The following is a 72089-nucleotide window of genomic DNA, read 5'->3' on the forward strand; positions in this document are numbered from 1 at the left end:
GCGTATCTCCTCGTGAACTGCTGCCAGTTGTCGGGAGGAATCCCCGTGGTCGCTAGTGAGTTGAGCTGTTTCCAGCTGGTCCAGTCCCTGGCTACCCCCCGGATAACGGCCTTGCTAGCCTCCCACAGCGTCCCTGGCGAGGGAACTGAGCCCGTACTGGTGGAAAAATAGTGACGCAACTCCTGACCAAGTGACTCCACTATTGCAGAGTCCTGCAAGAACCAGGCGTTTAGTCGCCAAGTCGCCCGTGGACCCGGCGGGGGGGACCCGTGATGGAGGGAGATGGGGGAGTGGTCCGACATCCCCCTGGGAAGTATCGTGGCCCCAGATACCAGCTGGCAGTCAGTGGCAGGCATCAGGAGAAGGTAAATTCGGGAGTGAGTATGATGGGCTGCCGACATGTGGGTGTACTGTTCCCCGCGGGGATTCCAAACCTGCCACACGTCACAGAGACCCAGGGCCGAGGACTAGCTCGAGGCGATATTCACGGAGGTGACACGGGCCCCAGATGGGATCCCCGTCATGTCACGCAGGGGCTGCAGGACGACGTTGAAGTCCCCCCCTACCACCAGAAGACCCTGCGGGAAAGAGGAGATTACCTGTGTAAGGTGGCGAAGTGTTGGAGGCAGGAGTGCAGGGGGAATGTAAAGGCTTAGGAGGCTCAATGGGCGCCCGTCAATGGTTCCCGAGACGGCCACAAAGCGGCCCTGTGCATCAGTCTCGGCTTTAGCCAGGGTAAAGGGAAGCCCTTTTCTAAGTGAAATAGCCACCCCCCGGGAGCCCCGTGTGTAAAACCAGAGTGCCAGACCATGTCAAATCCGTAGCGAACTAGGAAGTTGCATTGTGTACCCAGGAGGTGCGTCTCTTGGAGGAAGAGAATGTCTGGTGTGTGGCGGTGAGCAGCGCGGAGGACAGCCGTGCGCTTGATTTGGTCTAGGAGGCCATTGACATTCCAGGAAAGAATGTGGATAGGCCTAGTGAGGGTATAAGTCATCTAGGGGAATGGAATGTGGAGGGGCGGATATCTACGTGGGACCTTGCCCAGCCGGAGGGGAACACCCACTCGAGTCCAAGCTCAGTAAATGGGCCATGGAAATTGGTGATCTGCTCATCAACTGTGGAAACCAAGAAAAGAGGGACCACGACTACCAATGGGAGCCCCCGATGGCGGCCCGTAGGCGGCCAAAAATAACAAACTGGTGGAAGATGTGATCTGCGTGTCAACTGTGGACCAATCTGAGAGACATAGCTACCAAGGAGAACTGCAACCAGCGGACCATAGGCGGCTAAAAGAAACAAACTGTCGGGGGAACAATGGTCCTCCTTCCCTCCCATACCCCCCTACTCCCCCCACCCCACACTTCCGAAGTGGATCTGTCGCCCCAAAACCCCAACTACTAACTACCCCACAGAGGTGATTCACTACTCTAAAACGGTTAGCAACAATCAGTCAGGAGAATGGCTGAGTTGGACCCCCTTCAATGTATACGGATGCATGCCCACAGTAGATAAGCATGGAGTGGATAACAAAGAAGTCAGAAGATGGTTCAGATCCAGGATGGCAGTGATAAGGTAAACCCTGGCCGGGTCATCCAGAGGAGCCAGGGAAAGCCCCGTTCACGGGGACGGGGATAGGCCCGCTAAATCAGGTCCTGAAGGGTGGAACAAAGGTACACAACTTGTAACACTCATCACACCCCCTCCTCCCCACCAGAGCCACGGATCACATGGCTCCCAGACAGGTCCGAGTCCGACATGGCCCTCCGCCGAGTGACATCCGATCGTGGGGCGCTACCCATATCGATAAGTGAAGACACCAGAGAAGGGGAGGAGGCCCTTTAGCTCAAGGTCTGAATTGGTGAGCGCCGGGACCACGCCCCCGGGGACTGAGAGTTCCCCCCCGGCGGTTGCCTCATCTTCTAGATCCAGTTCAGCGCCGCTGCGCCTTGGGTACCTCCTGGCCGGGTTGGGTCGTTGTTTTCCGGGCAGGGGAGGGGGCCGCACCAGGTAGGAGGGGCCGCTCCTCCGTAAGCCAGGTCCATGCCTCCTGTGGGGTGTCAAAGAAAAAGGTTTCGTCTTGGAAAAACACCTTAAGGCGATCCGGGAAGAGGAGTCTATAGCGGAGGCCCATGGCCCTGTGTTTTTGCTTGACCTCGTCGTAAGAACGGTGTTGAGTTTGCACCTCTCTAGAATACTCCGGGAAGACCATAATTTTGGAGTTTTGGAAGTGCAGTGGACCTAGTGCCCTGGCGGCCTCCAGAATCGCATCCCTGTCCCAGAAGTTGAAGATTCGAAGGATAATGGAACGAGCGGGAGCTCTAGGAGGGGGTTTGGGAGCGAGGGAGTGGTGAGCTCGCTCCACCGCAAACCAGGGGGAGAGTTTGTCTTTGGGGATCCAGGACCGGACCCATGCCTCGATAAAGGTGTCTGTGCGTCCCTTTTCCACTCCCTCCGGAAAACCCAGGAGGCGAAGGTTGCTTCTCCGGTCCCTATTTTCTGCATCCTCGGCCCTTCGATGCAGTTCCGTGGTCTGTGTCTGCAGGCGGGCCACCTGGGATTTGAGAGTGCCCACGTTGTCCTCCACCGTGGAAAGATGAGACTCCGCCTTTGTAATACGGGCCGTGGCATTACGGAGGTCTTGCCGAATCAGTGCCACATCTACCCTCAACTCACCAATCTTGTTTTCCACCGAGGCCTGTGATGCACTAATCGCCTGCAGGATAGTGGAGAGGTCACCTTCGCCCGCCCAGGCGTAGACCCAACCGCAGGGTCGCAATCAGGCTTGGTGAGTTGGTCCATTTTTGTTTGGGTTGAGGGAATGGTGGCCTGAGTAGCGCGGTTTCTGACCATGTTCCCAAAGAGTCAGGTGGAGGTGTTTGACGGGGGGCAAGGGGGGACGCATCGGTGCCTCTGCCGCAGCCCCCGGCACCTGGTATGGTGGCCGATCCCTCTCCCACTCCCCTACGATGAAGGGAGGCGGCTGCTCTCCAGGGTAACACAACTCTTCGTGTCAATGGCGGCCCTCGGGGCAACTTCGATGGCCCCAAGACCCCTGGGCCCCTCTACAGGCCTCAACCGCATGGTCCCGGGAATCTAGGGGAGAAGAAAGGGGGGCAGGCACACACGAGCGCCACCCGACACAGTAGCCGATCTACCCCTCAGTAAGTCCCAGCTCACCTCACAGCCTGCAGCTAGTGGGGAAAAATGGGCCTCCCAGGCTGCAAGTCCGAGGTAGGCCAGGGAATCTGCCAGGCCCCTGGAGTCGAACACCCCGCCTCTCCGGTATCAGGGCAGACAAAGAAGGTGGCACGCTTCACTTCAGACCATGCTGCCCGCCCCGGGGACGCAGGACAGTCTCGGATCAGCCGCCCCGCCCCCACTGCGGGTCCTCCAGCACATATCTCCTCCTCGCACCCCAAGATGGCGGAGGGCGCGAATAGATGCAGCAGGCCAGAGGGCGGGGAGTGGCGCCCCAGCGGCAGTCACATACGGGGTTCCAATGGGGGCACACTCAGGTATTGCATCAAGTCCAGGCCCCAGGGGCAGCCCAACCGGCCCAACAGCACTGCAGCACACAGTCCCGTTGCCCGCCTCGGCCACAGTCTCTCTGCTCTGCATTCGCGCGGCCTGACACAGCCGCCAAAAGGGTTGAGGGAAGGCGGCCCACACAGCAAACCCCCCGCCTCCTCACCTCCTCCGGACAGTAGCTCAGGCCGCAGCCGGCTCCAGGCACCTCCTCAGCCGCTCCGGCAGCCGCGCCTCCCAAGGCCCAGTGTCCACTCACCAGCGGGACACCCGGGGGCAGGGCCAACAAAGCGGCATGGCCCAGACCCGTCTTCCCGGGTTGTCTCGGGCTTGGATGCGGCACGGTGAGCGGGAAGCGCCACACCCTGTGCCGTCCAGCAGCAACCTCCTCCGGCCACCTCCACCGCTGACGCCGCTCCGCTCCCCGGAGTGCCGCCGATACACCCCAGAGCCAGCCCTCTTTAATCCTCAGGCACCGGGGCAGGAACTCGGCACAGACCAAGAGGATCTCAGGTGGGCAGGGCGGGGAGGGAGCAGCCGGGACGCCCGGCCGAGAGTTCAGCCCCAAAGAGCGGGCAGCGAGGGGGCCGCCATTTTGAGGGAGGAAGGCCGCCCGGAGAAGAGGGCCAGCGAAGGCAGCGCGGGCACCAGGCAGGCCACAAGAGGGGCAAAGCGATGCAGGCAGGGTGCAGGAGTCGCCCCTGAGACTCTGGGGCGTCAATGGCAGATACTAGTGGGCCGATGCGAGGCGGATGACGGAGGGGGTCCGGAGCACTCTTAGAGTGCGACCGCCATCTTGACGCCTCAAGCCACACCCCCCGACCGGGTATAACATTGTTAGTTAGTTTGTTTAAATACACTGTGGCTGGTGTGTTTATTAAAGTTTAAATGTGCCTGTTTTCAAGGCTAACATATTAATATTTCCATTGCAGCAGTGCAAGGCGGCTGGGGAGTTTTGCATATATTTATTTAATGGTCAAATACATCGTAATATTTGTTGCACGGTGAGTGCTTGCTTGGGTGAGTGTTTATGCAGGCTTCTGCCTGGATTTATGTGAATGCCATTTAAAAGCACAACCTTTTCGCTGTGTGCTAACTTTAATATATTTGATTTAATTTGTTCAAAGAAAATATTGTGGCGGTTCAATTCCCTGTTGTTTGCTGAATAAATTGGTTGGCCAATGTGGTAATAATGAGGAGTATGAGGATTTTGAGAAAACCCTTTGTTAATTTTGGATAATTCAGTTTCTAATTCAATTCATAAATAGGCTTTGGGAAAGTTTTAATTATGATGTACTAATCAGAGTAATTTCAGTAATTTCGAGTTACCCTTTTGATGCCTCATTTTTTAAAAGTATTCGATTTTGCTTGTTAGACCTGTCATCCTTGGTGGGGTCTTCTCCCAGACTTTTTTGCCTTTGCCCCTCATGTCATCTGAATATTGTTTTCATTGGCATTAGGTATCTGTGCACTTTACCACTGATAACCAGTGATAAGTGCTTGTGCTCTCTATCTAAAATGTCTATGTCTAGTTCAGAGATTTAAAAAGCGCAACTGTTAATCCGTGTCCTGGTGCTATTGCAGAAGGAACATCAGTAAGCATGGGCGAAAAATCCGTTCCGCTTGCGGATTTTGCGGATTTTCGGCAAATTCACAATCCGCGAACTCTCGCGAACTTGCCGAAAATTCGTAAAATCCGTGCGAAGCGGATTTTTTGCTTGGTCGCACTTGCCAACTAGAATACTATACAATTTCGCGGGAGTAAACACTTGCGAACACGTAGATGCAGCGGGCAGCGACAATCTCGCAATTGCGAGATTGCAAAATTGCAATTTCGCACAAGAAATCCACCAGCAGGCAGCATAAACCTTGAAAATTATGATTTTTATCAGAATAACTCCTCAGGTTGACATTTGCCTGCACTTTTTCTTTGCAAGGAGTCCATTTTGGGGGGGTGGGGGGTGGGAGGAAGGAAGTGCCCCACAGTCTCCAACTTCCTGTTCCTGTCCAGCAGGCTCCTCCCAGTGCTTTCTTCATGTGCTGGTCACTTTGATTTGGATCTTGACCTGGAAGGGTTACTTTTTGTGGATGCTGCTGGATATTTGGATTTTTGCAAAACTGAAAGCACTCAGCAAAAGTTCAATCTTATCATTAGTAACCTTTCCCTGTAGTGCTTCCTGAGGGGCCCCTTCAGAGTTCATTTGCCTACTTGCAACTATTCTATGACCCTGCTCTGACCCTCACAGCAGGCTCAGAGAATAGTTACAAGTATACAACAAAGGTCCTGTTAAAAAAATTACACTGCAACAGAAAGCAATTACAGACAAAACTGAAAGCACTCAGCAGGTGCAAAAGTTAAATCTTATCATTAGTAACCATTCCCTGTAGTGCTTCCTGAGGGGCCCCTTCAGAGTTCAGTTGCCTACTTGCAACTATTCTATGACCCTGCTCTGACCCTCACAGCAGGCTCAGAGAATAGCTACAAGTAGGCCACAAAGGTCCTGTGAAAAAAATTGCACTGCAACAGAAAGCAAATTACAGATAAGGAAGCAGGTGCCAGCCAGACTGGAAGTTTAAATTCAGTGACACATTAATCAACCCCAAGTTAATTCATGTCAGTTGAAGCAGGGCAGGTGTGCTTGCTTTTTTTCACCCCCATAATCTACAGTGATAAACCAACCAGAGGGTGGCAGTGATGTACCAGAGGGTGGCATGGGTGTACCAGAGGGTGGCAGTGGTGAAACAGAGGGTGCTGTGAACCTGTGATGATGAACCAGACGTAGAAACAACATAGTCGCGTCCGTTGCGAGCCGACAAGTAAGTTCGCAATTGTGAACTGGTACACAACCCTCACGAACTGGCAGAAACCCTTGCGAACACACAAAAAAAAAATCCACAAATTCGCGAGAGTTCGCGGATTTTGCGGATTGCGAATCCGTAAATACGCAAGTTAGCGGATTGCCAATTCGCAAAATCCGCCCATGCTTAAACATCAGCCAGCGGGGAAAAGGAAAGAACTAGGGGCATGAGAAAAGCCAGGTCTTACATTTTTTCCGGAACAATGGTGTCGTCTTAATGCACCTTAGTTGTGAGGGTATGCCCAAACGTGGGTCCCTTGCTCATTTTGCCACTGGATTCAAGCTAGACTGGCTGATGAAGGCTGTTACCAAGAAACCGGTCCCAGGATGCTTGGTTCAAAGAAGACCTGGCTTGGGTGTTCGGGCTTGGACTGTTCCCATGAGCCACAGGTCAAGACTGATTTGCATATAACTGGATCTGAACTGAGGTGGCGAAGTGAGCTAAAGAATGATGATGGATTCAACCCAGATCTGTGACTGGGGGTGAGTGTATGAAACGTTTCAGCGCTCCGTCCATCATCTCCTTTTGTTTACAAGGACGCGACAAGCTTGCGATGCCTCCCTGCAACTGGCCCGCTTACCTCCTGCAACTGGAACTGCCTGGACCTGCAACTGGACCTGCCTCAGCCCTGCTGTCCTCTGCTAGATTGAGTTCCTGATTCAGAAGAGGTACCTCCCCAAGTCCTGGACCATTGGTTGGCATCAGAGTGCACTCCTTAGAAAGTAAAGGAGAAATCCTGAATCTTAGGGCTCTTCGTGACCGAGAAAATTACCATTCACACGGAGACTTTGCCACTCGCAATGACCACCTTTGCGAAGCTCCCGTGAACCGAACTCTTCAAGCTACAGTGACCACCAGCAATGACCGGTATTGTGAGATATGCACTTCATACTACAGTAACAACAGCCTGCAGTGACTGCCAACTGAAAGCTCCAGCAATGACTGCCTGGGATGTGCAAGCGGATCGTTGCACTGCAGCGAAGACCATCTGCGACACCAGGCCTGCTTTACGTGCTACAGTAACGACCATCCGTGATGCTTTCCCTGCCTCTTGTGGCCTCCTCCAATGCAAACTGGTCTCTTTGCACCAGCAGAGAAAGTAACTCTTCCAGTGGGGCACACCTGGTCCCTATAAAGGCCAGCGCTCCATCACAGTTGGCCTGAGCTTGTGACTTTACCCCAGTCTAGCATGTGATTTTAGGCTCTATATCTACCTGAAACTTTGAAATTGCATATCTCTGGTTATGCTTATTTGATTTTTGCTCTAATATCACTTATTTATTAAAATGTACCCTATTGTTTTATTGCCTTGGGATTTTTCTTGTGTTGTGTTTTCACTTTATTACAGTTTGTGTGCTGCATAAATACTTTAAACTTTGCCTGTAAGTTAACCCTGATTGCTTTGTGCCAAGCTACAAGAGGATAATCACAGGTTAATTTAATGGCTTTTGTGGATCATTCGACAAGCATTAAGGTTGTTGCCTGAGTGGGATATCCAACCAATAACCCAATGTCTTACATTGGCAGTTTGCGTAAATATGAGTAGTTTTGCACAAAAAGCGCTCAGTAGGAGGACAGGAACAACAAACTTAGAGAGAGCAAGCAGCTGCTTCTGTTTATGTTTGTTGCTGAGGCAGAAAAAAACCTTTTATTGCTATGTTATGTTAATGGGATTTAAGCCCAGGACGAATCTCCTCCGAAAGAGTCCACCAGCACTTTGGCATTTAAAGACGAAAGATAGCAGGGCCACATTTTGAGCAGTTGTTTTAAAGCTGGCAAAATCAGGGCAGGAGCGGATGTGTAGTGGCAGTCTGTTCCAGTGATTGGGAGCAAGAGACGAGAAAGATCTCCAACCATATGTGGCGGTATGTATACGGTGTGAGCATAACACAGATTAACCACTGTCCTAGAGGTTACATGTGGGCAGGTAAAGTTGCAATTTTTTTTGTAAATAGAGGGGGCCGTTGCGAGGCAGAAACTTGTGAACTTGACAAAGAGGTTAGAGCAAGGACCGTTTTCTCACCAGCAGCCAGTGCAGGGTTTTCTGAGTGGGCTCGGAAAGGGTACGAGGAGGGAGTTTACAGACAAGATGGGCAGCCGTCTCCTGAACCACCTGAAGTTTAGACAAAAGAGCCTAATTTGGTGGAACCATAAGAGCATTGTCATAGTGTAGGAGGCTTACAATCAGTGCATGAGTGAGGGTTTGCCTGGTTTGGAGGGGCAACCTTTGGAAAGCCTTCTTTAGAAGGACCATGATTCTGAAGCAGGCACCGTAAGGGGAGGTAACCTGTACCAATCATCTGACCGGCAAGCATGTGCCTTACCAATAAGCAAACTCTCTGTCTTGTCGCTGTTCAATTGTAAGTAGTTCGACTTCATCCCGAAAGCTATCTTCCTTTTACAGTCACTAAACCAATCTCGAGGAGTCTCTGGATAGTATGAGATGGTGTTGAATGTGGCAGATAAGTCGAGTAGCACTAGCATGGCTGGGAGGCATTTGTCATTGTGGCAAATAAAACAGAAAAGAAAATATGTGTTTTTGTATGATCCTGCCTCCTGTTCTCCAGACAAACCACCGGGGTTTGTTACAAGGAAAATAATTACAGGTACAAATGCAGGACGCACTATATACTATGGATTTGTAAGCAAAATAAGTATGCTAATCAGGTGTACGATTTCCTTATATGTCAAGGCCGACTCTCACAAGATTCTGTGAATCTCTAAACAAATAAGAATTTACCAGATTATATGTATAGGACTTTAAAGTATAGAACATACATGTCAGCACTTAGGGAAAGATAACAGAGAGACTCTGGGACTGATTGTTTTGCAAATGTGATTGGTCTTGATAAATGGTTTTAGTTCAGTATGTTGAGACAATAAAAGGCACTCAAGATAATTCACATCATCGTCCTTCTAGCCAGGCGGGAAATCTGCTTAAAATGGATTGTACCACAATCACCAGTAGTATTAGATTTGGTGGTTTCAGTTAGGCGTATATATAAATTAGACATGTCTAGTTTCTCAAAGAGAAGATGTAAAATATGGAAGAATTGGATTGATTGGGAGAATAAGGTTGATTAAACTGTTTTGCTCTTTGTCATGTCACATATAAAAGTCCCATGATTCTTAAATAAGTGAGAGAGGAGATATTGCTACTATCTTGTGGTGATGACAGGTTCCTCCTGCCACGTGCACCGTGATTCACCTCCAGAATCTTGGCAACTGATTTTGTTGGATTTTCGGGGGTCAAAAGACATAAATAGGAACCATCGTACGAAGATCCTTAAATAAACCTTTCGTTTGCTTAAAGATTGCTCACTTATTTAGAACAAATGAGGACAAAAATATATAATTAAAAAAAAGATAATTCACATCATTTAAATATGCTTTTTAACCCACCCACAGCCAATACAGTGAACATAAAACTCTGAAAACCTGATCATGTTAACAAAATAATTAGGTTGTAGTCATTGTTTCTTAGATGTTCAAGAATGGCGGCCACTCATTACTGTTTGGGAATTACAGGACCTATTGTCGCTCTCTGCTTCGTGGCTCCATAATGGACAATTGAAACATTGAAAGTGGTGGTATGCACACCGCGTTTATTCAATGAAATCATTTTTTAGTCCATGAGTCTTATAACATCCTTGGCAATTTCCGTGCGGAACTGGGCAGTGCCTTGCCCTGTGTGCAACATTGGGGAGCGCTTAGACAACGCTCCACTCCCAACGCACTGCTCATTCTGGATACCAGATCCAACCGTTAATCATCCGTTTTAACCTTGTTTATGTTCATCCTGTTTTGACCATAATGTTCCCATACTTCCTTCCTCTTTTTTTAACTGATCCACATATGAAACAAATTGTATTTAGGAAACTTCACATATTAACATGTGCCCATCCAGGCCTCCTTGTAAATACGATCCAATACAAGAAGTAGTTCAAAGCAGCAGTTCTTTATTCCAACTCAATGCATTTTGGGCTTTTCCCAGCCCTTTGTCAGGGGTAACTGAAAGTTAACAATAGCATACCAAGTTCTATGAAAAAATCTTAATTGACCCAACTTCAAGGCTACAGAATACCATAGGGATAATGGTACATGAAGCAGAGACAAATTCATGGATAACGAAACATGAAGCTGATTACTTGGTGTCAAAGAAACCAGTAATACCATTTTTCTATTCGCTTCCAAAGACGCATAAAAACAGATTGCCTCCACCAGGACGCCCGATAGTATCGGGAATAGGTTCAGTACTTGAACCTTTGTCAAAGTTTGCAGATCAGTTCCTGAAACCTCTAGTACAAAAAACACCCACATGTTTAAAAGATACGAGAGATCTATTAAATCAACTGATGGATATGAGTTTCGATGAAGACACGATGTTACTAGTGGGACTAGATGTAGAATCCCTCTACACCAGCCTTCCTCAAAAAGAAACACTGCAGACACTGGAAAATATCATTTTTACAGAAGAGTGGCACTATCGGACACCATGCCATTTCGTTCTAGAATGCTGCCGAATGGCTTTGACAGAGAACTATCATGAATATAACGGAACCCTCTTCTTACAACGCCATGGAACATCAATGGGCAGTGCATTTGCTCCTTCTGTAGCTGGATTGTATGTAAGCAACTTTGAGTCTCAACATGTCCTCCATAATTCAAACCCTTTCTATGCCAATATAATGTTTTGGAAACGATATATTGACGACATCTTAATGGTATGGAGAAACAACTCAAATCTAAATGTATTTATTGATTGGCTTAACCAGAGAGATGAATGTCTGAAATTTACGTTCACAGTAGACAAGCACAAGCTAGATTTCCTGGACATCACAATTTTTGTGGTGAATGGACAAATAGAAACGAGTACTTTCCACAAACCAACTGCAAAGAACAGTCTTCTTTCCTACAACAGTTTTCATGCAAAACCATTGAGAGATAACTTACCGTACAGCCAATTCCTGAGGCTCAGAAGGAACTGCAGCAGGACCCAAGACTACAACAGACAAGCACAAGACCTATGTCTCAAATTACAGAAGAGAGACTGCCCTACTCCAATAATTCGGAGATGTCAAAAAAGAGCGAAATACCAATTAAGGGAATGTTTATTGCAAACAACAATACGAGAACCAATAAAGGATTTGGTGACTTGCATGACTACATATAACCCAGCGTCCTATTCAGTAAAGAAGATTGTGAATAAAAACTGGAGAATCCTAATATCTGGAAAATTGAATTGGCCAAAACCCAGATTCGCCAATAAAAGAACAAGGAACATCAAAGATATGCTGGTACATACACGACCACGAGAACAGCATAAGGTCAAAATAACAAGGAGCATAGATATGGCTCCGATTACAGGACATTACCCATGTGGAACCTGCTTGGTCTGCAAATTAAAAACAGTCTCCAAAACACTCAAGTTAACAGAAACACTAATCTGGACACAGAGACAACACACAAATTGTAACTCGACACATGTCATTTATATGGTTCTATGCCCATGTGGTAAGAAATATATTGACATGACCAGTAGCAAAGTCAAGATAAGAATTGGAGAACATAAGAGCAACATTAAAACGAAGAAAAACACCACGAAAATGAGTAGCCATTTCTTGGAACATCAACACAAAGTAGAAGACCTAAGATGGACAGTTATAGAAATGCTAACAAATAAAACTAAGAATGCGGAAAGAGTACTGTTCGAAAAGGAACAAAGATGGGTAGACCGTCTGAGAACAAATATAGAGGGGCTGCATGACGAGGTACCATGGCACCAATTCGCCAAGTAAAATCAATCAGTCAGCCACATTGACAGCATATAGAGTGAAACCCACAGTATATCATTCATGCACAACCCAGAAAGGGGTAGCGTTATGAAAAGTTATGCTTTAAAGCCCCACAGAGATCAATAACTAATGAAGGTAGGGATACTGTTATAGACCAATGAGAGTTTCCCTTATACCTTGTGTAGATACCCCAATAGCGAGGACAAACATTAAGAGACCCCGAAATCCAGAGTCTTAAGGAGATCACGTTACCAGTCTAACGAATAATGATAGGAAGAATATTTATTGTGACATGCGGTAATTCGAACAAGCGAGTTCTAAGGATATGATGAACAATAAAAGGTATTAGTCCCTCCTTTGTGTCTATAACCGCGATTCGTGGTCCATGACAATAGGTATAGATATTATAAAAAAGACCACCATTTCCTTCGTAAATTCGGTTGACAAACACCGCACTGAAAATGTGATTGACAATAGTAATCAATCTATGTAATTTTAGTATATTCCATTTGGCCCGTTAATTATTTCTATGACCTGAGATTTAAGGGAGAGAACAACTGGGAAGTCATAACTACTTAGTCTGTCAACAATTTCTATGACCTTAGATGCAGGTAAAAGAGCAACCAAGAAGTCGTAATCACTTCCGGGGGTAGAGCCAGCACAAGGAGGCGAGATGCCAGCAGCGGGTAAGATTTACTCGTCGAGAACGAATTTCATGACTATGGTATATAGTTATATTTATTAATAGCTGCTTGTTTCACCTACCACAGCTCTGGAATAACTTTCCACTCAGCCCCGAGGAAGCGCGCTTAAAAGGCCCCAGAGGTAAATCGGAATTCTTACGATTTTGCGGGTCAGTTTAGTGACGATCGAGGCAGTCAGGCACGCCTTAAATCGAGAAGGACAGGGTATTGCACCAATTCAATATCTTTCTTGGAGGGAAACGGTGCATTTTGATTAATGTGTCTGCACTCTAAATCACCACATATGCTCACCAGCTTTGTAATTAAGAAGATGTAGATCACTCTATAAGTAGTCACTATGCCGTGAAATAAACCAAAGTTGCTTTTACATTTTTTCCACGTCCCAGATAAACAATAGGCGAACGCTAGCCTATATGTACATTGCTTAATTGAAGCTTACACTACATTTATGTGTGTTGTATGAGTATGTATATTTTGTGTTTGTGTTTCTAAAATTATAGGTGCAACATAACCTCAGCAGGAAACACAGTGGCAACAAGAGAGTCCACTATTGTAGCTGCACAAATCGTGTGAGTACACCTGTTCATGTCCTGATGAATGCCCCATAGGCCCGGCTGGGCATAGTGGGGCAGAAACATGTCGACCTAATTGAATATAGGGTATAGTGGATCCAGTCACACGTTCCAAGTATATACCCTACAGAGAATTTTAATAACTTCTCACATCCACGCCCTAATTAAAGTCCCCCTTTTTTAGGATGCGGGAATGTTTTTTAATTTTGATCTCTTTCCCACTTCATGTGTAAGTGAGATTGACCATCTATCACTGGACACTACTGCGTTCTCTAGTGGTTGCCTCAGGCTTGAGGCTTGCATACGACACAACTAAACCCTATGATGATGCAATGACGCATATATGAAGGCGGAGAACCAAGATATACCGCCATCGTTTCCATCAATGCGTTTGAGGGTTTTAAAGTGAAACCGTGATAACGCAGGTACAAGCTGTCCATTCCCCCCTTTTTTTTGATTCTTTGAAGTATTTGAACGAGGAAGTTGAATGGACACAGAATATTCCTCCTCCCCACTGGTTGATTTTGAGTGGTTGGTATATCATTCCACCTCCGATAGATAACTTCATTGCAATCCATAAATAACTATTTTACAATCGAAAAGTGCAAACACTGATCACTTTTTTTGGCATATTGAATTCTTTATCCCACATACTCATGTTGTACTTAAAGCAATGCTTTTTTGCATTTTTCACTCCAACAAGCATTTTAATGCTTTTGTCTAGAACTTATGTACTGTCTGACGTTAAGATGGTAGCCCTATCTAGAGGGTTGTCTCTTTGCAGATCCGGACTGCCTGACCTCAAGCCAGCCTTAAGAAGTCTTTTGAGATCAACAAGAAAAGCCTCTATCTTGTGAGACGCTTTGACTGGCCATTTTGATGTCTGGCTATGCGAGTCTACGAAAATGAAAGCCGCTTACACCCCTGCACTTTCAACCATTCATTGCTGCTGTCTCCTGTGCTGTTCCTTCTACTGTCTTTTCTCCCTTTGCCCCTGGGTCACCTAGACATCTTTCCCAGGCGAATTGTGTTTAAATCAAGTGGTCACCATTTGCTATTAAGAGGTTTCTGATTATAAAGCATAGGCTTATCACATCCCCTGTAGATATCTCAACACACATCTAAGTTCAATTTGTAACCATTTGCCACATAGAAATGTTTTGTAAACGCGTCATGTGTTTTCCCTCAAAATCCCAAACTGCCGTACTTTGTCAACCCAGCCTTATTAAAATCAACCCTTGAACATGTCACTGGAGACCACTTGCAACTGGCTAAAATTGCAGTATATATCCTTGCATGCCAATAGACCCGATTCAGGGGGGAGATTTAGGATGTTTTAAAGCCACATTGGCTTAATTTTACCCGTCTCCCGTCTAAAATTGCCTTTGGTGCTTTAGTGTATGTCAGTGGGGAAAGGGACGCCCACATATATTTTTTCAAAATCTTCCCCTTTCTGGTTTAAAAATGTTGGCATGTATAAATATCTTTCCCATCCTTATTAAGGAGGCTAGTCGAATACATCTGTTTCATGTGGATATATCACAAAAATGACTAATGACATACAAAAATTCACAAAGCATTTGCAAAGCCAATAGGGCTTTCTTTAATGCGCTAATGCATGAAAACACTATTTGAAAATGTCTGTCTTTGTATGCTTGTCTATGCATGCTTTAGCAAATTAAAGCCATGCATAGTTGTTTTGCCGATGCTTGTTATTTAAAACCATCTCCGTAAATCACCACATGGTGGCCTTATTAGATTAAGCATCTGCCTGATTTGGTAATGAATGACTTAGATAACAAAGGTCACCTAACCGTCAAGGCCAAACAATTTTATAGAGACAATATACTTGATAATCTCCCTCACTGACGTGCTCAGAGAACCTTGGCAGGTGACTCAATAAATGACAAAAAAACAAACCAATTAAACTCCTCACTGTAACGCACTCACTGTAAGAAAATGCAAATCCTTCTGATCTTTCATTTTATTAAAACATCATATGTCCATCATATCAAAGAATCTTCTTTTAAACTTCCATAAATAATCTGTCTGTGCTTTTTAAGACAACTAATAATAATCTGTGGGATATAACACTGATTTTACCTGCTCAGAGAACAAGAACATTTTGTACATGATAGATATTATTTTGCAGAAATGGATCCTGTTTTTTTAGTTGAGGATTCATATTATTGCTGTTCTTTAGTTCACATATCATAATCAAATGAAGATGTGCACAGAAAACTGATTATGAAATCAATGACTGTAATTTGCAGCGTTGCAGGAAGCCCGCTGGCGGCCATGTTCAGCGTGCCCTCAGTTGACCCGAGAACTTAATGACGGCAACCATTTTGTGCTAGGATGCTGCTGTAAATACCAGTCGTATCTGATGCAAACAAGAGCTTTTCTTCGCAAGGAAATTACCTACCAACTGTTGACTTAATACTTTGCAAAACCTTTGAGCACATGCCATGATTAAATATTAGTTTATGAGTCATTTTCATTCGTAACTTAGTGTGATGATAACCGCATTTCAGGGAATTAATCTTCAACTGAAAGGATACATAATATGTATAGCTTGAGCGCCTTGATGGACTAAGTAGTCAAAAAGATTTTTTTTTTTTTTACAAAAACCGGTGAAAAATGAAATACAGCTGTAGCACACTAATATCCAGAGAGTGCGTTTTAAGGCAGGATGGCACATTTCCACGACTGTGCACAACCACTTAACATTTTGTGTGCTACTCAGAGCATGCAGTGACACACATTGACAGAGCTATGATCACTTGCACTCTTCTGTTACTGATGAATAGTCAGGCACCACAGAGCCTAAAAACAGAGAAGCCCATGCTTCTGAATTCTGCCTGCCAATCTGGAGGCGGGTATTCTCCAGCCTCAATATCACCACCCCAACCCCCCTCACCAAAGCATCACGGACTCAGGCACAACTTTAAAACCACCCTATCAGTCATAAAAACAGTTACACATTTGTGTGTCTTTTATAGAAAACATACAGAAACAGGAGGAGCTTGTTCACCTAGGACTTTGCCTCATGTCACTGAGGTGCGCCACTGGATGTACGTATATGTGAGCATCAACAGGGAGGGGATTTTGGCTCCACCCACATTGGTGGGAACGGGTGTATGTTTTGATTGGGCAGAAGTTGTGTGCTTCCACAAAGAAGTGCATGCCTTCCACGCAACTGGGATTATTTTGTTAATGACGATTAGGCACATGCAAATGACATTGGAATGCATTAAAGTGCCTTACATATCTAGAGGCACTCAAGACGTCTTGTATATACTTTAGTATGTACTTTATATACTTATATGTGTATGTACTTTGCGGGCTCTAAAGATTAGCCCTAGCACTTGTCTGCTTCTGCATAGGGACTTTTTTTCTGTTCAACTGCCTCTATTTAACTGTCTTAATCGAAAACGACCAGCAGAGGGCAGTAAGATACCAGAATTGCTTTCTGCCTCGGAACTTTCTTTTTTGTATTATTCTGGCAACTGCCTCTATTTATCTTTCTTGATAGAAAACAACCAGCAGAGGTCAGTAAAATACCAGAATCACTTTAGCATTTCCTAGATTCCAGCTCATGGAAATTGCTTTTCATGAGCACCCGTAGACAATATTATTTTTGTCAAATCTTGTATTTTTAGTGATATGACCACAGAAGGCCCTGATTGCATTGCAAATGATTGTTATAAACTTTTTAATGTTGATACTAGATTAAAAAAAGTAAAGTAATACCAGATGCATGTTTTCTGGGCCCTAACATGAGTAAAGAAACTTTATAGAAAGTAAGCAGTTTCCACGTTTTTTGTACATTACTGTTATTTTTGCTGCCCTAGGATCTTGTATATATAGCAGGGGGTCCCCTTCTTTACACTGCATATACCTAGGATGCCTACAGAGCACTGTAGGAAAAGATTCAGTGTGCTGAATCTTTAATGGAAGAGTTTCCTCATACTTCAGTCCCAGTGGTGTAGGGGACTGGGAGTTTCCAAATCTCCTATTTATTTCTCATACATGGCATGAATAGGTGTGCTAACTCCTTTCTGTCTCAGTTCTCACTGGGTTCGCTGTCCAAGCCAGATCAGGCTGCAGTGAAGTTGGAACTGGACAGAATTGCTCCTGGTTAAGTGAACCCTTACACAGATAATGTCTTTATCAATTACAGGAACACATAAGTACTCTTTTCTTAATATCAGTATTGCTTGGGCACTGATACGGAATGTTTCCTCTTGTATGAGCGAACAGACCTCAGTAGCTGCAGAGCGTGAATAGCAAGAGCAAGAATATGAGGTCTACATTACTCCTCTAATGTCTTCTTAGTCAATCTTTCACACCCTGTTTCAACTCATTATTGCCCACGAAACCCTGCAAATAAACTGACCTTTGTACTCTGGAGGACGTCTTTAACCTAGCAGAGACATGAAGTGCTTGCAGATCTTATCCATCAAGAGGAAGCTTCAGTGTCTTCTGATAATGGGGCAATCCTGTTTTAATCTCTCTTTCATGTAATATTTCTACCGGTCTCCTTTCACGCCCATACTTTAAATTGGCTACTTTTTGGATGTGCAATAGCTTAATTTCCTCCACATTTATTTTGGGAGTTCGTGTCTAAAAATTCATTATTATAGGAAAGAGAGCATACAATAAGGCCTTGCGAAAGATTGGATCACTCTAGTAAAGTTTGGTGAACTGTAACCCAAAGACTGAACATTGACTTCAAGAATGTTTTGAACTTTTCATTCACAGATCTCCCTCTAATGATAGTAAGAAATTATGTAGAATATTTATTTATCCAGGCTCCAAAGATGGGACCCGCTGCTTGTTGATGGTGAGTCATTGTGGCATACACAATATGACCACACCATTTCAGCTCTTTGTAGGAACCTTAGTGCTGCTCCTAAATTGATGAAGTATACATTCCATGATGACTTCCTAAGCCCTGAGGAGTCTTAATGCTAGGACGTACCCCCCTGCAATGTATGGGATCTTTTGCAACCTAGTGAAAAAGCGGGCTGAGCTCTCCTGTCCCGCTCAACAAGTAGATTCCTGTGGCAACCTTTCCTTTAGAAAGCATGCTCCCCGGAAGACTGGGCCTCTCTGCTCTTTGGATCATGACTGGGCCCTTCGAGAGCACCATCTGAAATTCCTTTACTTTAAAATACTGCAGGACTGGTAGTGGACACCACAGCAGCTCCATAGAGCCCAGCTCCTACCCCAAGACATGTGCTGGTGGTTCTTCACCTCCCTCTGTGTTTAGCTTCATGTCCCGTGGCCTTGTCCTGCTCTAGCCCCATACTGGACCCACATCTAGAAGCACCTCCAACAGTGCAGCCCCATCCCAATAATTCCTTCGCCACACCTGGACCTTCTCCATGATTTATCGGACCTCCCCAGCACAACCGCACATGACCACCGATGGCTAGCCACATCCCTGGTGACAGCCAAATTTTGCATCGTATACCACTGGGATGCACCCTCTCTCCCACTGTTGACTGCATGGCTCCTGGAATTATATTGCATAGCAGGATATGAGAAAATTGCATATACTATGAATGACCAATTACATATCCTTGAGGCGGCCTGATGCCCTTTCATGTCTGGAGTGTTGGGTTCTCTTCCCTAAGCCCCAACCCAGCCTGGGGCACACTGGCAGTGTATGCTGAGTTTCGCCCCTGGCATTGTACCCCAGAGGGCATCTACCGGTTCCTGGACACTGTTTGCGTCTCTGCTGCGGTTCCGACACGTTTGACCCCTAATCGGCCCTCTTCCTTACTTCCCACCCTCTGCCACCCTCCACACTCTCCCACTACTTCTTATCACTACTAGTGCCGCCCTATCTTCCCAAGAGGGTCTATGCATTGTAATCCGTTTCCACCCCCCTGAGGATATGGCCCTGGTTCGCCATTGGTGGTCGGAGGAGGACGACGACACACCCATTCTGCGCTGCCTATGTGCACTGTCTTTTCAATTCTACCCTTCTCTTGATTACTATTGGGTTTCCCCTGTTCCCCACCCTGTTTTCTCCCTCTTTATTCTGTACAATGAAGGCTGGCACTGAGTGCCACATGTGACGCCCTTATGCCCATGCTGGTTGCATACTTGGTTTTTTACTTTATTAAACTTTCGATAAATAAATTGCACAAAAGAAGAAAAAGCGGGATGAAATTGATAGTTGAAGACAATGGACTGACACTGCAGAAAGGAAAATTAAACATTCAACCAATTCCCAGAATATTTTATGCAATAGTCAACTATTCATTATGTAATCTACTCCCAGAGTTGTTGCTAGTCGGGACCAATGTTCCCGTGCATTGCTGAGGCATTTTTGTTAACATGAATATGCCACTTTGTAAGTGGAGAGCATTCTTATTCGAATTAATGATGTGATCACTTCCATGCAAATAATTTAACCCATATTGTTGACATGGGTCGCCTTCGCATTTTGTGGTCTTTAATTGTCAATTCAATTTGTGCAGTTTTATTTTTTGCATGTCTGCTTTTGACTCATACAGTTTGTACTTCTCATTTGATTTTTTCCGTTTTTCCTCGTGTTCACCCATTCCTTGATTTTATTATTTTACAGATCCTATAGTTGTCACTCATGTGTCCTCTCTTCATTCATATTTTGGCTTCAGTTGGCACATTTCCTTCTTTGATCTTTCTTTCCTGTTCATATGTTTTCTTTACATATCCTTTTTAGGTTTTGCCTGGCGTCCGCTGCGCAGCAGCGTTCACGCTGGCGAAATCTTATGTTAGAACAGTGTGGCCTTAGTTCCGCCTCTCTCTTCCATTGGCTAGCTCCATAAGTGGAGGCTAGCCATTGGAAGAGAGATCTGTCCGTCATTTACCGAGGCGATTGGTGGGCGTTCCGCCGATTTTTTTCCCTTTCCGCCCCTTTTAAAACGTCATGCGGCTGTGGGCGTCTGTTTATTTATTTATTTTTCCCCGTGATGTTTTCGTCTTTTTCGAAGTGCCTTTAGCCGGAGTGGTCTGCGAGATTTAAGTTGCCAGGAAGTTGTTGTTATTTGCGATCAGGTAAGCAGCATTTTGTTTATAATTTTATTTGTATGTGTATCCCGTCTCATGTCGTCTCCCTTTTTGTACGTGTACCCCGTCTCATGTCGTCTCCCTGTTTGTTTTACGTCTTTGTGTGTGTCTTTGCTGTCGTCTCTACATGCCCCGTGTTGTGGATGTTTCTCTTTGCACGGCATGCTTCTAACACATTGTTTAAATTTCAGATTTCTTCCCCCGCCCCCCCTCCCGCTGTCCGTATCTCCGTTCCCACCTCCCCTCCATTGCTCTCGTTCTGTGGTCGGCGTTGTTGCGGTCTCCTTTGCTCCCGCTGGACACGCTGTGTCTGCAGCGTACCTTGGGTGACGTGTAGACGGCACCAGGTGGTGGCAGTCCTGCGCTGTGAGTTCCGGGGACAGGGAGGACCTTTGGGGCCTTTCTTTGCCGCTGAGCATCTGGGCTAGGGGGAGTCAGGACTGCCAGTTATGCACTGGGCTCCGAGCCTCGGGCTTGGATTGGCAGAGAAGGGGGTTTGAAGTGTTACTAGGGGCCAGTTGCTCAGCCCTCGGTCTGGCGGCGCGTGGAGTGCTCAACGAGGGTCCACGTCGCATGGTCAGGCCTTCTAGCGCCGCTCACGCGTCGGGTCAGTGGTTGCCTTTGGCGCCTCTGGCGGTGAGTCCCCTGCCCCCCCTTGTGGATGCCATGGTCCGCTGGACACGCTGGCATGTTGCGCTGAGTGCCCAGGCATTGTCTCCCCCCTCACCTGCAGTCCCCGAGGCCGGAGGTTGTGTTTTGTTGCATGGGGGGCAGCATGGGAAGGGACCGCGAAGTGGTCCTGCACAGCCTTTGTGTCCCCTGGGGCCGTGGTTCCTCGCCGTGACACTCGCTTTGAAGATATTTAGTGGGAAGGCTGCCTGCCTTGTTTCCACCTCCTTTTGATGGGCAAAATTGAAAAACTGTACAATTGATGTTGTTGATCTGGTAACACGATCGTAGGATGACGTTGGGACTGTCCTTGGAGGGTGAACATTGGGGTGAACTGAGCGTGCTTTCCGGCTGGGGTAAGCTCAAGCTTACTTGGTAAAGTAAGTGATAAATAGGTGTTCACACATGATGCTTTCTGTGGTGACTGTTGTACGCTACAAGCGTAAATGCGGCAAAAATATCGCCTAATTGGTCATGTATTATGGCGTGGAGGGCAGTTTTGAGAGCCAAGTTTCTAGGTAGAGGGTAAATAGACTAATGTGTTTTGTACAAAAAATTTGAGCAGTTTGAATTGGTCTGCCGGGCGCCTGCCACTCACCTTGGGCCTGGGAAGCTGCAGGTGGTCTCGTGTGTGATTGGGCTGCCCTGTGGGGGAGGGTCAGCAGGGACAGCCCCTGGCAGGCATGCACATGCAATGGGGTTGGAGTGCTGGCTTTTGGCTGTTGTGCCGCTCCCGGGTAGTGGCGTCTGATAAGGTCACGCCGCCCCCAGTGGTGGATTGCAGGAGTTAGTGGTGAATCGGCCTGTGTCCCATGAGTTAGTGGTGAGTCGGCCTGTATCCCATGGCCCCCGCCCCCACCTTTGCTGTCCCCGGTGTCATTGCAGTCCCGGCCACGTTTGCAGCGGCGGAGCGGGGCTATGAGTGAGATACACTGTGGCTTGGGATTGAGGTGGGAGGACAGGGCATGGGCAGCCCCTTGTCCGGGCTCCTGTGTGTTTTGGGGTTCGTGGTCACTTGTGCGTGACCGGGTGGCTTAATGGATAAGGCGTCTAACTTCGGATCATTAAGACTGAGGGTTCGAGTCCCTTCATGGTCTGTCCATCTTTGGTGCCCTGGGTACACAGGGGGGGAACGCAGTGCTGAGCTTTCCTGCCGGTACACCCCTCATTTGCAGGGGCCCTTTGCGTTGGGGCCTCGGTCTGGGGGTGGCCATGGTGTGGGATTATTCACTGCGACCTAGCACTGAATGGTCCATGACTTGTGCCCAATGGGTTTGTATAGAATAATTGCGGTTGCTGTGGTAGCGGACGTCTGGGTCGTCGTGTCCCTGCGACTCTGCGTGCCTTTAATGCCCAGAATGAACATGCCGTATCTTGGGCAGCTTCGGTTGTTCTGGGCTGCTTTCTTCTCTGCACCGACCTGGTGGTGGTTCGACCCCAGCTTTTAGGTGCTTCAGAGTTGGGGGGTTTTCTTTTGCCCCCCGTTGAGGGGGGGGCGGCATTGGGGTTGGAGGTGCGTTGCGGCCAGAGCCGGGTTGCGTAGTTGTGGAGCTGGGTCGGCCCGGGACAGCTTGTGTGCGGCTCGGTGGATGGGTCTCCGGGGAGCTCTCGCACAACTGCTTGGCTGTGCTTGCTTCCCTGCCCCCTGGCTTTGCTTGCTTCCCTGCCCCCTGGCTGTGCTTGCTTGCCTGCCCCCTCGCTGTGCTTGCTTCCCTGCCCCCTCGCTGTGCTTGCTTCCCTGCCCCCTAGCTGTGCTTGCTTCCCACCCCCCTCACTGTGCTTGCTTCCCTGCCCCCTCGCTGTGCTTGCTCTCCTGGGTGTGTGTGTGGCTCTGGGTGGGTGTGTGTGGCTCTGGGTGGGTGTGTGTGGCTCTGGGTGGGTGTGTGTGGCTCTGGCTGTGTGTGTGTGGCTCTGGGTGTGTGTGGCTCTGGGTGTGTGTGGCTGGCTGTGTGTGTGTGGCTCTGGGTGTCTGTTGCTCTGGTAGTGTGTGTGGGGTGGTAATTGCTGTCTGCTGAGCTCGTCTAGTAGGGTAAAATAGGTCTCACATTTGCGAGAGATTAAGCTATTGGCAATGTAAATGACAATGCCATTTATTTATCTGTTTTCAAAACCAACACATAAATAAAAAATTTGTCATTTACAATGCCAATAGCTCTAACTTTTGAAAAGGCGAAACCGTTGCATTGTAAATGCTTGTTCTCATTCCGAGCACCCTTTTATGTCCGAGCATCTCAATAGCTTTGTCTTTTTCCTTTACATTCTTTCTTTAATGATGCATTTATATTGGTCCTTGGACCTTCCCTTTTTTCCTTCTACACTTTTCTGCTTCCTCTCCCCATACTCTTCCTCGTACTTAAGGGCAGTAAGCAAGCCATGGCTCCACTACATTATATTAGTTATTTATTCATACTGCGTTTCACTGTTTTTTCTTTTTCTTTTAATTCATGATTTTTCTATGCTAGTTTCTGCCTCAAAGGAGAAGTTTTGCATGTAAGCTTTCCCGCTGTGATAGACTACACGCATTATTTGAAGTTATCTCAAAGGTAATTTGTTTCAGTGACTCGGAAATTGTGATTTTATGGTAATAGCCTGCTTTATGTGTTACATTTCCTCATATTTTCAAAGAAATTCAATTTTTAAAACCTCAGTGACTGGGAACAATGTTATATTTTCATCTCTGATCTTATTGTGTGATTCTTACATTGAAATGTAAGAATACTTTGAACTGTGTATAAAGTTGATTGGCCTTTCAATGTATTCCCAATTCAGATAAACCAAAAGGAAACATCAAAGTCAAAAATTTTTTTTATTGATTTGGTACTCAACTGAGGACCACAATTATATAACGACAATTTTCTGTACATGTCAATATAGTGACAAAAAGGGTTTTAAAAATGTGTAAAAGTTGTAACAAACAAATTCATTGGGAGGGTGTTTACATGCAAGTACCAGTTCTTTTGCAGTAACTATTTTACAATTGCGGTATATAGGGTCTAAATATCTTGACCGTGCTGTTACTACATTTGCAAATGGGCATATAAATAAAAGGTGCTCTATGGTCTGGTTTCCCCCATAACAGAGGGAACATAACGGGGATCTGCCTGGGGACCACCTAGAGGTGAAAGTTGACACTGGCAAAATACCCAAACGCAACATTACGATTGCTCTCCTAGCACCATGAGTAAGGGAATACCCTAAGTATGGCTGTTCTTGCTTGTATTCCAATGATTCGGTGTAAGGTTTGTACAATGATAATTTACTACAATGAGAAAAATCGAGATCGAAACTCAGTTTGGGGGTAAAACATTTTAGAAAAAGTTTGAGTTGTGAAGGTGTCCAAGTCAACAAAATTTCAGAATTAATTTTGGCTAGTTGAAATGCCACTGACATGTTTCTACGGAATATTGAATATGAAGCATTTTGATCGAAAGACTCAATCTTTAATAAGAATCGTAATGAGCCTTCTTTGGCATGAAGGATGTTGTAGGCCCACCTAATTATATTAGCTACCGCTGTTGCATATGCGCTGGTGATCGAAAATTCAAGTCTTAGCGCTTGCACTGGTGTTGCTGTTGAGACTTTCAAGATTTTCTTTAATATTTTTCCTTCTTTTTGATCCATGTAGGACCACTGTTTTATGGCAATATGTTCAGTGGCAAACGATAAAACAGGAGGTATCTTTGCTCTGTACACCTTTAATAATGTAGAAAAATGCCTGTTCCCTGTAGTAGAATACAGTCTCAAAAGGAAACATCATCAATGTATTGGGCCTTTTTATTCCACACCTTGTGAAAAATATTGGAGATGTCTTCAGAAGCCTTTCACTCCTAGAAGAGACTTGTGGAAACACAATGAAATGATGTTTCCCCTGGCTAGTCCCCAAAAAGTTTGTCATAACTCTTGCAACTCAGGCTGTAGAAAAATATGGTTAATCCCTTCTTCTCCCCTTCTAGTTGGTTCTTTTTCCTGTATCAAACTCCAGGAATTTAGTGAACACCTGATTCTTAAAAGACGAAGAGAGGGTGTGGGATGGTAGAGAAAGAGGAAGAAACTAGTTTCCTGCAGGCAGTTTGGAAAAAGAATTGGTCTGGACTCTGAAGGATGCATAATGCTATAGTGTCACAGAGCATAATATGACTGCCATTTAGTAGAGTATACAGAACACAGTATCAGTTCACAGAGGAAGGAATCTTAGTGGTCCAAGGCCTGCCAGACTCCTGGCGATGGATGTCCAGCCAATTACAACTTTGGCAGTCGGACCACCATCGCACAGCCGTAGCCGGCAGGGAACCGCCTTTCACTGGCAGTGGAGTGATTGTCAGGGGCTAAGTAATATGGTGGCAAGTAAATTATGAGTTTCAGGACCGCCAGCTGTATCATGGAGGTCTTTCCTCATCCCCCTCACTGTGTACCTATATGTCTCCCCACTGGCCAAACTGATTAGATCTTTTGGGTTGCATGCCTTATCCTACGCTGATGAATCACAAATAATTGTTTCTATCACGATGGACATAGGGGCTTACGCCATCAACTATAAGAACTGCATGCAGGCTGTGGCCATTTAGATGGTAAAAAACGACCTCATACTAAATTTTGAAAAAACGGAGGTTCCGATCTTTGGTAGCCAACAGTCCATTGGACCCATTCCTAGTGGCCATACATGCTGGGTCAACTTCCCAACCCTGCCGAAGCCGCAAAAAATGTTAGCGATCTTGTTGATAAGAACTTGCCCTTTAATCTTTAGGTTAACAGGGCAGTGTCATCCTGCTTCTGGTTGATTAAGACCTTTAGGAAGGTGTTTCTGTTTCTCTCCTTTTCTGCATGCAAACAAGCGGTCGTTGCATCGATTATAATCAGGATGGATCACTGCAACACGCTCTACCTGGACCTTAATAAGACAGCTATAGCAGAGCTGCAGCTTGTCCAGAATGCGACGGGAAGAATCATTCTGAATATTCCTAAATATCATTCACTCGCTGCTGCAACACGGAAATTACATTGGCTTCCAGCCACTAAGAATCCCCTTTGAAGCCTAATGTATTGTCCAGAAATCACTTCACAATGCAGGCCCTAATGGAATTAAAAACCTATTTCAACAATATATACCATCTAGACATCTGTGGTCTGCTGGGAAAAACCTGCTGCTTATTCCCAACTTCCGGAAGGCAAGATGTGGAGGGAGAGCTTTTGCTGTGACTTCCTTATCCCATCTCCTGCCTGGAAGACCATCTTCCTTTTCCGTAAGGCCCTGAATACCTGGCTCTTTGCCTTGTAATGCCCTCTTCAGGTCGGGGAATATGCACTTTTTCTTTTTCAGTAGACTAACCCCATTAGCACCGCCGTGAGACTGCCACAAACAGTCCACCAGACATGAGGAGACTCGTAATCTGTCAGGCACTGCAACCACAGGTTTGGGGGTGTGGGCTGCCAATGTGGCAGTCCAGTCCTGCACCACCAAACTCAAAATCAGGCCCTTCGTAGGTGGCAGTTTTCTTTATCCTTTTTACTCCAATGGGTGCAGCTGCTGTTTACTAATTTCCTGATTGAGATATATTGTGTACAGTTGCTACTGCAGCTGTATGCTAATGCCTTTGGAGAAATGAGACTCAATTGAGTTTCATGAACTACTCCTTATGGGAAGTTCAACTACTCAATTCTGAATTTGATTTGATGCTCCTTTGAGCTCAATATTTTCAAGAACTATTTATAGTTTCTATTAGGTTAGGTTCCTTTTAAGTGGAATAGGGACTAATTCCTTTATGGAGCACGCTTGTTAATTTGAATTATTATTGACTCTAACCATATTTTTAATGGATCATTTCTGTAAATTGATTTACTTGATTTGCTAATTGAATAAAGAAAGAGAAATACAAAAATGTACTAATCTCTTAAAGAGAATAAACTTTTGACAATTTACTTAAAACTATCATCATTGACTAAACTTAAACTGCAACATACGATGATGATTGATTGATTGATGTAGCTTCCATTAAAAAAACTGTGGCAAAGGTCTGTCTCCTTGAAGAAGAAGATAGTACGGAGTTGGAGCACATTCTTGTAAGTCAATGTTTAAACTGGTACTGAAGAGTAACATTTGGACACTTTCATCACTATTAGTTTTCTGGTAGCAGAGGACAGTTCACACATTGAATGGAGCTAATTTCCGAAGTTCTGTTGGAGGTGTGAGTATTAATAGGATGATGCATTGTCTATTGTAATTTTGATTTTTTGAGGTGAGTAGTGTGGTGATGAGATTGGTCAATAGTTGAGAGAATATTATATTAAGATTTGTTGACAGAATTTCGGGAAATATTAGCTTTGACAGGATTAGTTTAGAAGAATTTGACCTATCCAGAACAAAATCAAAACATTGACTTTAAGTTGTTCTTGCCTTTCAATTTATTGCAATCAAGAAAAGTTTTAAAGAAATTAAGAGTTTTGTAAAGGGGGATGTTACTATTCCAGTACGGAAAGGCAAAGAGGCACCTCCTGGGGGTACCCCTGCATACATTACAACAATAGAATTACATACATGCTTTTGGCTTAGTCAATGGCGCAAGATCACTGAAAAGAGGGTCCATTGAGTTTCCTAAAATACAGATGTTTTAAAACTAGAATTCTTGACAATTTGAAAGGAAAGTTGAACTAAAGGAGGCCACCTCCTAGACCTGCACAACATGAGGCTTTACATTTATGGGAGAAAGTTACCTGAGAGAGATATCAGGGAAGAACACAGAGAACACTGCGTAATTATGCAGATGCTCAATGGGATGAAGGACAGAATAGATGGAAGAAAGCTATAATAGAGAAGACTAGATTGTATCCAGCTTTTACGAAAGAAATTATAGGAAAGGGAAAAAAGAAGAAATCAATAGGGAAGAGCGAAGAAAAGAGAGGGATAGAAGATGAGAGAGGAAGCGATTCGGGGGATGATATCCTAGACGAAACGTTGGCTGAAAGAATACCATCTTAAGTAACGTCTACTGACAAAGTGAATCAGACGCTACTACAAGTAGTACAGTGGCTTCTACACCTGTAGAAATGAGTATAGTACAGATTGAGAGACCTATGTCGCTGCGAGGCCTCCGGGTAGTTACGCGCTATACAAGTGCAATTTTTCATTTCATTTAATTTCATTACTTCAAATTGATTCACCAGTTGCTGCTCGACCAACAGTAGCAGTTTCAACTGTGACAAGTAAACCTGTAGTGCATAATGCAGCACCAGTACCATCCATAAATGTACCATCTTTACATAGGCCAGTTCCAAATGCCCCGCAAAATGTCAATGAGATGCCAGGTATTCAAGGAGCTGCAGGAGGTCTGTCTGCAACAGGACTTGTCTCGACTTCACAGAATTCACAGATTGTCGTGTAGAGACCACCACAGGCATTGCAAGCCCATATAGATAGAGGGACATTGGTTTTCACAGCTCCTATTACACTCAGAGACTAAAAATCTCCACTGAGGAGAGAAGTATTCCAACTTGGGGCCTCATTACGATGTCAGGCTGAAACTTTCCACCCAAAACCGTCTTGGATTTGGGAACTGACTGACTCGTGGTCGGCGGTTCCACCTGCCTAATTATGATGCGACCGAACACTGTTCAGTCAGAGTCCCATTGTTCCCTATGGGAGCTCGTGTTCTGCCCGGCAACACAGGCTGCTTTGGGGAAATGGGGTGTGTGTGTAAAACAATATACCCTGATGCGGGCACCCAATGGTGCCTGCCACACAGTGCAGGGTTTTACAGGGGGCTCTTGGGTCACCCCTTTACCCCCAAACAAAGGCTACAGGATGAAAGGGGCCCTGCTAGGTACCCCCAAAGTCACTTTCTGGCAGTCTTTTTGTGTTGGGCAGGCCGACTCAGAAAGGCAGTTGGAAATCAACATAGGTATCGATTGGTCGGAAATGCTGTTCATAGAGCTGTATGATGAGGTTCTGACCGACACGAATACTCCGAGATCCAGTTGGAACGGATTTGGAATAACTGCGTGGTTTACTATCAGACCGCAAGCATTGTAATCGGTTGGGCGGATTGTAAACCGACCAACTCGTTCAGAAGAGTTCCGACACAGTCTAGCAAATTCCGACTGTCGGGGGCAGGCTCTTCGATTGACATCGTAATGAGGCCCTCGTTGGAGGAAACAGTATGTATTAGAAAGACAGAGGGTGCAGAGTCTCAAGAAAATTTTGATACTGAAAGGGAAGGACCTTTGGATATTTCCAAATTAAAGGTTGAATTCAATGAAATAATAAGAGCATGTTTAGAGCTAGAACATTTAGAACAGTATCAGAAGAAGAAATTAATTTACCTGTGTAAAGAAATTACCAGATAAGCACCTGTCATACATGATAAATTGACATAATTAGCCCAGAAATATGAGATTGGCCTTTCTAAAAATGTACATTTGCAGAAAATTTACAGTGACCAATTGAATTATGTAGCAAGTGAAAATATGCGTGCAACAGGAATGCTGTTGCATATTATCGAGCTAGTAAAATGCATCGCAGAGGGGGTTGAGACTGAAATATTGGAAATTTAATGGGTATAGAAACACGAAAAGAAAAGGAGAGAAGCTGAAGTGACAGAGAAGAAAGATGAAGGAAATGAGGGAGAGACTACAGCCTATATCTAAAGAGAAATAACAGGAGGGATGTATGTAGATGTGCTATAGATTAGAGGTGATCTTGCAGCATTTACGAATAATTTCCTGAAATTGAGAGACAAACCAGTGCAGTTTTATTCACAGGTAGAGCGGTTCATAAAGATTTCGAAAGTGCTGTGGACTGAATTGGATACCTTCTTTGATATTGTAGTGCCAACTGATTTGTGGGCTGAGTGTAAGACTGCTGTAGAACGGCCATGAGAGGAACCAGTGAGGAATACCAGAACTAATGCACCATCTCCTGTGGTTATGGAAAAATATGAAGCTCTGATTACTTTTCTGAAGGGTTGAGCCCCCCAAAGGATTTTGACTGGGTTAAGATTAATCAAACGACCCAAGGGCCAAAGGATCAGTTCATGAGTTTTATGAAAGATTATTACAGGTGTATCAACAGCATAGTAGACAAGAATATACTGAAGAAAAGGATATGTGGATTTGTGTGTCTCTGTTTGTTTTAGGGTTTAAACCAGAGATCACTTTGCATATAACTCAAAGTGTGATCTGCTGGCAAAATAAGTTGCTTGATGAAGTTCTAAGACATGCAAAGTATTGCAGTCACAAGCTTGAGATGTGTCACAGACAAGACTGGCTCAGAAAGGTTTACAGAATCCTTCCTTTACAGTGAACCAATAAAATATGCAAGGTGTTGTCATTCCACAGGTCTGTTTCCAGGGTAACCAAAGAGGGTTTAATGTGTCTCAGGGTAGAGGTAGAGATGTTCCAGTTAACACAAGTTCAGGAACAGATGTTGCTACTATGAATAAAAATGCTACCTGTGAGATCTGTCACATGGTCAGACATTAGAAGAGGGACTGTAGCTATAACCCTGATAATGCAAATGGGAATATACAAATGCAAAAAGGAGTACAGATGTGAAATGTGACAACACCGAAAATTCAAATGCCTATGCAGGGACACGTTCCAATGATGCCTGTCCCACCAGCTCAAATGATCCAGTAAAATATGAGGAATCCTAGATTACATTTAAAATCAAATGCTGACAATGAATGCTAATTTGTTTCAGGATTCTATGCAACAACTTCCAAATTTGAATCAGAATGCTTTACAACAATAACCGGTTTTCAGAAATTATGGTTCTGGTCTTTCCCAATGAAGGTGCCTCAGAGGGGAGGAAGCCTGTGTACATGATGTCCTCCTAGAGGTAGACTAGAGTGAGGAGCTTCTATTGACGAGAAATAACACCCAGTCAATTACTCATAATCGTTTGACAAAATATGAGCAAACTATCTTATCAGCAGTGTTATTTTAAAGAGGTACCAGGTATTAAATCCATCAACTCTTTTGTGAATTGATGATACTATTTATGATGACATTGAACATGATTGCTTAGATGTTATGAACTTATGCACCCAGCCACAAACTGACATTAAGGATGGACCCCTGATTGAGCCTGACCATGTTCATTTTGTAGATGGCTACAAGGTGACCTTCTGTTGAGTACATCAGTGCACTTTTAGCGTGGAATCTTAAGTATAACTTGAGAAGTGTGGCTCAATGGTTAGAGCGGCAGACCCTGATGCAGAGGTCTAGCCCGGGACCAGGGTTCAATTCCCCGCCTCGGCGGGTCTTGAGCTCAAAAATTCCACGGACCTGATCATTCTAGCCTCGGTGCCTATTCCAATCATGGAATCCCACTCTGCAACTCTGGGCAATAGCATGCTTAATCTCCACAACGGCCCAGGAGTGGACACCTCACAGGGAAAGCCAGGATGGGTTCCACAGCGGTATTCGTACAAGCGCATTGAGACCCTTGCCGGTGAGTGGTGCGCTATACAAGTATCAATTTACATTACATTATAATGGTAAAAATATTGCCATTGGTGATATTGCAGTTGTAAGAATATTGCCAGTAGTGATACTGGTAGTGTAATATTTTTTCTTTTGTTCAAAGTATCTGCAGTCTGTACCTTTTCCCACCATTTTTCTCCCATTCTTCCACCATTCTCCGGCTTGCCGCCCTCCTGCCTCCCTCCCCCTTCCACCTCCCAGGTCAGGTGACCTCTTGTTGAGTGCATCCACTTTTAGCCTGGAATTGTAACTATAATAATCCTTGTAATTATAAGAATATTGCCATTACTGATATTGGTAGTGTAAGCATTTTTCATGTATTCTAAGCATCTATAGTCTGCACCTTTTACCACCAATTTTTTCACCCACTCTCACCATTCCCTTGCTTGCCATTCACCCGCCTCCCTCCCGCCCCTCCAACCTCCCAGGACAACTTATGGAGGCCGCTGCGCAGCTCCAGTGAGTAGTCCTTGACCCCTGGTCTTGCGCTGTGCCCCCTGCTGCCTAGCAGCGTCTGACTGCCTTCACCCACAGCCCCGTAGCTGCCATCCCCTGCAGCAGTCAATGTCAGGTGACCTCCTGTTGAGTGCATCTGTGCCCGTTAGCCTGGAATTGTTACTATAATAATCCTTGTAATTGTAAGAATATTGTCATTTGTGATATTCTAATTGTAAGATTATTGCCATTAGTGATATTGGTAGTGTAAGCATTGTTCTGGTATTCTAAGCATCTACAGTCTGCACCTTTTCCCACAATTATTTTCTACCACTCCCACCATTCTCCTGCTAGAGCACATGGATTTCCAGCTCAGCACTGATGATAAAACCACCCTTAGAGGCACTCTCGCATACAGACCACCAGGATCACAAACTGGCCTCAGCGACACCTTCACAGAACTCATTACCCTGCTCGCCATCAAATCTGAACACTGCATCTTCCTGGGAGACCTTAACTTCTACCTGAATTACCCCACTGACACCAACTCCACCGACCTTCTAGAGAGACTTGACAACATCAGACACAAGCAGCTGGTCAATGAGCCCAAGCACAAAGCAGAACACACGCTGGAATCCATCTTCATATCCAGCAACAGAATCAGAAACAGCCACACCTTGTAACTCACCAGGTTGGAACACTCCTTCGTACACTTCACCATCAACGGAACTGCCTGCCCCGCCTCAAACACCACAGCACCCCCTTCTGCAGCTGGTCCAAGGTCATTCAGCAACAATGGACCAAAGCCCTCAGCTCCTCACAACCTAAAGCCACCACCAACTTGGATCAAGCAGTACAGAACTTCAATTACTGGATAACCAGCCCGACTGCCAACCAAGTTGTTCCAACCAAACCCACCAAAATGCACAGACCTTTAAAAAAAACAAAATAGTACATCCCAGAACTCAGCACATCAAAACACAGATACAAACAACTAGAAAGAAGATGGTGCACCAGTGGGAACCACACCGACCAAGCCAATTTCAAATCAGCACTCAATGACTATCACTGCCAGATCAAAGCCACAAAAAAAGAATCCCTGATCCTACTGGATCAAGACCTGCACCAACCAAGTTAAGGAACTCTTCTGCATCATCATAGAGTTCACCTGCTTGTCAGCCACAAAAAACTCCATATCCTCCTCACAGGACCTCTGCGGCACCCTCGCCGACCACTTCCACAACAAGATATTTACCATCTACTCAAACTTAGATCCTCAACCTTCCAACCTCCTCAGCAATTCATTGACCACCACTGCTGACCACCCACTCCCCGCATGGGAACAGCTCAGCACACCAAACACAACCGATCTTATGAACTCTATCCATTCAGGAGCACCCACCGAATCCTGACCCCACCGACTTTTCAACCTTGGAAGAGACAAAATCAGTTGCCAACTCACCGCCATCCTCAATTCCTTGATGATCAATTCCACTTTTCCCGATGTCTGGAAACATGCAGAGTTCAGACACCTCCTCATGGAACCCTTGGCTGACCCCAGCTAACTCCAGAACTACTATCCCATCACACTGTTCCCTTTCCCCGCCAAAATCCTGGAGTAGGCCATCAACCTCCAAATCACTAAACGATCAGAGAGAAACAACCTACTGTACCTTTCCCAATTAGGTTTCAGAACAAAACAGAGCACTGAGACAGCTTTGATCACCGCAACAGACAACATCCGGACCCTCCTCGAATGAGGAGAATCAGGCGCCCTGATCCTCGTTGACCTCTTCACAGCCTTCAACATCATCTCCCAATACACACTCATCGACCGCCTACTCCAGGTTGGTATCACAGACGAAGCGCTCAGACAGATAGCATCCTTTCTCACAGAACGCACCCAGAGGGTCGATTTCCCTTGCTTCACATCGCAAGTCAAGCACATCATTTGCGCCGTCTCACAAGGATCATCTCTCAGCCCAATCTCTTCAATGTCTACATGTCACCACTCAGAGATATCTTCAGATCGCATGACATCAACATCATCTCCTATGACACTCCGTGTTTCCTCTCATCCGACCCCACATCGACGAATACTAACTTCCGCAGTGCATTAAGAACATCTCCACATGGATGATGGACGACTGCCTGAAGCTCAACATGGACAAAACTCCTGATCTTTGGCAAACAGACCACCCTCTGGAATGACTCCTGGTGGTTAGCGGAACTCAGTCCCACCTCCATGCCAAAAGACAACACCCACCACCACCAAATTAATGCAAAGACTCCAGATGATTCAGAACGCAGCCACCAGACTGATCCTCATCTTGCCCAAGAGAGCCCACATCACTCAGCACCTAAAAGACCTCCACTGGTCCTGGTTTGGAAGAGATGCCATTTCAAGCTCCTGACCCACACCTACAAAACCTGCCTACATGAACACTGACTGTACCTCCATTGACCCCCCAGGAACCTCTGCTCAGCTCACCTAGCCCTCACACAGCTCCCTCCCATATGCTGCACCGGAGGACACTTATTCTCCTATCTCATCACCAAAGCCTGGAACACCCTTCACTTTTGCACTTTACCCTTGCTGGCCCATTTGAGGAATCAGCTCAAGACCTGGGTTTTCAACTGCGACCTGCAGCAAGTGCCTTGATACCCTTTTGGGTGATAGGACGTGCTATACAAGTACTACTTCATTTATTGATTGATTGATGGCTCATGTCTCAGAAGTAATTAAGGCATATAGAGAGCAGCATCTGCTGTGTGCACCATAAATGAAGCTTCCTGGCTTCAAGGGGTTACATCAGCACAAGGTGAAGAATGTATTGCCCTTTCCAGACATGCAGTTTAAGTGCTCAGATGAGAGTGGCCACATTTACAGATAGTCAGTATGGCCTTGGTGTTTTGCATGGTTTTGAGAAATTGTGGTCTCAGAGATGATTACTGACCCCTTTGTGGCACCAATAAGAAACGGAGTGTATATTAAAAAATTGTTTTTTCCAATTGTCGGAGGAAATTGCAGCAGTTAAATGTGCAGCACATCAAAGTGGTAATGGGTACATCACGATGGGAAAAAGATATGCTGATTCAGTAGCACGGTATTGTGCTTTGTTGGCCTGCACATTTAGTGGAAATTTCAAATTTGAATCGGAAGAGGAAACCTCGGACGAATTAAAAAGATTACAAGAAAATGTGTCAGAAACAGAGCAAAATAGTTCACTACAATCTGGTTGTTAGAGAAATTTATTTATTTATTTATTATTTATTTATTTATTTAAAATATTTATAAAGCGCGGCTGTCACCTGGCAGGTATCCTGGCGCTAGTAGCTACTCTTGTGGTTTATTGACGAGGGTGAACTAAGGCTGGCCGATTCTTTTATAGGGGTAGAGGAAAGAGCCATGTTTTTATACGTTTCCTGAAAGAGAGGAGATTGGGGATATGGCGAATGTCGGCAGGCAGGCTGTTCCATAGCTTGGCTGCAGCTACTCTAAATGATCTACCTCCCATCCTGGCCTTCTTACATCTGGGCACTCTCACAAGGCAGGCAGTTGTGGACCTAAGTGTTCTGGTGGGGGTATACCAAGTGAACAGACGTTGAAGAGGTCTGGGTCCTGTTCCATGTAGTGCTTTGAAGACCAAGCAGAGGGCCTTGAAGGCAATACGTTGCCTCAAAGGCAGCCAATGCAACTCGGCCAGTGCGGCCGTGGCCGAGGATCTCCTGGTCCATCCGAGAGCCAATTTGGCTGCTGCCGACTGGACTCGTTGGAGTCTGTCCAGTAGTGTCGCAGGAGATTCGAGCAGCAGGGCATTGCAGTAGTCAAGGCGACTAAGGATAGTACACCTGACTACTAGGGCTCTGGCGGAGGAAGGGAGTAGAGGCAAAACTTTGCGCAGTGAGCGCATAAGACCAGAGCAAGTGGCGACTGTTCTAGAGACCTGAGTTTCCATGCTCAGTTGATGGTTTAGCATGACGCCCAGGTTACGAACTGTGGTGACTGGTGGAGGGTTGTTGGAGTTCTCCAGGGGCCAAAACTCATCGGGCAGAGGGCGGGGTATACGACTCGCAGGGCAGTACATCACCTCGGTTTTCGCGGAGTTGAACTGAAGTGAGTTCCGGTGCAACCGGCTTGCCGTGTCTCGTAAACAATCATGGAAGGCTGGCAGGGAGATGGAGTCTTCGCCTTCCCACGAGAGGAGGAGCTGGGTATCGTCCGCGTAGTTTACTGTGGTCATGTTATGTGACTTAATTAACGTGACCAAAGGTTTTAAGTATACATTAAAAAGAATCGGACTGATAGAGGAACCCTGGGGGACACCATGTGGGACCGGGGAGAAGACCGATTGGAAAGGGGGGAGGGAAACAGCCTGTTTTCTGTCACTGAGGTAAGAGTGAAACCAAATCAGGGCCGTGCCGTCGATCCCTGCCTCTCTCAGCCGCTCGAGCAGGATCCTGTGATTGACAGTATCGAATGCGGCAGATAAGTCAAGTAAAATCAGGGCCACGGCTTGGCCCCTATCTGCGCGCATTCGAAGCTCCTCCATGGCCGTGAGCACCGCGGTTTCAGTGCCATGGGCTGGGCGAAACCCAAATTGGAATTCGTCCAAAAAATGGTGCTGCTCGAGATGGGTTGAGAGGCATTTACTGACCCAGCGTTCGAGCACCTTCACCGGAAAAGGCAGGAGTGATATGGGGCGGAAATTAGACAGACAATCTGGGTTTAACGTAGGTTTCTTTAGCAGCGGGGTTATAAGCGCTTGCTTCCAGGAGCGGGGAACAACGCCACAGCTCAGGGATTGGTTACAGATCATCTGGAGAGTGTGAAACAGTTCGCACCCACAAGATTTCCATATTTTCGGCGGCAGAGGGTCAAGGGGGGAACCAGAAGTGATACCTTGTGCAACTATTTCAAATTCTGTTTGAGAGATACACGGGAAAACCAGTAGTTTATTCGTGGGAGGACATGCCTCCCTCAGAGATTCGGGAATAGTGGGGTTGATTTCGGGAAAGGTGGGGGGGGTGGATGACAGGGATGATGCCAGATTATTAATGATAGTCTCAATTTTGTCAGTAAAAAACTGAGCGAGGTTGTCACAAAGAGACTGAGAAGGAGGGATGGGGTTTTTGACACAGTCAGGGTGTAAGATATTGTCCAGAATCTGAAATATTCTTTTTGGACTGTTGGCCGCATTGGTAATGGTGGAGCAGTAATAGTTCGCTTTACTCTCTGTAATAGCGGACTTGTAGTCACGGAGTGCTTTCTTCCAGAGAATTTTGTTATTGTTGCAGTATCCGTGTCTCCACTTTCTTTCAGCTTGTTTGCAGGCTGACTTGAGGGTTTTCAAGGAGTCGTTATACCAGGGAGCCGGAGCTCTACCTTTCGGTTTACAGAGTTTGAGAGGGGCAGCAGAGTCCGCAAGGGAGGTGATTCTCGAGCTGAAAGCTCTGTAGTTATCTTCCACCGAATTGATACTGGCGAAACTGTCCTCCACCTCGAAGATTCTGGAGGAGGAGGAGAAATTCCAATGATACTTGGATGTCAGCAAATGGGAGACCCATGTTGCCTGACAGTTTGTTGTTCCCAATGACAAGGTACTATCATGGATATACACACTTACGCAACAATGCTATGATCAGGCTTTTCTGGCAAAATTGGTTTAATCCCAGATTTAGAATGCTGGCAGAAGTTTGTCACAGATGTGTAGTTTGTCAACAAATGAATGCAGGAAAGAAAACACACGGCAAACTAAGTTACGTAGGGAGATCAGGTGGTCCTTTCAACAGAATGCAGATGGATTTTTATCAAGATGTCTGCTTGCAATGGGCTCAAATATATCCTAGTCATAGTGTGTGCCTTCTCAGGATGGGGGGAAGCCTACTCTACCAGGAGAAATGACAGTTCCACTGTAGCAAAACTGTTATTGTAAGAATTGATTCCATGTTATGGAATGCCATTTTCTCTTGAATCAGATAGGGTGACTCATTTCAAGAATTAGGTCCTGGGGATGATTTGTACAGCATTACAGTTCTAGCAGAGAATACATTGCATTTACAGACCTGAAGCTTCTGTAATTGTTTAGCAAATCAATGGTACTCCTCAATCAAAATTAGCAAATGTTTGTGCCTCAACATCACTGAAATGGCATTACCTTTGGTATTGATGAGGATCCGAAGTATCCCATATAGATATACTTGCTTATCGCCCAATGAGATATTGATGGGCAGAGCAAAGAGACTGCCTGCTGTAACTGCAAATGCACTTTAGAACATTACAGATTATATGATACTAGATTACTGCAAAGGGTTAATTGATGTTGTCCATTCTATTTCTTATCACGTTACAGCTACCATAAGAGCTGTAATCTGACACTCCAAGAACAGTGCCATGACATCAACCCAGGTGATGGGGTCATGATCAAAAAGCCACTTGGGCTACTTGTTTAGAACCAAGATGGAAAGGCCCCTTCCAGATAATACTTGTGACCAAGGCTGCTGTTAAGTGTGCTGGAGTTCCAAATTGGATTCATGCATCTCACACCAAGAAAGCGAGAAACCTTAAAGAAGCAATTGTGGTCTTTGATCCTGAGCAAAAAGCAATGGTGGCTGCACCACCACCTGAGAGACCACCTACACCAGTGGCACTCTGCTCATTGGAATAATATATCCTATAGTTTAGACGTAGGACTGAGGTCGACTAGGTCTCTATCGAATATATTAAACTTAATAGTGAGTGCCAGCTAGCTCAGAGGTCACTAGAAACTTTCTCAAATTCACAAGAAGGGATTAGTTGCTGACAACCACATAAACATGACAACTTTGTTTCCCAGAATAAGAAATGTATCTCTAGAGTCGCGGAAACAATAAATAAGAATTTCACTCAGTCAATCATGCATGCTTCGTTTCTACAGAGGTCCAGAGAAATAGAGAGACGGGCATTTTTCAATAAAAAGGATTTATTGAACAATCTTCTTTCTCATGCAAAAGAAATTAACTGCTACAATCGTAATGCAGACTGCAAAGTTAAGGTTTTATCAGCTGCAACTGTGACTGTCCAACGAACTGCTAGGGGTCTGCAGTCGCTTTTGGAACTTTTCTCCACTTTTATGGGAGACCGGGATTTGACAGTCAATAATTCGAAATCATTTGTTATGCAGTTGGCGGCTCGGAATAAAAAATCCCTCTTTCAGTTTAGAGCAGGCAAAGCTAGGATTCCACGCACGCTTGTTTTCTCTTACCTGGGCGTGGTTCTAGATGACAAACTTACCTGGGACCCGTTAAAACAGAGAAAAGAGTGAGATATGATGAGACTGAATGGTGCTACATTTGATTTCGCCTTGAAACTAGGTAATAGACCAATTGCAGGACTAATGAAAATATATCAAGCCAGAAGTGTTGCAACTGCTGCTTACCGGAGCGAAATTTGGGGTTATAGTAGTCTGGACCGACAGCAGGTGACGGAAAATAAATTTTTAAAGCGCGTGTTAGGAGTGCCTGGAGGTACAGCCAACTTGATAGTGCACGAAGAACTAGGCATGCCCTTTTTGTGTGATACTTTGGGCCTGCGTCCTATTATTTTTTGGTTAAAGATCTGGACAAGCGAGCACTTGTTGAGGACGCAACAAATTTTAAAAGATTGCATGAAACTTGACAATATGTCGAGAATCCCGTGGTTTCAGTATATAAAACAAATGCTGGAAAAACTTAATCGCTCAAATCTTTTCAGTAACCCTTATTCAATTCGTAAAAAAGACATAGGATTAATTAAGGAAGCTTTCCCTACTCTGAAATCACAGGAAAGGGAGGAGATTGAATTGTTTAAACCTAGTGTGCGCAAATTTGTTATGTTGAAAACCACACTAGGGGCTGAGCAATATCTACTGGGGGCCCTCACGAATTATGATCGCTATCTGTTGACCAGGTTTCGCTTAGATCTGTTTCATCTCCTGCTTGCTGTACCAAGGGGCTGCAGGAAAGGCCAACATTTAGCACCCTGTGGTTGCGACGAGATGTCCCCACAGGATATTTTACATTTTATGTAAGTTTTATGATGACCCCCGGAAATATTTTTTAATTCCTGTTTTAAAAAAGTTGAATTTTATACAGGCTCAGCCAGCTCTCCTGTTTCTACAACTATTGAAAGAAGATTGTATCCCTTTTATTGTCGTTTTTTTAAAGTCTGCAATCAAGTCTAGGGCCAGTTTTGATTAATTCTTTTTATATTTATGTTTTGATTTTAAATTTGTAAACAAGAATTGCGAGTACAATCTTTATGTATTAGGGCTGCTAACGATTATATGTGCTCTGTTTTTTTATATGATGTATTAATGACTAAGAGCCATATGTATGAAGCAAATTCGCATTCGCAAACGCCGAAATTCGAATGCGAATTTTCAAAATGGTATGCATAAAGGAAAATCTGGTGCAAAATAAGGAATCACAAAATTTGCGATTCCTTATTTTGCAATTGCATTTAAGGAATCGCAAAATTTGCAATTCCTTAAATGCAATGTATGAAGCAAAAAATAATTGCAAATTGTCCCTAAGGAATCGCAAATTACCATCAACTTCAAGTAGGTGGTAATTTGCGAATTCCTTGAAAAATGCCCATTTTCGCACCCATGCTGATTTCAGGGGTGCAACAGGGTGTCCTTTGGACACCCCTGCACCCTTTAAATTATTCTCAATTTGCGATTTTCAAATTGCGAATCGCAAAATTGAGAATACCTTCCCATTCATTCCTATGGGCCTCCTGGCCCATAGAAATTAATGGGAAAGTATTCCTTAATTGCGATTCGCAATTTGCTAATCGCAATTAAGGAATACTAAGAATTCGCAAAAAAAAATGTGAATTTGTACATACATACCAATTTGCGATTCTGAAATAGCGATTTCTTAAAAATCGCTATTTCAGAATCGCAAATGGGTACCTTGATACATATGGCCCTAAATCTGTACTGCAGGGCTGTGTTTTAGTATACTTTTATGGTTTTTAATTGTGAAAAACCGAATAAAGTTTATATTGAATTGAATTGAATTTACTGCATAGTATAATGCGTACAGTGAAAACAATAATATAAAATAATACTGTAGGAGCATTGTATGGTTTCTAAGCCATATAAAAATACATACATAAATAAGAATGACTAAAAATACTCAACTGGTGCTTCTAAAATACGCCTACCCCAATATACCTAACCTAAGTCTAGAATGCGGGAGGAAGTAAGTATTGGGTAGCCTAGGTTTTAGTTTTCTTTGCCAAGAATCTATCCAAGATTTCTCTTAGGTTCTAATCAGCTCCATACCTTAGTTTGTAATGAAGGTGGTCTGGTATCTCTGTCTCGGGACTCGATTTCCCAACACCCCGCAAGGGGTGCTTGGAAAGACTGGAGCTGGATTCTCAGCGAGAGAAAGGACAGCTTCTCGATCAGTGCGTCAGCTGGAGGGTCGGCTTCCTTCGGCACTTGTTGTAGTTAGCTGCGTCGGGCAAGTAGATAGTCGAACTGTACCAAACCACTGTGTCTTGCTAGAGCAAGTGAAGGCATATTTATACCTTGAAGGTGTCTAGTTTGATGTAAAGTCGGGCCAGATAACGTCAGGAAGCAACCCCTAGGAAATAGTAGTTCTTTGCAAAGTACATGATTTCTTGGACAAATCAATATTCAAGCCAGGGGAAGGTCCCTTACTGCTTAAGCCGATTTCCTAGAAATCGTTGTGACGTTTTGTACGGGTGGAAGTAGCCATGCCTGTATTTGGTTTGCATGAGTTATGTCTAAATAAGGAAATGATTTCTATGCCTATATTAGGGCAATGTGAATTGTACCTATATAAGGGCATGAATCGGGAGAATTAACTCGGAGCCTAAAACGCCACACAACACCTTGAGGGCGGTATTCATCATCAAATGGACTTACTATGTTGATCAAATACTGAATGTCACACTAGATGACCTGTATGATGTGAGACCTGAACAGTATGAACCACCCTGATGTTTAAACTTTGAGAAAATAGGTAAAAGTTGAAACAAATAACTGAGAACTATCAAAAGCTCAATAGAGAATAATAACCGATCAGTGAAACAGACCTGTCCCGGTAGACCTTTATTAATTAAATTTTTTATTTTACAGAAGTTCAACCTGGGCCATAGTCCACATTAGAAAAGTAGGGATAGCGATATAGAAGAACTCAGAGTAAGGTTAAGGATTGTCTAATTAGAAATTTGAACTGCTAATAATAGGTTGTTTTAAAAAAGCTGCCAACAAAAGTCTATGCTGGACTGCTGAACTGCTGAGTTGCTGAACTTTAATATACGTAGCCAGATTTGGGAGAAATGTGTTGCATTAGAAATAAGTGTAAACATATTATGTGCTCAATATTTGTAGTGGCAGTAATAATGATTACTACGCCTGGGCATTTTCTGAGTTGCAGCAGTTTTTGTCACGAGTGGTACATACGGTCCGTACAAGCACTGGTTTCCCCATAAGGGAGGAGCCAATCCAATGTCTCTTGGCTCAAATACGAAAGCCCAAGAAATGGAAAATGGCATATTAACTGCTGTAGCTGACGATGGTCCAGGCCTGACACAGGGTGGCCATAACTTGTGTGGGGCAGAGATGTCCGGACTTACCACTTGGCTCAGGGATGTGAGAGAGTGGGCCCTTGCAGAAGAAATGCATTTGAAACTGCATCGCAAAGATAACAAGCCCTAGACATATCTCACTGAATGGCGTGAAGTGTGCAATACTGCCCTTAACCCAGAAGAATCAGAGATTGGACAGAATGATAATGAACCTAGCAAGAGTGAATCAGAGGCAGATGAGATAAACGGGGAGAGTAGGAGGAAATTGCAACCTAGAATGAATGCTTGTCTACTTGATTACTGATTAATATGTGGATGCCTATGTAGTGCCCCTCATTGTCACTTGTAATATTGTATAAGAACAAAATTGTAAGCCAAGGTACTTCCAACTGTTGTCCATTTACACATGTATGTCTGCTGCAAATCATTTGTTTTAAAAAATAAAATTAAAAAAATGATTACTACAGTATTAGTGTGATTTTATTTGACTGCAGAATAACATAGAGCAAATAATACAACCAACTAAGCCACATGCATACGTTAATAATGAAGACCTGCAAAGAGCTTCCTTTGTTACCTCCAAAAAAGATTTCTCCACTAATGTCTGTCTTAACTAGTACCAGAATACACTCATGTTATAGTTGAAAACAAATTGCTGCAATTGTCCTCATTTACACACATCTGCATCAGAAGAAGTTACTTATTATCACATGCCATTATGATATGTTATTTTGTGTAGTATTTTGCTATCACTTGATTACAAGGGAGAACATTTTAAGTATTTTTATTTAAATTATGATCTAATTCTTTCAAGAATACCTCTATTAGACAGCATGAATTTACACACGAAAGCAAAAGAAATAGACACTGCTTAGTATCGATTCTTCCCTATAGACCTAAATATAGTATTAATGATTACAAAAATAATTTGCCTGCTCGATGGAACCTTTAGAAAAGATTTACATAATGGCTTTAGAGGAAAGATAAATGAACATAACACAACTAAAGATAAGCATAGTGATATTTTGAAAAATGTTTGGAAGCAAGTCAAAGATGAATTTAGAAAGAAGATTTACCTATAAATAAGGTTAGACAGTCAATACAAATGGAAAATGTGTGGTTACTGAAGAACACCCAAATGAACCAGACAAGTAGGGATTAGTAGTTGTGAACACAAATTTGAATAAACAGGAGGAACATGATAGATTTTACAAGGAGAAGAATCTGTGATTATTAGAGTTTATTTTATTTGTAGACAGAATGCTAATTTCTTGCTATCTGCTGATTGGGAGGGTATATACTATTTAGGTGTCTTAATTCCTAATATGTACCATGTGTAGAGCTTAGATGCATTAACAATGACACCCGCACACAGACATAAGGGTAGTACTGAAAACTAACTGAATTAATTGTAGATATATTTGGTGCAATTATTCCATCTGTATGAGTCATTTTAAATGGCGAAAAGATTAGAAATTTATCAACAGTTGCCGACAATATGGGAACAAGCACTCAAAGCTTTGCTAGTAGTAAACACTGAATTAATTGCCATATGGTCCATGGTCCTTCAGGATCGTCTTGCATTAGACATGTTATTCGCATCAAAGGGCAGAGTATGCAAGATGCTAAGATTTAAACCATTGCTTTTCATAGGATGTAAGACATTATAACGCATGCTTTTACATCGCATGCCTTTCAACGCGGTTTTTACAACAAAAACCTTTACAACGCATAGCGCTTTGGGGTGCTGGATAGTGAATAGTTTAATTTACTATTCCAACTCCAGTCCCCGTGGACACTAGGGAAGGTGTGGGATAGTAAATGAAACTTATTCCCTATCCTAGAGCGCCCCCCAGCGCAATGCGTTTTAACGGTTTGCGTTGTAAAAGTAGCGTCGTAAAGGCACTGCGTGGTAAAAGTTGCGTTGTAAAGGATGTTTCCCCTTTTCATACATTCCTGATAAGCGTAAGGAGATTGAAGGCTTTGCAAGGAACATTTCAGATTTTAAACCTGAATTAAAAGAGTTGGATGCACCTGATGTTTTCAAAAGTTTTGGAGAAGGAGTCTGAATTATTGAAAATTGGTTTACAACGGCAGGAGGAGGCAATTTAAAGACTATAATAATGCCAATAATTATAATAGGGCCTTGCTTGAGGTTTCTGTATATATTGTTCTTGAACTGAATATATTTTGTGCATAAAAAGAGGCAAAAGAAATTACAAAAGAGACCTGAAAAGGATTTGGGATTAAGTGGTATCATGAATGATGATTAAATGAAATCACTCAAATACAGAGGTCAAAAGTGAAAAAGGTGAGTCTCAGCAGATGATGAGGCTGTTCTTTGAACTAATTCACATGCAAAAGGACTTTAGTATGATGGTTAAGAAGAACGATTGGAATTGTAAAAGTAGAACATTTGCAAACAAATGAATTAATGATAACTTGCTTTAGAAATTAACATGACAAATACATTTTTAAAACAACACATAGTCAAAATGTGCAAAATGCACTAGGTATTTATTTTCAATTGTAGGCCACAACTAGATGTCAGATTTAATAAATAGATGCTTTTAGGAAAAGCTGAACCTTGCACAAATGTATTTGATGTCTTTACCTTAATGTGACTTGCTTAGATTTTTTCATACCTGCAAAATGTGCCAATTTTATCAAATGTATTCCTCTCTTAAGCAACATATTCTTGATGCACAAAGCTTGAACTTCCTATCTAGCTCATGTTCATATAATAATGAATGAAGAATTAAGCATTTAATAATACATTTATGATTACAGGAAATAAGAATTTCCTTATTCAAGTAGAGATCTGCAAACAAATGTTTCGGTCTTTAGTTCATTGTTCCTCAGTGAAACATTGAATAAATGATAGAATACACACTGCAAGTGACTTCCCTGGGAACCAAGGTTAGATGTTCCCCAGTTACACAAATGTTTAGTAATGTCTGTTACAAATTTGATAGTGGACTGTGAACTCCATGTGTTTGCCATGGGAAAGGGAAGCTGCTGACCATCGAAAGATATCTTCTCATTGGACTGGAGTGACCAGATAAGCAACTTTAAGTTTTTTAATTTATCCTCCCTTCATTGTCTCACTTCATGGGTATTTGCTGTGAGATACTGCTGATGGCGATTGCTGTTACCTGACACTGTGCAACGATTTTCTTTATACTTTTTACTCTAACAGGTGTAACTACTGCTGCATTTGTTTCCCTGTTTTCTTGATTGAGATATATTTTTGTACAGTTGCTACTGCAGCTGTATGCTAATGCTTTTGGAGAAATGAGACTCGGCTGAGTTTCATGAACTACTCTTCATGGGTAGTGCATTTACTTATTCTAAATTTCATTTGATACTCCTTTGAACCCGCTCTTTTCCAAGATTGTTTATTGGTTCTATTAGGTTAGATTCCTTTAAGATAGAATAGGGACTGATTCCTTTATGGAACACGCTTGTTAATATGCATTGTTTATGACTCTATTTTTACTTAATAAGAGAATTTACTTGATTTCCTAATTGAATTAAGAAAGAGAAATAAAAGAATTTACTAATCTCGCAAAGAGAATAAACTTTAAAAATCTACTTAAAACAGCTTACATTAAAATAACAGTGGCAAAGATCTACCGGCTAGTGAAGCATCTGTCAGACACTACCCTGGAAGTTGTTGCCTCCATGATTGTATTCTCCATTGCCCCATGTTCCATCACCTCAATGTGGTATGTTTAATAAGTCTCTTATGTGGTGTCGCACTCCAAAACCTGACAAAATCTGCCCAAGTTTAAATAGTGCAAGAAGTGGGGGGTGCCAGTATTGGTATCTGATATTTCTGAAATATTTCACAGTATGTTTGACACTGGGGCCTTGTTAACATGATTGTGCTTGTATGCTAGAACCCCCCCTCAAACCACATTAAAATAGTGATTACAACGGGGATTAAACTATACTCGGGCAATGTGGCTGGAAAAAAACGCATGAAAAAATGCTGGGAACACACCAAATATAGTTTGAAAAGAAGATACAAGACCACTGCTAATAACTTTAAAAAAGTGAGCCAGCCCTGTGGTGGAGGATGCATTAAAGATAGTGTGAATTATTTCACCGAAATGCAAGGGCAAATCTGTATTTAATAAAGCATGAACTTCTGTGCGGGTGTTTGCCACGTAAAGGACAAATGTTTCACGAGCAAATGTGAGGGCGACTTCTTTCTGGGACAATAGAGCTCTTATACAACTCATCTTGTTGAACTCTGCTTTCAAGGTCAGAATCGTCGGCCAATTGGAAACATCAAGCTTCCCATGTGGAGGGGAAACAACACATTTTTACAGCAAACCACACGCTCACTGATGGTAACCACGTAAGGAATGCCTGTCACCATCCCACAACAATCTTCATTATTTAAAAGTAAATAACTCCTGTTTGCCAGTAATGTGAATGTTGGTATGATAGCAGGTGCTGGTGTACCTTTCAAAATACAGGCCAAATTTGGCTCATTCTGGTTACAAGAGCCATGCAATTGGATATTTCTGCACATCAATGAGTGATCAGGTGTTGTAGTGCAATCCTCACCATTCAAGTAAACCTCTTTTCCCTCCCTAAGGCATCTTGATATTTGATATTTGATATTTATGTGTATTTGTAAAGCGCAGACGTTCGCTCCCAAGGGAGCATCATGGCGCTAAGCAAGCTGTGACGGATAACTGAAAGAAGTGGAGTTTGATCAAGGAGTGAAGCTAAACGGCAGCCAAGACAGAGGAGTCTGGTTGCTGGTAGACCCATGTCTTGAGAAGTTTTCTAAAATTGTTCTCATTTTCTGTGCATCTAAGGTTGACAGGTAGTTTGTTCCAGGCCTTGGCTGCCAGAACAGTGAAGGATTTCCCACCTTTGGTCTTGTATTTGAATCTGGGGATTCGGACCAGGTTTGTCCCGGAGGATCTCAGGCAGCGCGGGGGATTATAGCGCGTGAAACGATTTGCAAAATAGCGGGGCCCTGTATTTTGCATGGTTTTAAAAACTGTGAGGAGCAGTTTAAAAAGGATTCTTTTATGCAGCGGCATCCAGTGCAGCGAATTCAGTGCTGCCGACGCTGATGACCTTCTGGGGAGTTGTAAAACCAGTCTGGCTGCAGCATGTTGGATGCTCTGCAGCTTTCTGAGAGTAGATTTTTTCACTCCGGCCATAAGGCCATTGCAGTAGTCGAGTCGGGAAAGTATGAGAGCCACCGCGACTGACTTTCTAGCTGCAATTGGGAGAAAATCAAAGAATTTCTTTAGGGATTTTATTTGTCCAAAGCAGCGACCTGCAGTAATCTTGACGTGGTCATCGAAGGAGAGAGATGAATCGAATTGAACGCCAAGGTTCCGGGCTGATGGTACAGCCCTAGGAGGGGCCTCTGATCCTAAGGGCCACCAGTCTTTCGGACAAAAAGACAGATTTTTACCCAATGGGATGATTTCTGTCTTGGCACTGTTGCATCTAAGATGGTTAGTGTTTAGCCACTTAAAAACATCAGAGAGACAGTTTTTGAACCGGAGATCTGCGTCAGTCCGCTGTTTGTCAATGGTGACGACCAATGGAGTGTCGTCAGCGTAAGACGTGACTAGAATCCCATGTGATTCTATCACAGCTAGAAGGGGTGCCATGTAGATATTAAAAAATAGAGGGCTTAATATGGACCCCTGGGGCACTCCAGATGTGATGGGTTTTTCGCAGGAAAGGTGAGGACCGAGGGACACGGTCTGGGACCTATTAGATAGGAACGACGAAATCCAGGCCAAGGCTGTGTCTGTCACGCCGATCTCTCGCATTCTGTTGATTAAGATGACATGCGAGATAGTGTCGAACGCTGCTGTGAGATCCAGCAGGATGAGGACAGCTTGCTTGCCCTCATCCTGCAGGAATTTGATGGAATCAGCCAGTTCTATCAAAGCTGTTTCGGTGGAGTGACCGGAGCGAAAACCCGATTGTTGGGGGTGCAGGATGTTATGGGCTTCTGCAAAAGTTTTAAGCTCCTCATGTACTAAGTGCTCCGTGATTTTGCCAAGGATAGGAAGTAAGGAGATGGGGCGCATGTTAGTCAAATCTGTTGGAGACTTGTTCTGCTTTTTCAACAGGGGTTTTACGGTGGCCTTCTTCCAGTCAGCCGGTACAAGTCCGGATTCCAGAGATTCATTAATGATGGCATTAATGTAGGGGTTAACTGTCTCAATCAGGTGATGTAGAATGATGGGAGGACAGGAGTCAGTAGGCGCTCCTGATTTACAGGCCCGAATTGCCTTACTAGTTTGTTGCAGGGAGACCGATTTGAAACTGGAGAGAAGAGGGTAGGTAACTGTTACCTCTGAGGGGGTTATCGAAGGAGGAGGGAAATCTTTCTGGATGTTGACAATTTTGTCAACAAAGAAATCTGCAATTTGATTGCATAGGCTCTCTGAGGGGGGTATTTCAATGGTGAGGGCTTTCGGGTGGGTAAATGACTTAACTATAGTAAAAATAGTTTTTTGGTTTTGGTGGGCTTTCGTTACGAGCTTAGTGTAATATTCCTTTTTGGCTATTTTTATGTCAGAGAGATATAATTTCCTCTGTTGTACATAACGTGTTCTGGAGACCGTGTCATAAGTTTGTCTCCAGTATCTTTCTAGTCTCCGACATAGAAGGTGACTATCTGCGAGGGTCTGAGTAAACCAGGGGGCGTTGGGTTTTTTCTTCTTAGGACCCTTTTCCTGATGGTTTTTGGGCACAGTATTAGACATGACAATTTGGTTCATCCAGATATGGAAGTTGCAGGAGTCAATTTCCACATCTCCAGTTACTATAGGGGATGGGGGTAGTGGTTGTGACTCCAGTTTTATACGTTCGGTCACCTTCTTCCAGTTGACTGTAAAGGTGGCTGGGGTATGCCTGGTACTGGATAGGGTAGGAAGAGGTGTCATAACATCAAATGGGATAAAATAATGATCGGTCCAAATTTGAGGTAGCGGAGGGGAGGTTGAGAGGGTTGAAAGATTGGAGCAGATGCCATCAATAGTGTGTCCGGCCCTGTGAGTGGCAGTGGTGATACGTTGGGAGAGTCCGAAGATGTTTAAGGACTGTAGGAAGGAGATGGAATGGGGGTCAGCAAGCGATTCCATATGCAGGTTAATATCGCCCATGAGAGTGAAGTTAGGGTACTGTAGCATGAGCGCTCCGAGGGCCTCATCCAAAGAATTTAGAAAGGAAGTAGGATTACCTGGAGGACGATATAGGAGCCCTCCCGAGAGAGAAAACGAGGCATTGATTTTGATTGAAAAACCCAAGCTTTCCGTATCCTTGAGGTGACATAGATCAAATGTGTGGCAGGGAAAAATTTCCTTAATGATTAAAGCGACCCCGCCACCACGACCAGAAGGTCTATCCCGCCTGAAGATGGTGAAGTCAGGGGGGAGGGCGGTAGCCAAATCGGGATTGGAGGAGTCATTGAGCCAACTTTCAGTAATGAACAGGGCATCCAGTTCGTGGCTTAGTATTAAATCGTGCACGTCTTGGCCATGGCAGGCTAAGGACCTGGCATTGACAAGGCCTCCCTTGAAGTGTGTGGAACGAATTTTTAGGGGGGGATGCGCGTCGGTGACGTCATTTATAGGCAGGGGGGGAGTCCACTTACAACGAGGACATGCGAGGGGGCTAGTAAGGGGGTCAATATAGGGGCAGTCGGAACAGTGGGGAGCGGGAGGAGGACGTAAGGACAGTAGATAGGAGTTGTCATACCTGATGACGGGGTGCAACCCGGCAGCATGCCCTGCGCCCGGCGCGATCCGGCCGCGGACGGGCGCAGACGGGCTTGACTTTGGCTCGACTTCGGCGCGCTTCCGGCGCGCCCGCTGCGCCAGCCCGCTGCGCCGTCTAATTGGGTGACACATGATATGGGGAGGAGGAGGGTGGGAGGCCGGCCCGACTTGAGCGCTGACCTCGCCGTCCTCACCCAAGATGGCGCCCACCGCCGAGTAAAATCACTACCAAAGCGGATGGAGGCTCGAGATATAGGAGGTAAGGGTGTGAAGGGTGTCAGTGTACCTGCAATTCAATTCCCCAATCTAAAAGCAGCCCCCAGGATATAAATGCTGTCCAATAATAAAGTGCTAAAAACGCTCCGAATATTTTTCTAAAATGCCTGTCAGTAGTGCGCAAAGGTTCGCGCTTCCTCCGTGTTATCACAGCAGCTCGCAGCCCCAGCAGCCTCGCTAGGGAGAGCTCACTGTAGGGCCTTCTTTAGGTAAATGGTAGCAACCAAGCTTCATGGAGATAAGCGGTGCCCAGAGGTTCATATCTGCCAATTGCATAGTACTTCATAAAGGCCTCGAATTTGAAAAGGGGAAAAGGTAGAGTTATTAACCCGTGGATAAGCCACGTTGCCGAATTGGTCGCAGCCACAGAAAATGGTAACGGTTCTAACTTTTCAATGTGTAACACAGAAAAAGTTGCATCTTTCATTGACATAAAACGTTGCTTTTCAGTCAAATTAAACGGGGCAAATAATGATGACGTATTCATGTAGTGCCACAGCACTTATCCTGCTTTCAAGGTTTGTAAAGTCCATGCAAACTGCATAATAGAACGCAATTGATTTTCACCATGGTACAAAACAGACACTTCATCTTGCACAATATCAACAACAGACGACACAATGTTATCTAACGTGTAAATGTGGGAAGAAAGCGTGTTAATGCTCTTATCTACAACTGCTAGCACTTTTTCTAAATTTGCTTGATCTATAGCTCTGATGCGGGAAGCTGCCTCAATTTGGGACAGTTTCCAAACTTCATTGTAAATAGCATATATCCATCTTTTAGATCTGCCGGAAGCCGGGCCTTTCACAAAATCATTCAGATCAACATCGTCAGTCAATTTAGATAAATGCAGCTTAACCTGCGCCAAAGTGGAATGTTAGCGTCAACTCTGAAATAATTTGCATACAGAATAGGTAGTCACAGAATGGCCAGTTTCAAAATGGGGATCCACCCTGACCTGTGTGTAGCCTGGAGCTAAACCCAGAAAACGATGCTGGCATGAATCAGCACTTCTGTGCCACAGCAACCAACCCTTAGGATCCAAACTGGATATGTTAAATGAAGAATTCAGTAACAGAGTCTGCAATTCTCTGATGGAAAACTTGGTATTATTATTCCAACCGGAATATTCTTCTAATTCAGGAAAAGAAGGAGCATTTAATTTTTTTGTAGTTGCCAATCCAAAGCAAGTTGTTTGTGAAATTGTAGAATTCAAAAACAACATATGGTTCAGGATGAGGCATGCACGATGCAAAGCCTCAGTGCCTTGCACTTGCCAACTTTTAGAACCCCAAACAGATTTAAGATCAATAGTATCTTTCCACAGCTCGTAGCCTCCAATGGCCAATTGGTCTAAAAAGGACTTTGAATATAATAATTTTGTGTGGGTAAGTCTAACCTTGGAAGTGGACTTCTCAGTCATTTCAAAATAAAATGCATTGGGATTTGACTGATTAAAATCAGTAAAATAAGTGAACCTCTTTAACAAAGAAGTGGAACTGCCTTGTACAGGAGCGGGACAATGTTCCCACTGGGTATAATTAACAGTATTCCTCCTGGTATTTGCTTTATGCAGGTAGTGATTGCCAAAATGTTGATAACAAATCACCATAATTTGCGGAATCTAGATACAAATCTTCAGCATCAAAGGCAGCATAATATTTCAAATCAGAAAACAAAGCTTCTACGGCCTGAACATCCCAATCATCAGAACGTATATTTTGTTTAATTACATCCCCCATAGAAACTCTTAGGACATTCGAGATATTTATAACCTCAGTGGGCCCATGGATTTGAAACCTAATAGCATCCCACACAATCCCATCTAAGACGGGCCAAGCAGTAATATTAACAAAAGCCAGGTCCCTATTCAATCTGTGTGATGAGGAAAGGGGAGCCAATGTTCCATTAATATGTTGAATGCACGTTCTTTCTTCAACATAGTGTCCGTTTACAAGGCAGAAAAAATACACCACAAATCCAATAGACATGAACAGGTAAATTGAAAAAAGCACCAACCAAATGTAGGTCCAAGGAGGAATCAAAAAATGTTTTTTAAACAGTGTTGCAAGAACAGAAATCTTGGAAGGGGTCTTCGATGTGTGAGAGTCAGTGTCAAATGAAAATCTGGAATCTGTAGCCAAACAAGTTTGCAAATCAGGCATTGATAAGTCAGTGGGGTAAGCATATTCAGTCTCATTAAGGTGAGCACCAGGTAGTGAACTCAATAAAGGACTTGAAACTGCAGGCATCTTGAGGGCAACATCAGGCCCGGGGTTAGGAGCCAGGGCCAAAACAGAATTTCTCAAAATCGATGGACATGAGACTGCCGGAGTCATACTAAGAAGAATCGGCCACTCTGTGTAGTTTGACATTGTCAATGGAGATATACCTTTTCTCTTTACGACCTGGAAGTGGTGGTAAAATAACTGTTCTCGTGCCCTTCACGCCAAGCACTGGAACCGGAGCTCGATATGAGGGACCAAACACCTTCTGGTTTTCTATCTTCTCTCGAAACAGTTCTCCAACTTGGGGTAGCCAGCCTACTACCGGAATATGCAACGCAGCTTCAGATGTGGAGGGCAAGTGTTCCTTTTTTTAAATTTTTTTTATTAAACCTTTATTTATAAAGTTTTCTTGATGAACAACAAGAGGAAAAGACATTCAGATAGGTTACACAGGTTCACATTGCAACTCCTAAGCATACATTTAAGCAAATATTCCGGTTGGCTAGTCCGAGCAAGTTGGAAGCATGCAGACATCATCTCTTAAACTGTACATTAGCACATATTCTTCATAATACAAAACAGTAATTGACTTTAGCATAGGCAAATGTCGCTAGCGAACAATCCAGGCAGGCAGGAAGTCTTTATATGCCATCACTTATGCATCACTGTAAAACTGAGTCTGAGCTAACACAAGCCATTTATATCCTGTCATGTATAGATCCCAGAGCGCCATCCCAGGCTATCGGCAGTCAGTTAGGGGCTCGTCCCTTACTCAGGACTAGGTGGATATAGTGTCCCATACAGGAATCTACTGGGTACCTCCTGATGTGTCAGCAAAAAAATGGGTTATAATGAGGCGGCAGCTATTGCCTTTACTCTCGACTTTCATTATCTGAATCTGTAGATGCTGCCGCCTCTTTTAATAAATAGGCCTGCAGTGGACCCCATATATCATTTGGTCTGCTTCGTACAGGTAACAGATCAGCATAGACATTGTTTTGATCCTGGCAATAAACCATATCGGCAATCCACTCCTTAAACTTTGGGGCTCTCCCTCTACCCCAACGGCACGCAACTCGCCTTTTAGCTAGCAGCAGTGCAACATCTATAAACCTTCGAACAGTCTTAGGTATATTCCGCGTGTGCCCCAATAGCATTGTTTACGGATCTCTATCGATCTCCCCTCCAGTCATAGTCTGTAAGGCTTCCTGTATCTGTGACAAATATTCGTATACACCAGGACATTCCCAAGCCAAGTGGACGAATCCCGCCCCTCCCACCTTGCAGCGGTCACACCTATCGTTGTCTGCTAAATGAAAGCGTAGTTTTCGAACAGGCGTATAATAAAAACGTTGTAAAAACTTAAAATGAATAATCTTCAACCTGCTACTAGACGAAATGTTAGCTGTGATGGCACAACAATAGTTCCATTGACCGTCAGTAATATCTCTGCCTAGTTCCTCACCCCAACGTCGTCGAGCTGAACTCTCAGGTCCCTGGCGCTGCAATCTGATATTGTTATACAATCTGGAAACAAGATGGCGGCCATCGGATACCAGCATGGCGTGCAGTGGCAGAACCACGTCAGGTTCAGTTGGAAAGTTAGTCAAGACCGCTCTCAAACCCTGTCTAAGCCTGACGTAATAGAAGACCTCTAGAGGAGTAGGCGTAACATCCTGAAACAGTTGTTCTCTGGTACGGAACTGTCCATTGAGGAACAGGGCTCCCCATGTAGCAATCTTCATGCGTTTACACATCAACTGAAAGCCCACCTCCTGTAGGACCGATATACAAGGGTGATACGTGAGGGGCAGTACGGGTGAATACAACTGCGTGGCTTTAAGAATCCCCGCAATTCTATTCCAAGTGTCTATGGTGCAAGTCACCGTAGTAAATGGTGTGTCTATGTCCCGCACCGTGCCCTGTATCAGGCCATTAAGTGGAATAGGACATGCGATCCAGTCCTCCGCCGCGACTTGCGGCATAAAAGGCGTGGGGTTGATCCAGTGATAGGCGTACTGTGCCTGGGCAGCAATATAATAGGTTTCGAAATCCGGCACATCAAAACCTCCTTTATCATAAGGCTGGGTTAGAATAGCCCATCGCAGCCGAGGTTGTTTACCCCCCCAAAAAAGACGAATGAGTTCCGACCTCAACTGTTTAAAGAAAAAAACACCAGGGAAGTAAGGCACATTCTGAAATAGGTATAAAAACGGTTGTAGTACCACTATCTTTATTAGCGATGCCCTTCCTGCCATTGACAACGGTAGCGTTTTCCAGCGTGTAACGTTATCCGCCAGTTTCGAGATGGCCACCCCGTAATTCAGCCTCAGTGTCTCATCCTTATTCAGGGATATCACTATTCCCAGATATCTAAGATCCGAATCACACCATTCAAGGGGGTAGTCCAACTGATATTTCTGAACAGCGCTCGTGAGCGGGAAGAATTGAGACTTTTTCCAATTGATTTGCACCCCCGACAGTCTTCCAAAAACTAGAAATTCACCTAAAATAGGGTTAAGATTAATTTGCGGGTCTTTCACATAAAGCGTGATGTCGTCCGCATACAATGATACCCCAATCTGACGTTGAAGCAGTGAAAGGCACTATCTCTGTGCAGTTGACGGATTCGACATGCCAGTGGCTCTATCGCTATAGCGAAGAGTAATGGGGAGAGAGGACACCCCTGTCTGGTGCCTCTGGTTATTGGTATCGGGGTAGACAGCAATCCATTAACAACCACTCTGGCCGTCGGTTTGGTATACAGCAGCTCCACCCAGCTAACAAATAATTTCGGAAACCCCATTCTATGTAATATAGTAAATAGGTACGTCCATTCAACCGAATCGAACGCTTTCGTTGCATCCAAGAATACGGCAGCGACTGGGAGATCCGGAGCAATCGTCTGTATTAAAGAGAACAACGTTCTGAGATTATGTGAGGTGGAACGGCCCGGCACGAAACCAGCTTGATCTGGTAATACTAACTTAGACATAATCAACGAGAGGCGTGTTGCAAGGACTTTAGCTAGAATTTTCGCATCACAATTGATGAGCGACAGTGGCCGATATGAGTCAGCTTCTGTTGGGTCCTTTCCCGGTTTCAACAGGGAGGTAATGACTACCTCCCTCATCGATCCCGGCAGTGCTCCATCTTCCAATGATTCTTCATAAACTTCCCTAAGGACCGGCGCCATTATATCTATATAACATTTATAGAACTCCACAGGGAGTCCATCCAGTCCCGCCGCTTTGCCATTAGCCAATGACATAATCGCATCGCGTATCTCCTCAAGCTCCAGCGGCGCGCTAAGGAATGCTCTATGCACATCACTGAGCCAGCACAGTGCAATGTCATCAAGGAAGCTTCCTATGTCCCCTTCAGCAGGTCTGTTGCGAAGTATAGAGGTGGCCATAATGCACCAGAAACTGCTCCTGAATCCTCTCAGTATCCCGACACCTAACTCCTTCCGGCGTGACAATCTCTAATATATTGGAACTAAAGCGTTGTTTCCTCGTTATTGCAGCTAACACTTGGCCTGGCCATTCCCCCTCACAATACCTACGTGCAGACCAGTACTTTCCTCTGAAGTTGACTTCCCTTGCCGCTTCTTCCTCATACTCAGAGAGCTTATCTCTAAATGTCTTGTGTGACCCCGCATCCTTCTTTCTCGCCATATCAATTTCTAGTTCTTTCAGCTCGCGCTCCAGTCTACTCACTGTCCTTTGGATATCTCTCAACACCCCCCCCCCTTGGATATGCAAATCCCTCTGATCGTGACCTTGAATGCCTCCCACACCATTTCCACACTAGCAACCGAGTTCCTATTCCTGGGGAAAAACTCTTCTATTTCCACTCCCAACTCTGTCTTAAAAATTGTATCCAGTAGCATGGAGGGGAGCATTCTCCATGGAGGTTTTATTCGATCATGTCCTGGTATAGTGAGGGACAGCAACACTGGGCAATGATCAGAGTAAGTCCTGGGCAAATGTGTTACCGTACCTATCCCCTCACAGAGTTCTCTCGTCACAAAGCAGTAGTCTAGTCTAGCCCAGGAGGGCAAGTGTTCCTTTGCAAGACTGTCTCTCGTCTTTTGTAGATTCTGTAAAACATTGCAATATTCATCTACGTCAAAGGAGGCAGCAACTGCCACCTGATCTAGACTGTCAAGGTCCGGGACAAACATTTTGATACCAAAGAGCATTTCGTATGGGGTCCGCCCACCCAGCGACCTTCTAGGGAGATTATTAAGGGCGCGCTGCATGCTATTGAGGTGGGCCAGCCAGTTCCTGCCAGTGCCTATAACCCTAGCTGTCAAAGACTGCTTTAAATCTCAGTTCACTCGTTCCACAACACTGTTACCCTCAGGTCTGTATGGAGACGAAAACTTGACTTACAACCCCAATGAAGTCATGGCATCCCTATACGCCCTAGAGGCGAAAGCAGGACCCTGATCCGAATGGAAGGTGCCACAGGCAAAAATCCCTACAAAGACACGCAAGTCTCTTCGTGAATCAGCACTGCTGTGTGGCCACACCCACACAAAGTGTGTGCGTGAATCAACTGCTACTAAGATGTACTTATACGCAGTATCAGAAGGAAAAGGACCGCAGTGATCTAAGTAAACACAACCAAGTGGTTTATTAGAAATGTACAACTGTGTCTGGGGCGGACGCGCAGCAGTTGAAGATTTAATCTTCTGACAAATGTCACATTGAAGGACATAATCACGTGTCTGTTTATACAGTCCCCGCCACCAGAAACGTTGTTGTAACTGAGATACAGTAGCCGAAACGCCCGCATGCGCAGACGCAACACCTTCATGGGCAGCTGTAAACAGTGTGATCTTGTGGTCCGCGTTGGGAATTAACCTTTCACCAAAGTCCAGTATTTTCACATAAGGAACTTTATCAGGACTTAAGTGATATGAATACTTTAAAGAGAACCCCTTAGGATATTTACTTCCCTTTCCAGTCGTGGCTACAGCCGCCAAGATATCATCATCAGTCTTACTCTTGGAACGTGTAACTGCTGCAACCAAATATGTCGATACTGCTGATTTTGCGGCCTCATCGGCCAAAGAATTGCCGACAGCGTGAACTCCCACGCTCTTTAAGCTCAGCCCGTCGGACCCAGATCATCTTATGTTTTATTGTGCTACCTTTGGAGTCATGAAAATCATTCTGAATCCAAAAGAACAGGATCTCATTGTAAGACTGGACACAGTAGTAAGAATCACTCACAATAAGAGTCGTCACACTAGGATCAGCGTACTCCTATGCAAGCATCAGAGCACGGTGCTCTGCCAATTGTTGGGTACAGTCCCCTAAAGTCTACGTGTGCACGACTTTGGACTTGAATTCATCATTCACCATGGTACCTACCACAATGGCGCAAGCTGAGACGTATGGGTGTTTAGATCCATGCGCAAATTGCGCTTAACCATAAGTGTATATGATACAATGGAAATCCTCCAAAGGTCGCATAGTCAATGGCGCAGGATGAACAAATTCCGACTGCAAAACCTCTTGTGACTGTAAGCAGGCATAAAAAATAAACGTGACATCCAGAGACGTCAATGATGCTGCCCATTGTATCCACCGTGGGTACAAAGCCTTAGAATTTGGTACACTGTCCTTCGTTACTGCCTCTAGTGCAAGATACGGGGTAACAACCAACATGCGTTTTCCCTGCGACAGTGCACGTTCCTTAAGAATCGCCATTTGCACTGCTGTCAAAACTTTTTCCACAGTGGAAAAGTGCATTTCTGCCGAAGTGTACAAGTGTGACTTGTAAGCAATAGGTACTGTGTCTCCTTCATTAAAAGTAAGGTAAGTGAAACCCACCACCCCAGGGATGATTATTATCACCAGGTTGGTGTGGTTATCACGAGTGAGTACGAATTTAGATTGCAAAATGGCTGAATGTTCAGGCAGCCAGCACGATTTGGTGAAAGTAGGTTGTATCAAAGCATACAAAGGCTTGATACGCTGGGCATATTCGGGAATGTAAGTACGCCCGAAATTCAAAAATCCCAGCAAGGGCTGTAATTTTTCAGAGTTGTAGGAGCTTGCAGCTGTGCGCATTTCACCAAGAAGTGAGGAGCCAATCCTCGACCTTCATTGTTGAGCTTGTAGCTCAGGAACAACACTGTGTACTCTTCAATGTGAGACTTTGCAAAGTTGAATTTGTAACCGAAGTCCGCAAAGTTACAAAATATGCGGTCAACGCGACACAGATGCGCCTAAATTTCATCATCTGTGAGATAGATTTCATCCACATACGAACACGCATCTGGCTCAACTCTCTCTAAGAGAGAGTCGATACGGGCAGCAAACACACCTGGACTATTCTTATAGCCCATAGCCAGGCATTTAAATTGGCGTTGTTTGCCGCCACAAGTGAAACTGGTCCATTGGGAACTTAGACCATCCAAATTGTGGGCAAAAAAAACGTTGGATATGTCAAGTCTGGTTTTAAACCGTTTTCACACAAGACCATCCACTAGAGCACAGCCGTGGGTATTATGTACTGCACAGGTACGGCAATGCGAGTTCAAATGCCGGCAATCCAATACCAAACAGTACGAACCGTCTGGCTTGGTCACAGTAAAAAGTGTATTATTCGTTAGCGACATGCAAGTTTCAATTACACCTTGATATTCCAATTGTTCAAGGATTTCCGCAACGGAAGCCTTAGCTTCACGTCGGATGGGATATTGAGCTTGAGGCTGTGGTATAGACCGTAAGGGAATCTCGTGGTGTAGGGAAAATGTATCCCAACCACAGTGCGTACGGTACAGAGCGGGCGCAAGGGCTTTAGCCCACTATTCTGCAAAATTCAACGCATGCTCCTTCGAGACTGTGTGTGCGAAACTAGGGAGATTTATCTCCTCCCCTCTCTGAGCTGCGAGAACAAAAGGTGGGGGCCAGTCAGCCTCCGCTAACAAAATGTCATAGGTAAGTGTAAGATTTTCCCAAAATACCCCTTTTATGGTACGTTGTATGTCACCTTCAATGAAAGGGACTATTTCATAAAGTCTATCAGGGGGAGCTACTCTGGTATCAGCTGTCTCCACAACAACATATCGGTCAGTCACTGTCACCTTCATTAGTGGGCGCAGGGCCTCTCGCACTATGGTAATCTCCGCTGCGCTGTCCAACAACGTCAGCGCCCATGTCTGATTCCGAAGCTGCGTTCTCACTATCTGTGGCATATCTCGCTATTAAAGCGGCAACTTTCTTTTTCTGAAACTGGGGTCTTTTCTGTGAAGAATCGTCCTGCTAGCCTTTTCCGTCTTTCGGGCGGGGCTGGTTGCGGCTCTGCTGGCCACCCCGACCTCTGCCGCTGCCTCCACCATCGGACGATGAGGCCGATGTGTCCTGTAAAGAACGAGGAGAGCGTTGATCAGGAACCTGAAACCTATCAGGCGACTTATTCGTAGTGCGGTCGCGAATATCATAAACGCGCTCAGTAGACGCAGGCACTGGTGATGGGGACGGGACTCCTGTTTCTGTTGCTGTTTCCCCTGTTTCTTATTTCTGTTCCAGTTTTTATTTGGAGCTGTGAGTTGAACGTCTGTTTCAGACTTCGCACCCTGGGTTTGCTTCTTATCTTTAGCAGTAAAGGGCTTGACACCTAAACTATTGCGGCCAATGGTTTTATACGCAGCCGTAATAATTCTCGGTAACTGTCGGGGTTTGTCGGCATTGGGGACATTGCGTAAGGCATTAGCCACTTCAACGTTCACTGCATCTCCCTTTACATTAGAAAGGACGAGATCGGCTACTACATCAAACGTGCCAACGAGTCTCATTCCCAATTCAACCGCAGCCTCAGGTCCGTGTTCATCCTGAACACGCTTAATGACCATCGGAAGGACAGCCATTGACGGAGTGCAGAAGCACCTCGTGTACACCACCGCAAAAATCCTACCCCATGACTCACAGTCACCAGCTTCTGGTACCAAATCCTTGGGTAAACTAATTGTAAGAATCCTGTGTTTCTCTACGAGACTCGAATTAGGAAAAACTGCCTCCAGCTGGTCAAATTTCTCGGCAAGCGAAAAAAGGCATATCATCCTTGTCTTGGGGACGCTTGCCCATCACTGCATTGACCATCACGGGACTAAGCTTCAGTCCGCTCGGTCCAGCTGAAAGGGCCGCAACACCAGGGGCCCGCCCTGGAAATTGCTGGTAATATATTGAACTAGGACCCGAATGACACTAATAGAAGAGTCATATAGGGTCCGTAACTCAGCAACGGGGACCTGCCCCGCACGAGGATGCGGGGTGAATCCAGCAAAAACCGGCCAGAAAGCGCCTGGAAGGACAAAAGACCCAATCTAGCCGCCGTTACACTGTGGGGAAGGGCGCCATCAAACCAAACACGGTGCTGCCATGCAGAAATCAGAATCTCCTGTGTCCTATAAGGGCATATTCCCTGGGCACGGCTGTGTGAGTGTAAGTGTGAAAAACCTGCATAGCCGCTTCTACTGCAGGAAACATCACCCAAGAGTAGAATATCTCAAACGGGTAAGCAGCCTCAGCACTTACAACCAAAATCACTGCCAGGCTCTCCAAACCAACATTGTATGCTTGCAAATGATTGCGAACCGCAATGCGACTATGTTGCGGCATAACAATGTCAGCCATAGTGACACAAGAAAAAGCGACAATGTAAAACTTAGTAGCACAACTGGGTAGTAATTCAAAAGGAAACCGTTTGAAAAGATTTAAGCTTGAAAAGACATATGTAACTATAGGTAGGTTTGTCCAATGCTACTATTATCCGGAAACAATAGCGAAGGGGTTATGGACTGAATGAAGTACTACTCAAATGTCATGTAAGAAGACCTCCAGCGTAAGGGCGCCATGTAGCAGGGATTCTGCTCATACACAGAACTGTGCATAGAGACTTGAAACCTCAGTGAATTAGGGTGTACCAAAACTCACCTTAGTAGCCAAAATCCCCTACCAGACTAGCAATCAGTGTCCCATTGGTTCTTCCATACTCCCAATGATTAGACAACCCAGAACATGGAACTTAGAATACCTCAGGCAATGTGGAACACATGAACACTCTTTCGTTATACTCTCATACCAGTCCAAAACGGGGAGTAAATGAAGACACGTGCAAGTTTGAAATATTTATTTCTAATGCCGGGTTCTCAGGTGCAGTATCTTAGCTAATACAAGCAGACATATTATAAGCAACAAGATTGTCAGCATAGTTACTATTCCATAAAATACAAAGGGAGAAAGCATGTTAAAATGCTAAATGAAGAAAGGCTAGATTACACCTAGAAATCACTCTCCCTTGCTAGCAGGTTATTTTATATCTACAGAAGGTCTCTTGGGTTTACAAGGGTGGCCCCACACCTCTGGTCCTAGTAGAAATGGATCACATAATTTCCTAAACCAGCTCTCTGCATGCGAATGTTCTCCAAAGTGTGTTTGCTTGCCTGCGCAGTGCATTAATAAATGCACCAAAATCAGAGGTGGCCACAGCTGCATATATGTTATGTCTAGGACGTGCGCTGATCAGACCGAACAACAACCACTGTTTTGAAATAACCTTGAAGGCCTCGGTACTCACTGTTCAAACTAAGCTTACCAAGCAAAGCTGCTACTATAGGAAAACATATTATTCTCGTGTGAAGCAAAACAGTCTGCTAGACTCTAAACATTTGTAATAATGTGTGCCGTGTGCAAAGGCAGCAGAAAATAAAAAATGGAGTTTAAACTTCTAATAAGCTCATGCTAACTTAACACAGCATAAATGCAAGGCTCATCCCCAAGACACATACACTTGTTAAATGTGTTGAAGGTAGATATATTTCTATGTATACCCCATGCCCCCTTAAACTCTAAAATTGCCCTACCCACCCTAAATGCAAGCCCATCCTAAACCCTAAAATTACTCTTCCCACCCAAAAACCCAAACCTACCCTGAACCCTAAAATTACTCTTCCTACTCAAAAATAACCCTGGGCGAAGCACTACGCTATGCTACGCTCGAGTAGTTTGCGAAGTTTGCGCAACTTCGCACTACGCGAGCTGCACGTAGCACAGTGCGAACACGCGTAGCGCAGCGTAGCGTAGTGCAGCGGTCATTTTTTGCTTGTTCGCGGTCCTCAACGTCATGTTTGCGACCGCGAGCAAGCAAAATGACATCCCGGCGAGACTCTCAACGCAGGGAGGTCAGGTTTCTCATTGCGAGTGGTCGTGCATGCTCGCGATGAGAAACTACCAGTTCGCGTTGGGAAAGCTGCCACTCGAGTAAAAATCTACTCGAGCGGCAGAAAACTACAGCTTGCAAGATGCCGTTTTCAATGATTGCACAGTGCCGGATGCTTGTTCGCACTGTGCAATCATTGAAAATGCATCTTGCACAGTGCGAACATGCTACTACGCAGCTCGCGTAGTGCTACGTGAAGTTCGCGTAGTGCGACGTGCACTTTGCGTAGCTTCGCGTAGCGCTACTTCGCGAACTACGCCCACCCTTACTCAAAAACCCAAACCCACCCTAAACCCTAAAATGACCCTTTCCACCCACAAACCCAACCCCGCCCTAACCCCTAAAATTACCCTTCCCAACCAAAAACCCAAACCCACACTAAACCCTAAAATTACCCTTCCCACCCAAAAAAACAAACCCACCCTAAATCCTAATATATTTACTGTATACTTAAAGTTTTGATGGACAGTGGTATAATGCTAGGTATAATGGCGCCACATAGGAAAGTAACACATATATTGGTATAGAAAATATATATCAGAGGACAGTGCTGTAGGGTGAGGAGAACCCCCAACCACCCCCAAATAGCGGTCAAGCCAACACAATAAATAGAAGAAATTCTCAGCACACGCCTATGGTGTAGCACAATTATTAGTTGCAAGATGTCTGCACAAATATCAACACAGTACTTTTTAATTCTTGTTATTCTTTCATTATTCTTTAGTCTTGCTTCAGCCAACACGTGCACTTGAGATAAACGCTTGAAGCTACGTTAAGGATAGATTTGCCGGCGGAAACGAGCTCGTGATTTGGGATCGGACGGTGATCCTTTTATGTATGTATGCTTTCTGCATGGGGTTTTGGAAAAGCAGGGTAGTGACGCTCGAGCAGGTTCAAGTAGTTATGCAATGAGTAAGTGAGGAATACTTGTTTTCACAGTGCAACCATTTCAGGGGAACACCCTTACCCCCTGTATATACAGTGTGGGCACAGAAACCCACACAAGCACTATCAAAACCAAGTCCCGGGCACACGTGTAGGGATACAGTTATTGCAGTTGTGCTATTAAGTTGGTACAGAAATCAGAAGAAATCGACACCGGTCGATCCATGTATTTGAACGTTGTTTATACAATTTTAGATTTCGTCAAAGCAAAAACGCCAGCCGACACTTGTTTCGTCAACAGGTAGATGCACTTATAAACCTCTAATGGAATATTATCGGGCCCTGTGGCCTTGAATGCTGCTAGCTCTTGCAGTGCCTCTAGCACTTCGCTAATCAACAGATCTTTCTCCAATGTTTCCATTTCTAACTCATCCAGTTTAGTACCTTCATCCCCATACTCCCCTGGTGGCGTTTCTACAACCATCTCTTCCTGGTATAATGCTTGATAAAAGTTTTTAAACACATTCAGGATATCCTTTGGTTCTATATAATCCTGATCATTCTCCTGAATGCTAGATATTACATTCTCAGTGCTTCCCTGTCTGATCCGGAGGGCCAGTGCCTTACCAGCCTGTTCCCCCGTTTCATACATTTTTGCCTCTATGGGCTTGATATTCGGAAGCATCTTTTTTGGCCATTTGTTTATGAATCTCAGCATAATAGAGCTGACTCCCTTCTCTTCCTTGCAAGATATCTTTACCATGTTGCTCTTCAGCTGCTATCAGTTGGGCAGTCAGCCTATCATTATCTGCCAGTGTCTTTTTCCTAAGCTGGGCAGCATAGCTGATTGTCTCGCCCCTCAGTGCGAGACAAACGCATCCCAGACACTGTTTCTGGATGCGCTAAACCGATTTACATCGAAAAATTCTACGGTCCATTTCTTCAAATGCTCCAAATATGCACTATCTGCCAGCATCTTTCTATCAAAGGTCCAAACCCTCTGTTTTCTCGTTGGCATTAAAAAATCATAGCTCAAATATAACGGGCTATGATCCGATATAATTTTTGGTAACTTCCCTTTCTCAGGTCTGTAGATGAAGTTAAAAAATAATCTAGTTTCGTGTATTACTGATATGGGCATGAAAAGTAGGTGAACCCAGGATTACCAGGCTCCTTGTTCCCCCATACATCTATCAATCCATGTGACTGAATCAAGGAGCACAAAGCCTGATACACCCTTGGCTTCTGGCCTACATACGGAGATTTGTAAGTAAAATCTGCCGATATTTTTAAAACTCCACACACTAAAATAGGGGTGGGCCAACTAGTCAATTCCTTCTCTAATAATTCAAAAACCTCAGGGTCATCTTGGTTAGAGCCGTAGATCCCACATATTGTAATACCAATACACAACTCAGCCAAAGCCCATCTCCCTAATGCATCAGCCTTAGAGCGCTTAGTACCCCCAAGTCCCGAATTACCTAGGATAGCCAACCCTCTTACTGTAGAATTCTGAGAAGAACAGGACAAAATATCAAAACCTCTCAGACTCAACAGCAGTTTTTTTGCCCAAGGCAGGTGCGTTTCTTGTAAGCATATGACATCTATATGCTCTAGTTTCACAAATTCGGCCAGTCTACGCCTTTTTTTCCAATCATTTAAACCCCCGATATAAATCGAGCATATATTAAGTTTTACCATTCTTCCGTATGTGGTACTCCTTCTCCTTTTGTGCCAGCAGCTGAGTAGAATAACCATATAGAGCATATAAAGCATACACCGCCTCCCAAAATAGAACCACATTAGTACCAGCACTCCAGAGATTATCAGCATTACTATTTTAATCTGTACTCTGATTTTCTAAATAGGACACCTAGGCCTGCCGTAGTGAAAAAGTCTTTTGAGGACATGCCACTGTAGGGACATGTCAACTTTAATCTTCTGTATATCTGACTTTTTAATACCATGCACTCTGCCTTGTGGGCTACAAGACCTACATTAGGTGACATACCAATATTTAAAGGGACCTCTTTACCTGTCATAAGGGTTATTTTGACTGGTTGCACTGCAACAGTCAACCTCCACAGAGTAGACCTGGAGCCATGTTTTCTGTGCCACTGTAGTGAATGGCACAATTGGTTCTGCAGTTCACAAGTGGCATTTAAAGTTCCATGCCATGAATGCATTTCTGCACCTTATACTGTGGGCTTACAGGAAAGTTAAATGTGCCTATCAGGTTTTAAGGCAGTTGCATCATGTTGCATCATGTTGTAGGAGCCAGAGCATATACAATGGGCACTGGATATCAGTGTCCCAGTGTAAAGTTCAAGCTTACCAGCAGACTAGTCCCCCAAAAAAGGAAACACTGGGGTTGACCTCCCAAAAGGAGGTCACTTTGCAACAAATACCATAAACATAAACAGGTATATGAAGATAGCCTTCCTCATAGTAGCTTGTGCTTACCAATTTAGAAACACAGCACCAATTAACCTAAACAAAAATTGCAGGTGCACACAGACCTTTCACAGCAAAAAGGCCGAGCAATGATCATATCTGCAATTGATAATCATCCGGGAAAATTTGAGCATCATTCTGAGAAACAGATATACATTTTAGCACTTCACCTGCAAATTATCCCTCGGCTTTAAGTCTTCAAAGAATTTGAACAGTGGCAGGAAACAATACTTTCAAGCGCCCATGCAGACTAGACAAATATCTTGATTAAACTGGAGAAACTGTAATAAAGCAGAGATTTCATCTAACAAATTTCATGACAAGAGAAATGATTTTGACAACATTTTACACAAATGATGACGAACGTGTGTTAAGTTACACATTACTGAAAACAACACACAACTCTGATTCAGATGCTAGATCGTAAAAGTATGCAGATGGGAAGATAGTTTGAGATATATTATATGCTTAAATTCAATAGATGTGGTTAATAAATAAGTACTAATGGGTTTGATTTTTAAGATTGTGAATGAGATATTAATAAGACTAAAGAAAATGCATATGTAAATAATTGATTTTCATGTGAAAAATATGAATTATTATTTCATGTCATAATGTGTGCACTAAAAATGACAAAAGAAAAGTAGGTGCCACGAGTATGTTTAAATGTGTCTTGGTGAAACTTTCTCTAATGTGCATTTCATATATGTAATTTCTGAATAACACTCACACGTTGAAATTAATAATCATTTTTCTATATTTGTAGCATTGATACTTACAAAAGTTTTATGAGAACCCTATTCTTACATGTAAAAATAAGAACTAAAATGTTTACTAATGTCTTCTGAAGTTATATGCTAGTCCCTTAGAAATGTGTGATTCACAATTGAACATGGTTACTGTCGCATATTAACTGAATTTCATGCAGGTCTCATATTTAACTTCCCAGTCTTCCAGTGAAGTCATAGACTGAATGTTGCGAAGCGCATAGCAGGTAGTATTTGAAATGATAACTGTTTCTTTGATAACCTTTGGTCAGAATTGTGCGAATTTTACTATTTTGCAACATCCTAGAAAAGTATATTGTCGAACTTTAGCATTACTTCCTCTGAAATATCACATTGTTCAGCGTATCTTATGCCTACATGACTTAAGGGAACTGCGTAATCGATTTACTTAATTTTCCAGATTTGTATCTTCTTTCCTGCTACATTACTCTCATCTTATTCAGGACTGACCAATGAGATCTAAGTGGTCTGACATTTTTGGTGATGTCAGTGGGTGTCTCCCGGAAATGTATGGATTATAATTGCTCAAATTTTGGACCAGCGTACGCAACTGCTTGAACATCTGTGGACTGAGGCAGCTTGTGACGTAACACTGCGATTTGCTTCCGACCGGTGTGCTGGCGCATATTGAACCTTTTCGGACGAAGGGTTCACGTCAGGCTACTGTGGCTTTGCTGTTGCAACAACAGACTGAGACAGATTGCTGTCTTCAATGAACTGGAACTGGTTACTTGGAACTTGCTGAACTTTCCTGAGGGTTCGTATGGGGCTTAACTGATTTCCTATCGACACTTACTCTGTATGAGTCCAATTCTGCCTCAGCTGAGGAAGATTTTCCCTGTCATCCCTAAATTTGAGGCTTGCAATTATTTCATTAAATCCTTTACTAATTTGATAATAGAGCTGTATGCTAAATTATTTATTGATAAATGTTCTTTACCTATGAATGAATAACTAAACTTTGAAATTTAAACTAAATTCGGCCGATTCTGCCTCATCATTTCCTTGTGGGTAAATCCTTTGGTTTTGAATTATTTATGGTCGTTATTGCATATTTCTGACTCTAAGAAGTTAAATTTGAAGGTAGCAATTTCCTATTCCTGGTCCTCATTGGATAATTGCCCAGACTCCGAATATCCAGTCCTTTTCCCCACTGAACAAGATTCATCTAAGAAGTATCAAGTGCGTGTGATAGGTTAGCAAGAGGTTAAGACAAAATAAATAAAAGTTTATTTTATTTCTAGATACATTTAGGCCCAACAGGCGCTACAACAACAGCATGCCAATACCTGTCTACATTCACTGTGGGTGTGACGGCAACATTTTCACTGAAGGAAACATCTACAGAGTTGTTTAACATGGTTGAAACCTAGTTGCTCTGTTATACATCTTGTATGTCAATTCAACATGTGAGACACCACTTCCCAGAAACATACTTCTGCACCCAGTTGATTCCATGCTTATTCCAGCCATGAAAAAATCATTACAAGCATTGGCAATGCCAATTGGTCCAGCTTGTCTGTACAAGTAAGGAGTGGTTACATGCAAGCACGGACGTGCCAGTTTGTATGTGAGAAAATAATTTGTGTATGTTCTCAAATCCCCCCCTCTAGGAACTGCCTATCAATACTCGTGTTTGAGTACCAACCAGTGACACACAGCTAAAGAATAACCCTCCATGACTGGAACTTGAAAGCCCCTCTCCATTTGGGCAAGTTGTACTGTAACAGCTGGACTCAGCTTCTTCTTTTGCTCCACAGTAGACCAATTAGGTTGGTTGCACTTCTTGTAGATGCAGTCTCTCTTTACTTTCACAAGAGTTCATTATTATTATATCAAAGTGCCTAAAGTTTTTTACCTGAACAGGAGCCGCGCACACAGCTTAGTTTATAAATAAACCAAAGTGAATAACTTTGACTAATCAGCTAATTTTGAGGCCTGCCAAAGGGCTAAACTGTTTAATTGCTGTTGGTGTAGCAGAATCAGTTAGAATATCAGTAAACCATCTGTTTAATGTGACACAGCACATTTTATTCTAACCAGCATGATGATGCTCACTCCCTCCAGCAACTGCCTTAGTCTACTGAGAAGAGTCTCTATTGTAAGTCCAAAGAGAATCTGTGATAGTGGGGAAACACTTCTAGTCCTAGCTTCCAATTCCTAGACATCTGACAATGGTTTGCAGCTTATCGTACAATACCCTGACCAGTTGTGTAAAAATGGGTGCAGTGTTCACACCACCAGTCGCCCGGAAAAGTGTTTCCATCCAATTATAGAATGTTCTGAATCTGATGATGGCAATGCATATGTGTATCAAATACTCCTGGTCCTCGTGGACCCAGGGGCTTACTACCCCTGTAACTCTACTGGCAAGTAGTTTACCCAGCAGTTTATTATTCACGTTTAACATGGGCAGTGAGTGTTATTATTTGCATGTGCAATTCATGTATGCTGGGTTTGGGATCGGACTTGTTTCCTGCATGGAATCTGTTTGGAGTCAAGTTTCAAAAGCTGCCTTCAGAAACTGTCAAATGTCTGTCTATCAGCAATGTGCCTTAGGTCCCCTATAGCTCTATCGGGGAACCATCATCCCCAGCAGCCTTCTCCAGAAGTTTCCAAAAGTCTACAAGTGATTATGGATGGTTCTAGTTTGCTGTCAGCTCCAGTTCAATAAAACTCCAAAGTTAGCAATTACTATAAAAGGGACATTTATGTGTTCAAATGCAGTCTTACTAAATCTTCAGTTTGTAAGCTCATTTATTTGAAAATGTAGTGCCTGATTTAACGTTTCCTGGTGGCCCTCCTGCTGTCAATCAAGTTGGTGGAGGACATTGTGTCCTTCATCCTGACTGACTACCAGCCACCATTCAGTGGGTCCCCTAACGGCACTGCAAGTTTGGTGAGAAGCCACCCTCTTTTAGGCAACCGCTCACTAAACCTTTTCGTTTTTCAAGAACAAATTCCCATAGCAGGAGTTTGTTTTTAAAAAACAACAAACTAATGTCCCCCACATCATGGAGGTTTTCTTCCAGGCATTGTGGATCATTTGTTTTCCTTGCCTGTTTTGTCAGATTTATTCTGGCGGTGATGAACAGAAAAGAAACCTCCAGACCATCCACTGTAATGGGACGCATGGTCTAATGTCCTTACTTCAATGAGCACTACTCCGTCTGCCCACTGGCAAAAGATATCAAATGGCAGAGCCACTGGGAGCACCACCATCGGAAAGATGACAACCTGCCCTACTCTAAATAGAGTGGGTAGACTCAGGGTTTTGTGGATAGGGTACTCTGCAAAATTTGTGATGGAGGACCCTGTCTGCCAAATTCTGAATAGGGCAATTAATCTTTCAAGTTAAATACAGAATCACTCTTAACTTGTTAATATTGAAAAGGTTGAAACCTGATCGGTTTAGCGGAGAAGCTGGGTGCCAAAATTATGGCCTACGCTGACGACACCCAGCTTCTCTTCACCTGGAAGGGGGATGATCTGCAAATGGAGGTGGCCCATCGGTGCTTGTCAGCGTTTTTTTCATGGCTGGCCCAGGCCAGCCTGAAATGTAATGAAGAGAAATCAGAGGTGCTCCTTTACGGTCATTTTCCACCTGCCTTTAGAGAATCTCTTTGGCCTCCCGGATTTCCCTGTCCCTCGGGAGATTGCGGTGTAGCAAAAAACCTGGGAATCTGGTTTGGGGGCGACCTAGGCTTCCATGAACAAGTCATGCGTCTGTCAGGGGTGTGCTTTGGCACACTGAAAGCCCTGAGAAGATTCTTTCCCCTGCTTCCCGCGCTGCCAGGGAGACGGTGGTTAGGGCACTTGTACTGGCACACCTGGATTATGCCAATGCCCTTTACCTTGGCATTCCGGGGTACCGTCTGGGAAAATTACAGGTCATCCAGAATGCGGCAGTTAGGCTCGTATTTAACATTCCCAGATGCCTTCGCGTGCGTAAGCAGCTGAGCAATCTGCACTGGTTACCTGTTGCCCAGCGTGTGCATTTTAAAGCACTAACTATGACACATAAGGCACTTCATGATCAGGGCCCTGCCTATATCAGTTCCAGGCTCTCCCTCTACATTCCCAGTCGTCCTTTGCGTTCAGCTATGCAAAGACGGCTGGTGATCCCGAGATTTCGGAGAGCTCGTCTGGGGGGGATGTCCTTTACGGTCAAGGCCGCCACTCTCTGGAATGCGCTCCCCGATGATCTTCGGCATATCAAGGAACTGTCTACATTTAAAAAAAGGCTAAAAACTCATCTGTTTAAACAGTCCTTTTAGACCCTTCTGCCTCCCATGTTTACTGTTTCCACTACGCGCCAGGACACTCTTGAGTAGCAGTGCGCGATATATAAATACCTTTATAACATAACATGTCAATATGAATAATGATACGCAAAATCGCATCTTTATTGACAAATTCGCGCACTGTGAACTCCACATCAACCCGACTCAGAAATATGCAGTTAGACAGGCCTTGAGACCCAGGCCCATGGTCAATGACTGACAGATCACAGGTGGGGTTGCACGTAGCTGGCAGAAAAACATGCGAACAGGAAATTCCAGATCAATCCCACAAATAGGCGCAGCAACAACAGAATTGTCTAGGGAGATTGGGTGCAATAAAGCACACATGATCGGTGGGGTGCACAAGTTCCAAAAACATCATAAAGTCAGATGCCATATGAAGTTAGGAACATATAGCTAATCAGGACACAGCACACACAGTACACACAGTGATCATTTATCGCCAAACCGGA

Source organism: Lissotriton helveticus, chromosome 10 (assembly GCF_964261635.1).
Source record: "Lissotriton helveticus chromosome 10, aLisHel1.1, whole genome shotgun sequence".
Lineage (NCBI taxonomy): Eukaryota > Metazoa > Chordata > Amphibia > Caudata > Salamandridae > Lissotriton > Lissotriton helveticus.